The sequence below is a fragment of the Panthera tigris genome, chromosome D2 (assembly GCF_018350195.1).
Source record: "Panthera tigris isolate Pti1 chromosome D2, P.tigris_Pti1_mat1.1, whole genome shotgun sequence".
NCBI classification, from domain to species: domain Eukaryota; kingdom Metazoa; phylum Chordata; class Mammalia; order Carnivora; family Felidae; genus Panthera; species Panthera tigris.
Genome location: NC_056670.1, coordinates 85,398,580 through 85,469,152, shown reverse-complemented (window position 1 = coordinate 85,469,152; position 70,573 = coordinate 85,398,580). Strand labels below are relative to the sequence as shown.

At 54.9% G+C, this 70,573-nt stretch overlaps 2 long non-coding RNA genes across 2 annotated transcripts; one reads left to right on the top strand and one right to left on the bottom strand.

The window, feature by feature from the left end:
- Nucleotides 1-17,465: 17,465 nt before the first annotated feature.
- LOC122231842 lies at nt 17,466-20,718 on the bottom strand. The gene is made up of 4 exons (XR_006209097.1): nt 20,375-20,718; nt 19,935-20,042; nt 19,417-19,639; nt 17,466-19,103 (listed from the first exon to the last, which is right to left on the bottom strand). It is a non-coding gene; the product is annotated as an uncharacterized LOC122231842 (long non-coding RNA).
- A 1,875-nt stretch (nt 20,719-22,593) lies between these two features.
- LOC122232063 lies at nt 22,594-41,257 on the top strand. The gene is made up of 3 exons (XR_006209390.1): nt 22,594-22,680; nt 34,926-35,082; nt 39,132-41,257. It is a non-coding gene; the product is annotated as an uncharacterized LOC122232063 (long non-coding RNA).
- Nucleotides 41,258-70,573: the final 29,316 nt, after the last annotated feature.

Here is a 70,573-nt window from a genome sequence, read left to right as displayed (position 1 = left end):
AATTTTTGGAGCTAAAGTAAATGGAATTATTTTTAAAATTTTCTTTTCTAATCCTTCATTGCTAATATATAGAAAAACATTTGATTTTTGTATGTTAACCATATGTTTTATGAGGACATTTGTAATTCATGTATTGGTTCTAGGGCCTTTTCTTTTTGGTAGATTCCTTGGGATTTCTTAAATCATATCATTTAAGTATAGGGACACTTTTGTTTCCTCCTCTCTCATCTGTATGTCCTTTTATTTCATTTACTTGTCTTATTGCATTGGCTATGACTAGTACAATGTTGAATAGGGATGGCAAAAGAAAGGGAAGATATCCTTGCTCTTTACCAATGTTATGGCAATAGCATTTAGTCTTTCATCATTCAATAACATGCTATTCATAGATTTTTTGGATCAATGTGTTTTATTAAGATAAGTAAGGTCTTTTCTGTCCTTTCTGAGAATGAAAAGGTGTTGAATTTTGTCAAAAAAATTTTTCTGTTTTAATCTATGGGATTATGTGATTTTTATTTTTTAGTCTGTTAATGTTGGTGGATTCCAGGAATTAATTTAGTGTTGCATCAACTTTCCATTCCCACTACAATCTCCAGTTGATTGTGATGTTTATTCTTTTTTTTATTTATTGAGAGAAAGAGAGGCGGGTGGAGGGGCAGAGAGAGGGAGACACAGAATCCAAAGCAGGCTCCAGGCTCTGAGCTGTCAGCACAGAGCCCGACACAGGGCTCAAACCCACAAACCATGAGATCATGACCTGAGATGAAATCAGATGCTCTACAAGCTGAGCCACCCAGGCGCCCCATGATGTATATTCTTTTAATATATTACTGGATCCAGTTTGCCAATATTATGTTGAACATTTTGTATTTGTGTTTGTGAGTAATATTGGTATGTAGTTTTCTTGTACTGTTTTGTTTGGTTCTGATATCAAGGTAATGCTGGCCTCGCAAAATAGGTTGGGAAGGGCTAACTATGTTTCTGTTTTCTAGAAAGATTGTGGATTGTAGTATTACTTCTTCCTTAAGTGTTTGGTAGAATTCATCACTGAAGTCATATGGTCTTGGAGTTTACTTTTTGGACCCCCTTCCCCATTTCTTTCTCTCTTTCTTATAAGCAAATTCCTTTAATAGGATAATTCAGATCATCTATTTCTCCTTGAGTCAGATTTGGTAATTTGTGTTTTTGAAGGAATTGGTCCATGTCTTGTAAGTTGTTGAATTTGTGTGCATGAAGTTGTGTTAAGTGTTACCTTATGATTCTATAATTTAATGCCTGTTTGGTCCACAGCAATATTCCCTCATCATTCTTAATAATGGTAAATTGTATCTGGGTTCTTTTTTCTCTTGGTCAGACTGGCTAGAAGTTGATCGATTTTACTGAACTCTTTCCACACAAGCAGCTTTTGGTTTCACTGATTTTTAGTATTGTTTTTCCGTTTTCAAGATAACTGATTTCTGCTCTTATCTGTATTTTTTCCTTATGTCTGCTTGTTTTGTGTTTATTTTGTTCTTTATTTCTCTGGTTTCTAAAGGTGGAAACTCAGATAATTGACTTGAATGCTTTCTTCTTTTCTAATATATGCATCTAGTGGCACAGGTCTCCTTTAAGCTTTGCTTCAGCTCCATCCCATAAATTTTAATATATTTTAATTTTCTTTTAACTATAATGCTTTCTTTTATCTTTTTAAAAATTTTATTTTATTTTAATTTTTAGAGAGAGAGAGAGAGATTGAGAGAGAGAGAGCATGAGTTGGGGAAAGGGGCAGGGAGCGAGAGGAGTGAGGGAGAGGGGCAGAAGGAGAGAGAATCTTATGCAGAGCACGGAGCCTGATCCCATGAACTGTGAGATCATGACCTGAGCTGAAATCAAGAGTCAGACACTTAACTGACTGAGCCGCCCAGGGGCCTCTAATTATAATGTTTTCTAATGTTTCTCTGAGACTTCCTCTTTGACCCATGGGCTACTTAGAATTATTTTGTGTAACTTCCAATTATATGGAGCTTTTCCAAATACTAATTTCTAGCTTAATTCCATTTCTTTCAAGGAACATTCATTTTATGATTTCTATTATTTTAAAATATATACCAGCTTATTTTATGACCCAGGATATGGATCTGGTTGCCTTGGCAAATGTCCCGTGTGCACTTTAACAGAATGTGTCTCCTGCTGCTTTGGAATGACGTGCTCTGTAAATGTCATTCCAGTCCAGTTGTTTGATGAGCTTAGGCTTTCTATATCTTTGCTGATTTTCTCTATACTTGTTTTTTTATTGGTTGCTGAGAGATAAATGTTGAAATCTCCAGCTGGAATCATCTATTTCTCTTTTCAGTTCAATCAGTTTTCCCTCATATCTTTTATGGCTCTGTTATTAGGCACATATACATTTATGGTGTTATGTGTTCTTGGTGAGTCGAATCTTTTATGATCACGTGACATTTCCTGTTCACCTGGTAATTTTTTTTGTTCTGAATTATTTTTTGCCTGATACGAATGTAGCCACTCCAGCCTTTGTTTGATTAGTTTCAGTCATATACGTATATACATATACATATATAGTCCATCCTTTAATTTTAATTCATATGTATCATTATACTTAAGGTGGCCTTTCAGACAGTATGTACTCAGATCTTTTTTTAAATCCACTCTGACAATCTCTGCCTTTTAATTTGTATTTTTTGACCATTTGTGTTTAATGTAATTATTAGTATGGTTGGATTTAGCTCTACTACTTTATTATTTGTGCTCTGTTTCTTTTCACTGCTTTTATTTTGTCTGTTTCCATTTTTTGCCTTCTTTTGTGTTATTTGAACATTCATTTATAATTATATTTTAATTTACTTATTTATTTATTTTTACATCATATCTCTGCTGGAGGTCTCATTTCCCACGATACTGAGGCAGGTGGAGTATTCTGGAGATGTGGATGCCTCTCATGGTGACTTTGTCCACACTTCCCTAGATCTGCAGTGGTCTTCCTTCTTCCCCCCCCTCCTTTTTGAGGGTCAGATCCCACACAGTCTGACAGTTTACTCTACCTCCCCACCTTCATGGCGTTTTTCCTAAGACATTCCTTGCTTAGGGAGCTCTGTCTTGGGGGTCTGCTTCTCAGAGGATCCGGAAGCAGAGAAGACATGGTGTGATCGGCACAAACACAAGCAAAGAATAAGGCTTCCTGGTCGAAAGCCAGTCCTCTGCCGGGTCCATCTGCTGAGGATGTCCCATCACAGATCTAAGGACCAGGCTTGGTCACCGTATATGACAGCGGGGTAGGGGCTCGGGTGCAGAGAGTAGACCCCAGAGCTCGAGGCAAGGCAGTTCTCATGCATTAATTCTTGTGACTTGCCCACTGTTCTCAGAATTGGTCAAGTGGGACCTGGCCTTGGGTGGGAGATGACAAATTCATTGTTTTCCTCATCCATCTGGAGACTTGTAATGGGACAGCCAGACTTCCGGTTTGCATCTACAGATCTGTTTACTTGAAGGTGATTTTGCATCAAAATTCATAAGGCAGCAGAAGCATCCGTAGATTTCGGGGTGGACATGGGCGATCTGTGTCTACCACCGAGCTTTGTCGGGCATCTGATCTGCATCTAGCAGAGTAATGTGGGCAGCTCTGCTTCCTGGTTCGTAATCTCAGCTGGCTTATGTAATTCCTTAGCTGCAGACTTTTCCCTCTTGCTTATTTCTGTGCTTACAAAGTAGAAATAACTTCCAAGGCGGGGACCTCTGGCTTCCCCTTGTTTACCTTGTTTACCTACCCCTTGTTTAGCTACGGAGAAAACACCTGTTGCTTTGGCCCTGGCTTGTGCCACTGTTGTGGGATGAGAACAAGCCTTTTCAGAACAAGCCCAGCCTGATTTGACCCCCAAGCAGCAGACCCAGGCTCCCTCTGTCTGTAGAAGTGGATTAAGTCCTCTGCTGTGGTGTCAGGACGAACGCGGGAGCAGACTCAGGCTGGAGACTGGCACTCAGCCACCCCGTGGCCAGGCCGGGATCACCTCCATCCCTCTTAGGCACAGATGATCACTTCCGTCCCTCTTAGGGACAGATACATAGTGCTTCCTGCGAGCCCTTCCTAAATGTCCATGATGAGGTAGCCATCGTCTCTTTTTTATGGAAGAGGTGATGGAGGTTCAGGGGGACCCGTAACTAGCAGGTGGCAGAACCGGATCCTACTCCATCCGTGTTGCGGAAGGATGCTCCCTCCGCCACACCAGCTGCCTCATGGGCTCCTCCCTCTTTCGGGAGGACACCCAGTGTGGGAAAGCGGAGGGCTACACGGGTGGCCTGGGGGACCAGTCTTCCCAGACACACCTCTGGTAGCAATGGTGGGCTTGCTGATGGTGACGATACTGACGCTCATCCCTGCTGAGTTGGTCAGAGGAGCGGCCCTGCAGCCACGCTGGTGTTTGCACAAGTCCAGGGACAGCGTTACCTGGCTGAGTTTCCCACCTGCTCTGGTCCTGGGCCCGCCCCACCTGGTCACCCCTGTGGCTGTGGACTCTTCGTGGGCTGGGGCTGTGGGGGAGGACGGGCAGGTGGAAGTGGCTGTCCGGGGCGGTGCTGGCGTCCGGCCCATCGGAGGCCCCCCGCTGTCCCAGCCGCGAGGCTCCTGCTGGGCGCACACACTTGTCAGCTGGCCTCTGTCGCTCACCTTGTGCAAATGGAGAGGAGAGGGGCGTCTCCATGGCTCAATCAGCCTTTCCTGTCACTCAAACGCCATCTGCTCAGGAAAGTGGCTCTGTGACCACTTACTGCAGGAGGCTGAGTCCTTGCAGAGCACCCCTGGGGCGGGTGCTGCTGAGAGGAGGGGGGGGGCAGGGAGAGAAGTCTCCATCGGGGTGACCTCGGAAGCAGTTAGAGATCACGCTCCTACCACTTCCCGCACTTTTTATCTGAGCTCAGCACGGGGCTGCTGTTTCACTGGGGCTTTGGATTCACAAGATTTTGGAAGGGGTTGAGTGTGGGAAAGACAGCAAGCGGCAGGAGACTGGAGGGACAAAGATGGAGGCACTGAGGTCACCCAAGACCCCGTGTTCCCGCTGGGTGGGGTCACACAGTCCCAGCCCCTCACCCTGCGGGGAGAACGGGCTTGTCGTGCTCATACGTTTAAACAGAAGAAATGTTTCCTTAGAGTGACTTACACGACCTTTACCGTTTTCGAATCTCCAATGTCAGCCTGAACGGATTTGGGTGCAGTGCTTTGTAGCCGTTGGATGCCTTTCTCCCCTCAGGCAGTTGCGACTTGCGAGCTATTCTCTTTCTGAATATTTGTGTTTGGTTCCCGGTCCCTGAGTCCCGAGTGCCGACCTGGGGCAAGGGCACACGCGTTTCTGCTTTCTTATCTGTCTGTGGGGTGCTGGGCAAGAGCGCCTCGAGGAGAAGTTGGGAGCCCGGAGAGCTTTCAGATGCTGCGTGGGCGTCGGTGTGACGCTAGACCGTCGGGAAAATTCCGCGGGGGGAGCCCAGCGACGCCTGGGCGGCAGTGGAAGATGGGCTGTGCAGTCGGCCTGAAGGCTGTGTTTTGGAGCAAGATAAAAAAGTCTGTGCCAGGGAGACAGGAGACAGGGAATCCAGCAGGATGGGCTGTGTGGGTTTCCAGCGTTGTCTAGAAGAGAAGCCCGGACCTCCGGGCTGGAGGCAGGCTGGGCGCCCCTGAGGACCCAACATCGATCCCTCCAGACACGGCTGTGGGTGGCAGCCCCTGGCTCGCTGCAGCCACCACGTGTCCCCATGGCGTGTTTGCAGAGCTTGGTGGGGCCGGGCACCCTGACGGCGGTTCTGAAGCTGGGGGTTTGTTTCCCTGGAGCAGCCAGTCTGTCCCGAGTCCCCCACCTCGGACACTCGCCCTCCTCGACCGGCCAGCTCCGGGGCAGCACCTGGAGGAGAAGGGGGTGGCCAGCACGGCTCAAGGGGGTAGTCACAGACGCCGGGGGTCCCCGAGATCCTTCCGGGTGGCTCTGGAAGGTAAAAGCCGTACTCATAATCACCCCAAGACTCCCTGTGCCGTGGTCATGGTGTTGAGGCTGGACAGAAGTGCGGTGTCTCAGCGGGAATCAGGCAGCGGCCCGCGGTGCTGGGGATGTGGTGCTCCTCACGTCACAGGACGGACCCAGAGCCAGCTCCTCTTCGGTGCGGCAAACAGGAACAGCGAGGGGGCGTCTGGGGGGACACGAGGCACCAGGGCCCAAGGACCAGCCCGTGCAGTGGTTTGAGATGCAACTCGAACGCCCTGCTTTTTAAAATTTATTTTATTTTAATGAATCGCCTTTTATACTGACAAACGATAGCTTTCCAGGCTCTAATATCTGATAGGCATTTTCACCAGAGCACAGTGAACTTGCCACTTTGGGGAAAATGGACGGTATTTGTTGCTAACGAAGTTTGGGCAAAACTAGGATTTCGGATAACTGTTGTCTGTTACTGTGACCCTGACGGCTTCCCAATATTTAACAACTTTTCCAGTGGGATTAGCCGTGATTTGAACAAATGTGACCTTTTGGTATCGGGCTATGAAATGTGTCCACATGACTTGTTGAACCAGTGTTTCCAAATGGCCCGGGCAGGTTGCTGTAAATTCACACACACAAGCAAAAGATCCATCGATGTGCCCGACGGTTCGGTGGGCCTTAATGCACAGAGGATGAAGGTCACCAGTTTGGGCTCAGATGCTGCAACTTGACCTTGACAAACCCCGCTTTTCTGTCCACATATTGGTAGTGAGGTTGCATTTTCTTTTCTTTCCTTAAAAAATTTTTAAAGTTTTTATTTATTTATTTGAGAGAGAGAGAGAGAGAGAGAACAATCAGAGGAGGGGCAGAGGGCGAAGGGGACAGAGGATCCAAAGCAGGCTCTGTGCTAACAGTAGAACCCAATGTGGGGCTTGAAACCACCAACTGCGAGATCGTGACCTGAGCTGAAGTCGGACGCTCAACCCACTGAGCCACCCAGCGTCCTCTGGCCCCATTTTCTTAAAAATTATAAACAAGATACGGTGTAAGATTGAATGCACAGCAGATATGAGACTCTGTCTTCTATTAGCCAGATAGTGGACACACACACATATATATTAAAACATTGATCTCACTATTTTTTTCAATTTGGAAAGTCTAGTTTTTTTCATTAAAATGCTATTTATGTTAACATATAATGGGTTTATGACTGCTATTTTTACATGAATCCATCGGTAAATATTTACAATTTCCTCTGCTTTAATCCATACTGCAGTACAAAAGCTCCGTTGCGTCCCCCATAGTTTTTCACCCCTTTGCTGTCAAGTTTGAGCCCCGCGAGGCAGACAGAGGGGAGGTCCCCTGCGGGACGAGTGATCGTGGCCGTGGCTCCCTGATGCCGCAGAGGGAGCGGGCGAGCACTCCTGTGAACCGTAGCGTTGGCTGCAGATTTCGCACCCACTGGAGCAAACTTCCCTCCTGCTCTTTGCTCCCAGAAGCAAAGGTACCAGCCGTGGACCGCCAGTCAGTGGTCAGCCTCGGGGTGTGGCTCTCATGGGCAGCTGTCAGCTACCTGTCCTGCCTGGCCTTACCACAGTTGAAGCTTTCCTTGAAGTGGTCTCCATCTGGGGCCACATGCTTTTGTACTGGGGGGCAATTGATACACACAGCTTCCGCTGAAGCCCGAATTTTGACTGATGCCCAGTTTAGGCAGCAAGGGCTGGTTAGCAACTAAACCACGGAAGCACGAATAAATAAAACATGTCTACATTTTCTCGCTGTGAGTTAGTAGCTCTGAAAGCAGAGGACTGTTATTTCTTGCTACTGTGAACCCACTGAATAATAAGGAAGCTCTCCCTGTAAGTTCGTCATAACATTCACTATTAGATGGATTTCTTTGACTAATGTTGAAATTGATTTCCCGCAGCCATCATCTGCCTGCTTTAGAGCTTTATTTTTTGTTTGATGGACACGTGTAAATAGCGCACCGTAGTCTGCAAACAGCTGAATGATCTATGTGTGCTGCAGAGTGGAATCGATCCACCCACCCGTGAAGCGAAGCCCGGAGGCAGAGGGGGCTCTGTGCTGCCCCGTGGGATGGACGTGCAGCAGCGGGATTGGTGGAATCCCCGGAGTCTCCCGGACCCGACTTTCCCGGTGACGTGGAAGGCTGACCCAATCCCAAGCGACGGCCACAGGTCTCTTCCCCCGAGACGCCGCAGTTTAAGCCACACCAGAGGCCGACAGCCTGTCAGTCTCCTCCCCGCTGTTCACACTGCGGTCCCCCTGGCGCTGGGGCTCGGCGTGTGTGCGGAGTGAGCTTGGATCTTGCCGGGGACCAGCAGCCCCCACCAGCCGGGAGCGACTAGGAGGCATCGCACGGGTGCCCGAAGCTGGGGCTCCCAAGCGCCGGGCCAGTTGGCTTCCCGGGCACACGCATGCGGGGCTCGCCTGGATGGCCACGTTCCCTGCTCTGGGGTCCTGAGGGCTGCAGGGCGTGGCCCCCGACTCCACTCCGGAGCTAAAGGTGCCCACCTTTTCAAGAGGGAGGGCGCTGGCCGGAAGGGGGCGTCCGAGAGGCCCTGACTCTGGCCGGAAGGGGGCGTACTTGAACCGTTCTTCCTAGTGGTGCTCCGCCAGCCCTTGCTGTGGGTTCACACGCGTGACCTGCTACGGATTTGAAAACACCTGCCGCGACATGACTCTTGTTCTCAAGGAGCCTGTAGTCCGGAGGAGAGATGCGCCTGCACCAAGAGTGGCAGGCGCTGTTGAGCCTAAGCTGGTGAGGCAGGCCCAGAGCGCAGGAGGCGAAGGGCTCGGCCGCTAGAGCAGACAGTACGGGGGCAGTGGGTCCTCAAGGGGAGCTCGTGAGGACGCTCCACAGGGCGGGTGTGGCCTAGAAGGCTTTGAGGATGGGAGAGGAGTCTGGTAGATAGACATGGGGGTGGCCCTTGAACACACGCAGGCACTTGGCAGGGAGACACCTTGGCAGGGAGGCCAGGGTGTATACAGGTGGGTGCCCATTGCGGGAGTAGAGGGGACACGGCCAGTGGGGACGAGGACCCTCGGAAGATCGTCAGTGTCAGAACGGCTTGGCGGTGACGCCAACGGGCACGTTGGCTTTGTTTCTCCCGGGGACGTGTTTGGACAAGTGCTGTCTCCTCTGTCGACGCTTAGGGACCTTCTCCAGGTCCCTGCGATGTGTGCAGTTGTGAACTTTGTCGTGCTTATCTTGCTTGGAGTTGGTCTGGCTCTGAGCCGGTGGATCAGTCCCACGTTGCTTCTGGAATTCGCATCCCTTAACCGTCGAGTGTCACCGCTGCCCCGTTCCCCGGCTCCTCTCCTTCCCGAGCTTCATTCCGAGTCTGTCCCGCGGTGGCCGCGTTCCCGCCGGCAGGACGTGAGGCTTCTGGCTGCCGTGCAGCCTCACGGATTGGCTACGGTTAGTCGTCCTTGTTCCGGTTGTTCCGACGCAGACTGGTCGGTACCTTGTTGTGGCTTCAGTTTCTTTCCTCATGATTCACGTCTGCATCTTTCATGTGCTTATTTGCCACCAGTGTATTTCTTTCGTGAATTATCTGTTTGGGTTTTTTGCCCTTTAAAAAACCCCAACTGTTTGTCTTCTTAATATTGAGCTGTAAGCGTTCTTTAAGTATTTTGGATACAAGTCCTTTATTAATGTATGTCTCAAAAATATTTACCTAGGTTTCTTTTAATTGTTTGTTTTCCTTTTTAGAATAGTGTTTATTTGTTTATTTTGAGAGAGAGAGAGAGAGAGAGAGAGAACACCCATGGGGGGGGACAGGGGCAGAGAGGGAGGGAAAGAGAGAATCCCAAGCAGAGCCCAACTCGGGGCTCAAACCCACGACCCTGGGATCACAACCTGAGCTAAAATCAAGAGTCTTTCACTCAACCGACTGAGCCACCCAGGCGCCCCAGTGTTTGTTTTCTTAGGAGCGTCTTTCAAAGAGCAAAAGTTTTTTGTTTGATGAGGTACACCTTATCAGTTTTTAAATGGTTTCTGCTTTTTACATCTTTTCTCGGAAATTGTTGGTTAGTCCAAGATCACGAGAAGTTTTTCCTGTGGTTTTTTTTCGAGAAGCTTTATGTTTTATGGTTTCCGTGCTGAGAGGTGAGTTTGGAGATGGCGTGTGATGGGGGCAAGGACCGTATTTTCTGTGTATGGCTGTCTAATGGCTCCAGTGCCATTTGTTGTAAACGTATTTCCCTCCCTGCGCGACTCTGGTTTTTTGTTGACACTGAATTGCGCATATGTGGGTGGGTCTGTTTCTGGAATCTGTTCTGCTCCGTTGATGTATGTGCCCACCCGTATGCCAGCATCACTCCACCTACATCGTGTGCTGGGGTGCATCCTGACGGGGGAAAGTGGACGCCTCCAATACATCCAATTTTCAGAATTGTTTTGGCCAGTAGGTCCTTTGCCCTGCCGTAGATTTTATTTTTTTAAATTTTATTATCATTTTTTAAATGTTTTTATTTATTTTTGAGCAGAGAGAGAGCATGGACGGGGGAGGGTCAGAGAGAGAGGGAGACACAGAATCTGAAGCAGGCTCTGGGCTCCGAGCTGTCAGCACAGAGCCCGACGTGGGGCTCGAACTCACAGAGTTCGTGAGATCATGACCTGAGCTGAAGTCAGATGCTTAACCGACTGAACCACCCAGGTGCCCCATGCCCTCCCGTAGATTTTAGAGTCAGCCTGCTCTTCGGGCCCTCGGCATCTTTAACCCGGACCACTGCAGTGGCCTGACCTCCCCCAATCGTCAGGTCCGTGTCCCCAGCACCTGCTGCCTTCCAGATCAATCCCCTTACAAGATGGGTTCTTTTCCCGTGGATGCTCTAGGATTATTCAGTTGCTAAAATATTCTGGTTATTAAAATGGGCAAAATGTTTTCATTTTCCCTCATGCTTGGGTCATAATATTATGCATGTAATTGTTTTCTCCTAAATCCAATTTTGGTTCCTTATGAGGGCTGAACGGAGCCATCACACCGTTTTCCCTGAGATTCGTGTTTCTGCTAAAATTGTAGATCATTAAATCTTGACCGCTAGGGTTGATCTGGGCCGCCAGGCAGGTTAATGACGACAAAAATGTCCAGAGGGCGCGAAGCCCCTCTCGCTCCTGCCTGCGGACCGTGTGCGGCTGACCCGCACGACCTCGTTAATCCTGCCTGCCGCCCCCACGGCCCGCGCTCCTCTGTTCGACACACAAGAAAGGTCTTTATCCAGCATGTGACAGGCTCCGTCTGGACCCAGGTGGCCTCTGGTCGGGATGAGCTCGCCGCAAAGCTTGTCAGTGGCCTCGGGGTCCCGGCAGATGCGAATTTTCTGAGCGCGGGCTCCGCTCGCCATTTCCCGGAGGGCCTTCTGTGCGAACCTGTGAGCTGCCCCTGCAGATGACTCGGCGCATAACTGGGAAATGCGCAAATCCCCTCACATGCCCCCCCCCCCCCCCCGCCCCCGCACTTGAACATCCTCGCGGGGGCTGCAGCTGGAGTCCCCGACCATTCTGGGCTTAGTGCGAGGATCCCGCCTCCCTGGAAGCTCCTCAGCCTCAGGCCACCCGGGGCCGTGGGTCCCCCCGACAGCCCACAGCCCCGGTCAGTGCCTTTTTCTGTTTTCCTTCCAACAAGCCGTTATGTGATCAATGGGGTATTTCACAACACACGGAGTCCCCAGAACCCGGGAACTGGATCCAGTTCCCCTCTGGGAGATCACAATGTCCAGTGAAGGCCCTGAGGGATTGCGAATCACTTCGTCACCTCACCTGAGCGTAGAGTGTGGCACCTGCAGAGACACGGGTCCCAGGACGCCACCCCGAGAAAGGCTGCTCGTGACAGGACATCACACGCAGAGCCCCAGGAGGGCAGAAATGCGCCTCCTGCCGGACGGAGCCTTACACAGGTACCGCTGCCCTTTGGGGGAGAGAAGGTCCCTCGCCACAGAAAGCAGGTGGTGAGAGGAAGGGAAATTTGCTTTATAAATTAGAAGCAAACACAGATCTGAGTGAATTGCTCTGGCTCCCTGGGGAGGTGGCCGTCTGCATTCATTCATTTAACGCACATTTGTGAGAGCCTACCGCGTGACGAGCTTGTGCCTGGCACCACCAGGCTCTTGGCCTTATGGAGCCTACAGTCGACAAGCAAGCAGATACATCGAATTATTTCAGAATGTGACAAGTGCCAGAGAGGCAAAGAGGATGTCTTACTCTACAAGAGAAAGAGGTGGGAAGAGTTTTCCAGGAGGGGAGGTTTAAGCCAGGACTTGAAGGGTGAGAGGCCACCGGCGGGGGCCAGGGACATAGTGGTGGCAGGAAGCGTCCTCAGGCAGAGGGGATTGCTTGTGCAAAGGCCCCGAGGCAGCAGAGGCGGGTGCTTGCAAAGGCCTGAGTGAAACAGCAGTTGGAGGTCAGAAAGCGACTGTCTGCATGGGAAGCGGGTTTAAGACTCGGTCTGAATTATGTTTCTGGACAATCGCTTGTGCTGCCCTGTGGAGAGGGGACTGCGAGGTGGGAGAGGCTGGCCTGTGCCCAGCCGCGAGGTGTTGGGGCCCCTGGGGGAGTGGAGGGAGGTGAGGGGGTTCTGTGTGGAGTTTGGGGGGTGCCTGCAGCACAGATGGGACCGGGGAGACCTCCCGCACTTGTGGCAGGGGTTTAGGGAGCACAAGGTGCCAGGCACCCCGGGGCAGTCGGGGAGAGGGCTGGAGCCCCGTTCTCGGAGTTGCTGAGGACGGGGGCGCGCGGACTGGTTTGGATTCTTCCGTCCGGACCTTAGGCGTGCTGGTTGCCGTCTCGGACGCTGGGGCTCCTGACTCCTGCGCCTCCATGTGCTGGCTGGGTGGGCCTGAGAGGGGCATGCAGGGGTCACCCCGGGCCCCCAGGCAGGATAGCGTGGTTCATGGCGAGGAGTCTGGCCCACGGTCCCCTGTATTAATCCTTCCTCCCGCGGGAGGCCAGACAACACCTGGTGGCAGGTTGGCCCTGGCCCGTGGTGACTTTGTGTGGCTGTGGCTGTGGCTGTTAGAAACGCCAAAGGTACAGGCTTGATAAATGTGAATTTAAAGGATAGCATCAAATAAACCATCACTGTTGTCAAATTATATTTGAATATGCTCTGTTTATAAAACCAATTGTACTCTACACAAAGCAAATAATGTCCTGAGTGGGCAAAGTGAAAAGTAATCACCCAATCAATTATTAACAACAATTTTCCGAGTAAAGTTTCTCTAACTGTGGCTGTTCGGTACTAACGATGAGGTCTCAGGTTTATAAAGCACGGTACGTGTCCGTGTGTGGGTGCATTTGGTATGGGGGAGGAGGGGACAAGCCCTGACCATAACTCTCCTCACTCTGCGGGCAGGCTTTCGGAGCTGCCCCATGCCTCTGGGACCGGGCCTCTCATCTGTCCATGCGTGATCCCCTCTGGCAGCCGTCAGGACCAGGTGCAAGAGGTCGTCCTTCCTACCCCATGGAGCACGAGACCCTTCCAGAGCTTTTCTGAGATGGGACGTATTTACCTGTCACGATAACTTCTGGGACATGGAGAGTGTGGAGTTTTCAAAGCTATTGTTTACTGAGCACTTGCTTTGAGTACTCCCGGGTGCTAAGCGTTTGCACACCATGTATCATTCGGGCACAATGGCCCCTCTAAGAGCAAAGGCTGTTTCGTGGAGGGAGGAGAGTTTTGATGAACGATGCTGGACAACTGCATACCCCGGATGCACAGAAGAACAAAAGACTCAACTCAATCTGTATGCACTGGTGAACATTAACTCAAATACACCCCAGACCTAGGGTGAAGCCAAAGCAAGACAGCTTCCAGAGGAATGCGGGAGGGAATTTCCATGAACTTGGGTTAGGCAAGAGTTCTTAGATAAAAGAAGAGCCATAAAGATTAATAAAGGAAGTTTCATCAAAATTAAAATTTTTGCATCGATACTACCCAAAGCAATCTACATACTCAATGCAATCGCTATCAAAATAACACCAGCATTCTTCCCAAAGCTAGAACAAACAATCCTAAGATTTGTATGGAACCAGAAAACACCCCGAATGGCCAAAGCAATCCTGAAAAAGAAGTCCAAAGCTGGAGGCATCACAATCCCGGGCTTCGGGCTGTAATTACAAAGCTGTAATCATCAAGGCAGTATGGTACTGGCACAAGAACAGACACTTAGATCAGTGGAATAGAATAGAGAACCCAGAAATGGACCCATAAACGTATGGCCAACTAATCTGTGACAAAGCAGGAAAGGATATCCGATGGAAAAAAAAAAGTCTCTTCAGCAAATGGTGTTGGGAAAACTGGATAGCGACATGCAGAAGAATGAACCTGGACCACTTTCTTACACCAGACACAAAAATAAACTCAAAATGGAGGAAAGACCTAAATGTAAGATGGGAAGCCATCAAAATCCTCGAGAAGAAAGCAGGCAAAAACCTCTTTGATCTTGGCCGCAACAACTTCTTACTCAAAACGTCTCCAGAGGAAAGGGAAACAAAAGCAAAAATGGACTCCTGGGACCTTATCAAAATTAAAAGCTTCTGCAGAGCGAAGGAAACAATCAGCAAAACTAAAAGGCAACCGACGGAATGGGAGAAGATATGTGCAAACGACATAGCAGATAAAGGGTTAGTATCCAAAATCTATAAAGAACTTCTCAAACTCAACACCCAAAAACCAAATAATCCAGTGAAGAAATGGGCAAAAGACATGAATAGACACTTCTCCAAAGAAGACATCCAGATGGCCAACCAACACATGAAAAGATGCTCAACATCACTCATCATCAGGAAAATACAAATCAAAACCACAATGAGATACCACCTTACACCTGTCAGAATGGCTAACGTTAACAACTCAGGCAACAACAGATGTTGGCGAGGACGCGGAGAAAGAGGATCTCTTTTACACTGTTGGTGGCAATGCAAGCTGGTGCAGCTGCTCTGGAAAACAGTATGGAGGTTCCTCAAAAAATTGAAAATAGGACTACCCTTTGACCTAGCAATTGCACTACTAGGCATTTATCCAAGGGATACAGGTGTGCTATTTCGAAGAGACACGTGTGCCCCAATGTTTATAGCAGCACTATCCACAATAGCCAAAGTATGGAAAGAGCCCAGATGTCCATTGAGGGATGAATGGATAAAGAAGACGTATATACATACAATGGAGTATTACTCGGCAATCAAAAAGAATGAAATCATTTGCAATAATGTGGATGGAACTAGAAAATATTACACTAAGTGAAATAGGTCAGTCAGAGAAAGACAAATATCCTATGACTTCTTTTATATGTGGACTTTAAGATACAAAACAGATGAACATAGGGGAAGGGAAGCAAAAATAATATAAAAGCAGAGAGGGAGACAAACCATAAGAGACTCTTAAATATAAAAAACAAACTGGGGGTTGCTGGAGGGGAGGTCGATGGGGGATGGGCTAAATGGGTGATGGTGTGAAGGAGGACATTTGTGGGATGAGCACTGGGTGTCATATGTAAGTGATGAATCACTAAATTCTATCTCTGAAATCATTGTTATACTATAGGTTAATGAACTTGGATTTAAATTAAAAAAAAATAAATAAAAAATAAATTATTTTCCAAGTTACTCAGGTAGTTTTTTTACTTCCAACAAAATTGAAGGAAGAATCGAATCCAGTTTTCCACTGATTTTTTTAAATGTTTTTAAGAAGAAATCGTTGAGTACTTTATTTTTTGCATACAATTCAGAAGGAGTTAAAAAAATTAAGTGACATTGTCATAACATTATTCTTTCTTTAAAAAGTTTATTTATTTTGAGAGAGAGCATGAGTGGGGAGGGGCAGAGAGAGAGGGGAGAGAGAGAATCCCAAGCAGGCTCCACAAAGTCAGCAGGGCTTGAACTCACGAATCTTGAGATCATGACCTGAGCCAACATCAGGACTCGGATACTTAACCAACTGGGCCGTCCAGGCCCACTAGCAATATTCTTAAATTTTATTTTTTTAATGTTTATTTTTGAGACAGAGGGAGACAGAGTGTGAGTGGGGGAGGGGCAGAGAGAGAGGGAGACACAGAATCTGAAACGGGCTCCAGGCTCTGTGCTGACAGAGCTCGAACCCACAGACCATGAGATGGTGACCTGAGCTGAAGTAGGACGCTTAACCGACTGAGCCACCCAGGTGCCCCACAATATTCTTTATAATAGCAATCTCGTTATTTACACGAACACGATCAGCATTTACATCTATAAAACTGACAATGGGGCATTACTGGTGTTGGACCCCATTCCATTTTATCGTCAAGTATCGCACGTTAAAGGATACTAAGCTAACTGGCCTTTTTAAAGCTCCGTACATCTCATTAGAAAATTCATTTCCAGTAAAATAATATTTTAAGATTCACGAATTATCAAAATTTGTAATATATTTATGTCATCTTCACACTAATAGGACTTTTAACGGTAATTCAATGGGGGGGGGAGGAGGATTTTAATTTGGAGCCTTTGGAAACATTTTAAAATGTTACATTTCCACTCACAGCTATTTTCTTGTTGCAGAGAAATATGATGACATAATCAATAAACCTAAATTTCTGTGAGAGAAACAGAATGGAAGTCAGAGTTCAAGGAAGCCAAGGAAAAATTGGAAATTTCCAACTGTTAAAAGAGGGCTCATTCACCTGTTTCTTAAATGGATAATGGTAGATAGGAATCAAAGCCCACAGTCTTTGTTTCATTGGAATCATGTCATAATTTATTTGCTTTATGTAAGAAAATCAATATTTGTAATACGTAGAAAATTAGAGTATTTGAAGCTATTATTTAAACTTACGTGAAGACACTTTAGATATCAACTTTAAAGCGTGCCACGTGAAAGTTTTCAAAATTATGTTCAAGCGTATAAGGGAGAAAGTTTGGAGACCACTCGGCTCTCCATCTGCCTGCATCAAAGCCGTAAATACCCGGACTCCGCCCCGGGAAAATGAAGTCAGAGTCTCTGGTCGCGTCCTCCCCACCATGCCTTACCCTCATGACAGTCGCTTGAGCCAGTGTTGAGAACCACCGTCATGGGGTGAATTAGAGGAACTCCTCCGGGACAGAAAGGGTCTGGAAAAGCACGCCGAGCAGGTACAGAACAAGGAAAGGAGAGAATCGAAAGAGGAGAGAGAAACAGAGGGAAAAAAAGCAGGAAACAAACCGTTGATGAGCCACCTCACCCCACCCCATCCCGATTATGGCCGCTAATCAATAATGATTGCGTTATTACTGGTGACTCTTGGAAAGTACATCTGTCTTTTTTATTTTTTGTGTTACTGTAATATTTGACAACGTGCATTAAAAGTCATTTGGATGAAAAACAATTAAAAATTTTGCTCTTCCAGACAGATTGCTAAGAGAAAGAAAAATGTTTTAAAATGTTTATTTAAGAGAGAGAGAGAGAGCGTGTGTGAGTGGGGGGGGGGGGAGAGAGAGAGAGAGAGAGAGAGAGAGAGAGAGAGAGATCCCCTGACCCTGCCTGGGATCACGACCTGAGCAGAGATGAAGAGTTGGACGCTCAACCTACTGAGCCACCTGGGCACCCCTTTCTTCAGTGTTTTGTGGTGACTCTGTGGCCCCGATTCACAGGGTTCTGCCCCCTGAACGTCGGATGGTTCGTGGGTTATGATGTGAGCGACAGGCTTGTAGGGCGAAGACGCAGCATTCGGGGTCGGTGCCCAAGGTCACGGCTGCCCCTGTTTCGACACCATCTCAGGGGTCTAAGGCTGATGAGGTTGGCGCTGCAGGTGCGAGACGCGAGGACCCCGGCAGTGAGTCCACTCGGTCCTGGGTCCTGGCTCTGATGAGCCGCCCCGGCCCCTAGGCCCCTGACCCAGTCCTCACGTCAGAAGAGCCCGGGGAGGTCGAGGAGGCCCAGGAGGGCTGGGGGCCGCAGGGCTGGGGCTCGGCCGTGGGAACGATGGGGTGGCGTCTGGGAGTGAGGCCAGATCCCCCTCCGTGCCCGGGCCCCTCGCGGGAGGTGATGTGGCACGTCGGTCCCCTCCTCCGTGGCACTGGTGGGGTTATTTGAATATCTTCTGGTCGTTGCTGCCTGGGAATGACTTCCTCTGAGCAGGGAGACATCAGCGTGTTGGCGAGAGGCCCGCCTCTGGGAAATCGTAGCTGTTGCTCTCGTGTCCCTGTGCAGAGGTGCCTCGGCGGTTCCTGGGGAAATAGAAGCATGTCTGGAGGAGGTGGTCACTGTCCCAGAGGTCCTGGAGGTCCCCGGAAATGCTTCATGACCACGTTTAATTGAAAGGCCCGGTTCATTCCTGATGGCCTGGTCCGGGTGCCGGGGGAGCCAGGAACGGAGTCACGCAGACAAAGTCCCTCCTTCCCTACGAGGCCGATGGGCTCCATTTCCACACTCACGGTCTTACTGTGCGGGAACTTTGCCGTCAGACGTGTGCATTCCGATTAGGGAAAGGTGGGGCGTACGTTACACAAGACAGCATTTCCCGGGAGGCCCACGTGGGCAGGAGGGGAGCCCGCCGCCTTCGCCAGGGCACCCGGCCGGCCTTGGCGGGACCCTCCCGCGGCTGCTGTGCAACCTGTCCTTGCCGGCAACCCCCTGCTGCAGCCCGCAGGGCCCCTGAGACCCGATGGTTCACCTGTCCTCGCTGGCATCCACCCTGCTGTGTTGCAGCCCTCAGGGCCCCTGAGACCTGATGGTTCGAGCTCCTTCCTCACAGGTGCTTTCTCCCGCCATGGCGGGCCTTGAAGAATGAGCCGTGGAAACGAGGTGCTCAGGCGGACGAGACATGGCCTGTGTCGGCCAGGCTTGCGTGAAGGAACTGTCTGCCGTTTCAGCCCCGTCCTCCTCTCGGCCGGGGCTGAGCGGTCAGTGTGGGAGGGGAGGGAAACGGGGTGCTTCTGGAGGGGGCGGCTGTGGGCACGGGGCTCCACACACCCCAGGTGTCAGATCCCTGCCCCTAGTCCTCTCTCTCAAGGTCCGGCCCTGCCCACTGTCTGCCCGCCAGTCCCCTGGGCCTCCCCCTCCTGTTTCCCCACAGTCGTGTCCTCTGATACATGTCGTGTCCTGTGATAATCCCGGTTGCTGTCATCTGGAGGGTGATGGGCAGCGGACATGTCTATAGACATCTGAGCAGGGCCTGTGACAAATGCAGAGGACGGGAGGGAGACACAGTGACGGGGGTGTGTGTAGGAAGCATCCAAGGATAGTGAGGGAGGAGCCCTATAATCTTAGGGGAGGGGGTCTAGGCAGAAGGACCAGCAGGTGCGAGATTGAGAACGTGCCTGGTTGGAGCAGAGGAACAGTGAGGGGCACTGGGGGTGCAGGGGGGCGGATGGGGGTCCTGCTCTCATGGGGGGCCCATTCCCAGTCATGGGGGTGTAGGGGGCCAGCACGAGGTCCCGTTCTCACCGAGGGTCCATCCCCCAGGCAAGGACTCACGTCATGCTCACCGCAATTTTGATGGCTGGTTTTCGGGCCACAGGAACAATCTCAGAAAGGAGGGGACGGGTGGTTTCTTTCGTGTTCGATGGCACAGAGCCGAGGTGAGTAAATAAAGTAGTTTCTGTCCATGCAATCCCCGCTGTTTTAACTTCTGGCTGTGCAGCAGCGACAGAGCCGTGTCCCGGACGCTCCTGTCTGCACCATGGCTGACCTTTCCCGGCTATCACTTGCCTACGTTTTATTTGTTTTAGAAGAATCAAATTAATATTTTATTTAGGAAAGATGGCCATTCTTAAATCATACATAATTCAAACTTTCCCAAAGGCAAGCTCTTAAATCTTCCAGATGGCTGTTAGTTACTTCTTCCTGGTGAAATTCGTGGGGTGGGGGGGTCAGGGGCGGGGGCCAGCAGAGCCGAGAATCACTCTCTCCTGGAGCACGTATGGCCGCAGAGGGCAGGTCTGAGGGGACTGCTGGGCCGAGGAAGGGAGTGTCCTTTCACGTGAACCCCCCGTCTGGGAGTCACCTGCAGGGCTCCGCTCTGGACAGCCTGCTGCCTGGGGGGCAGGAGCGGCTCAGGGGAAGGGGCCCTGTGCGCCCACCTTCCTTCTCCGACTCGGGCTTTACTGAGAGCCTGCGTGAACACAAATGACTGCAGGTCACGAGTGACGGCCGATCGGCCTGGTTCCCATAGCTGGGCTCCCTGATCCCGGGGCCAGGACACAGACGTCACATTTCCGTCTGCCAGTGCAGTGGCTGGGGGTGGGAGGGGTTCACTCCTTCCCCTCACCCTCACCCACACAGCCCAGCCCTGGAGGGCCCCTTCCCCCAAGCAGTCCTGCCGGGACCCTGCCAGGCTGCCGGGTCCCAGCCCCTCGGGACCCCTCCTCTGAGTTTCTGGGTCCTGAGGGCCCCCCTCCTCCCCTCCCGCCTTGGGTAAGAAAAGATAAGGCTGTGAATGGAAACCTTTGTGGCTTTATGGCTGAATTGTATCATCAAATTCATGGATGGCGTCTGAAGCCCGGTACCGAAGCTGTGGCTGCGCGTGGGCACCTGGAAACACTGTGGTTACCTGAGCTCAGATCCGACATGACTGTGTTCTTACAAGAAAAGAAGGAGACACCAGGGACATGTGGGGGAGGCCACGAGGACACGGGGGAAGGTGGCCCTCGTCACGCCACGGGAGGGAGGCCTCGGGGAAGCCAGCCCCGTGACACCCCAATGGCTGGAGTCCAGCCTCCGGCAGATTCCTTCGTGCAGCCACCCCGACGGGGCGGTTTGTTACGGCAGGTGGCGGGCGCACGGGCAGAGTCCTGGCGAAAACCCGGAAGAGGCTCCCCAAGGAGACCGGGAGCCGCTGACGTGTGCGAGCCGGCCGTGGGGTCCCGGGGGGGCGGGGGAGGCGCGGCAGGCCAGCGGCTGTAGGTTCAGGAGGGGAGGGGCCCCGGGAGGCGAGGGTGGGACGGGCCGCGGTGGCGCAGGTGAGGCTGAGGGCAGAGCGTGGCCCGCAGAACGCGGCTGGACAGGTTGGCTTGTGAAGCTACGTGAGCAGGAGCGAGGGCATCCCTCCTTCAACACCGAAGTCATTTTTTATGAATCGGAGGTACGGTACGTGCACATGGTACCCGAACTCAACAAAATCAAGGTCGCAGCGGAGGACGAAACCGTTCCCCAACCCGCAGGCCCCGACCTGTCCTTCCTGGAGCCCCCCCGAAACACACGCAGGTATGCAGACACCTCCTCTGTTATTTATTGCTATTTATTAGTATGTTACTTATTGTTCTGTTGTTTGCTCTTCTTGCTCGTAAAATATTTAAAGCACGTAGAAAACACAGAAAACATCCCAAATACCCACCTCCCGTGACTCATCTCCAGAACTCACACATGAGCAACACAATTGAGGTTCCCCGTGAAGCCCCCCACCCCCACCTCGCTCCCGCCGCGGGGACCCGCTGTTCTGAACTTGGCGATCCTCCCTGGGCACAGCTCTTAATGACACGTATGCGTTCGTAAGCCCCACTTACATCTGTGTGTTCCTGCCGTCCGTGCGCCGGCGACATCGCCTTCCACCTTCCTTCCGCTCGCGCTCGTCTCCCGTTGCCGAGACTCGCGCCCGGGGCTGCGGCTCCGCCCCATCTGTCCCGCGCGGTGCGCGGCGTGCCTGCCTGTCCCCGCTCTCCTGCCGTTGTCACTGGGGTCGGCGCCACGAATTCCACCGCTGGGGGTTCGGGAGGCTCAGGATTCGGTTTCCGGGAGCCACTCCAGGGTCGCCAGAGGCCACCGCGTCTCCCACGGACGGGTCTCTGCAGACACCCGTCCCACCTTTGCGGACTGGCCGTCGCTGTTGGTAAGGACGACACAGACCCGGGACCCGATCCGCGGCGAGAAGAGGCAGCGGCTGAGGGCTGGCGTGGAAGATGCCGGGCGCGTGCCCTGCGGCGTCCCGACGCCAGGGGGCGTGCCCTACGGCCCCACGACGCCGGACGTGCGCTGCGGCCCCACGACGCAGGGGGGCGTGCCCTGCAGCGCCCCAACGCCAGGGGGCGTGCCCTGAGGCCCCAGGAGTCCTGACGTGCGCTGCGGCCCCACGACGCCAGGGGGCGGGCCCTGCGGCCCCACGACGCCGGACGTGCGCTGCGGCCCCACGACGCCGGGGGGCGTGCCCTGCGGCTCCGCGACGCCAGGGGGCGTGCCCTGCGGGTCCACGAAGCCGGGACGTACGCTGAGGCACCATGATGGTGAGAGGAGCAGGACCCCCTGGTAGGTGCCCGGAAATTGGATCAGTGGGGACGCCGACCTCGTGCAGGTGGGGACACAGAGGGCCTTGGTGGCCCTGGGCGGAGGGACTCTGCTGAAAGAGGGGTGAGGCGGGAGGGCTGGTCCCTCCAGGGGCCAGAGGTGTGGCCGTGGATGCGGGGAGCCATGGAAGCGTCTCCGGGTCAGAGGGAATGGGGCGGGGATCAGAACCGCACCCCTGGGGGCCGTCCCCTGCCTGGGAGGGCACTGCCGTCTTGGGCGATTAATCTTCTCCTCACTCACCCTTTATTCTGGGTTGTTCTTTCTAAATATGGCTTTAGAGTTAAAAGTAATGTATGGGGGCACCGGGTGGGGGGGGGTGCTCAGTGGGTTGAAAGCCGGACTTCGATTTTGGCTCAGGTCATGGTCTCTTGGTTCCTGGGCTCGAGCCCCGCATCAGGCTCCAGCGTGACAGCACAGAACCCGCTTCGGATCCTCTGCCCCTCCCCTGGTCGTGGCCTCGCTCCCCTTCAACGGTAAACAAAACGTTAAAAAAAAGTAACGTATAGTAAAATCATGTGTCTTCTTTAGGTGACAGGTCTGTGATTTGTGACATGGGCGAGGATTCAGCCTGTGTCCTCAGGCCTGACCCTGGGGCCACCACGGACACCTTCCCAATGCTGCGGTTTTGTCTTTCTGAGGATGTTTGCTCCAGGGGGGAGGGTTTGAGGCTGGCTCAGCTCCTTCTCTTGGCGAGTCGTCCCCCCGGACGCGAGTTGGCGGTTTGTTCCTGCTGTTCTGAGTAGTTACTTCTCCTCGGTGTGGACAGCCGAACCACTCTGCCCCCCCTGCGGTGTGGACGCATGGTCTGCTCTGCCCACCCACTTGCTTGCTGAGGAACTGTGGTTGTTTCTGGTTTGGCCGGTAGGAATACAGCTGCAGTGAGCAGTCTCGGGCAGGGTTGTGTGAACGTGGGTCTTCACAGTTTCAGGGCAAACACCCGGGAGTGGGTTGTGGGGTCGTGTGGTGTCTATTTAACTTTGCGGGAAACCCCAAACCCTTCTCCAGGGGCTGCACCACGATCAGCTGTCACCCGGGTCCAGTCGCCCACGGGCGGAAGCCACTCACCTGCTCCCAGACACCTGCACTTCAGCACCCGGAGAACGCAGACGTGTGTGCGGCCGAGCTAGGGGTGTGGCCCCGGAGGCTGGGTCCCCGTTCTCCTGACATGCCCAGGACCCTGGCTGTGCGGCGGTTCTCGCTCCGCAGCGGGTGCCTTCGGCGTCCCGCTTCAGGGGAAAGCTGGATGGGGTCTCCTGTGCTTCTGTCTGTAGGATGACCCATGGGGGACCCCGATAAGGAGTCACATTGGCCTCCCCCAGCCTGCCGGGGGGATGGGTTGGGAGTCACGTCTGATTTAAAGTAGTGGAAATCAAGTAGTTGATGTTCAGGCCCCCCCCCCCCGGTTCGTGGCTCAGAGCCCCAGCTGCATTCACTGTGCAGGGGATCCGATGTCGTCACCGTCCCGCCATGTCCCCACCAGGACTCGATGGGAGGCCGTGAGGCTGTAGTGACCTCAGGCTGACTCGGCCTTGGCTTTTCCACGTGTGCTCCCCGCTCTGGCCCTGACTGAGGCCCAGACACAAGCAGGTGCTCCCGTGGTCGGCAGAGCTCGGGTGCAGGTGTGGGGGAGGGTTTTGTAAGTCGTGCAGACGTGACACCAAAGGAAATTTTACCCGTTGGAGGGGTGATGTGCGTCTGCAGAGGCGAGGACTTAGGGGGACGCCCCTGTCTGGGGGGACCTTCCTCTGCCTGCTGCAGCCGAGGGATGGCTGTGGCCCGAGGGCTCATTCGTCTCACTTGTGGACCGAGTGAGAGGATGCCCTTCCCTTGTAGTGACAGAGCTGAAGGGGCGGGACGGGGCCAGCTCAGCAGACACAGCCGATGGTGGACATGGCCACGGCCCTGTGCCCGTTCACGTTTGGTCAGCGTGGCTGGGAAGACCAGACGGGAGTCAGCACCGAGGTGCGCTCAGGGCCGCTGGCTGGAGATGCGTTTGCTGGGCCTCTGGGGAGGGGGCCGCAGCTCATGTCTCCCGGTCCCCCTGGGGGGGGGGTGCAGCCTCCAGCCCAAGGTCACTCCCAGTCAGTGGACGTGTTCACTTGGGGGCAGCCTGGCGCATGCACTGGCCGTTGGCGGACGTGCAAAGAAACGTCTCTAGGAAGACCATTGTGCCAGCTCAAGTGGTTTCTGTCAGCTTCAGGACCGGGCCTGTTTTCATTCACTTCGGGGGCTGGTCACTGGATCGAGGATCGGCACGTTGAGCCGATGTGGCTTCCGAAATTGCCCAGAGAGCTCGGCGGCTCGGTGGTGTGGTTCACGTGCTCCTGACAATTGAAGAAAATTCCCTTCCTTGCTGCTTTTACAGACGGAGCCAGAACGTCATTAAACTTGATCACTTCATTATGGGATGCATCGTTTGGTAATTTATCTTAAACAATTTCTGTGACTATTTTCTACTATTTGGACAAGAGAACTTCTTTCAGGAAATACACGTAAACTTTCAACCATTTGGGAAAAAACCATGAGCTTCAAATGATGGACAAGCCGAGGGGATTTGTGGGTCAACGAGACCGTGAAAATTGCCTCCAGCTCTGAGGACGCCAGGACTCTGTCTCGGGAGAGGTGTGCGCACTCAACACTGGCGAATGTGAGACAACGTCCCCTCACCCCTCCAGCCAACGCAGCGGTATGTGGCCGTGCGCTCCGTGGGCCTTGGGGCCATCTTGTCGCCAGACCAGAGGCGACTGTTTGCCCAGAAATGGCTGTCAGAATTTTCCACCAGAGTGTTCTGCCCCAATGGGCCGCACAGCACCCGCCTGACCAAGATAGTACATCTAGTGCGAGGTGGAGATGTAAGTGTTTTCTAATATTTGACAAAAATCCGAACGCCAGATTTTTCTCATTCTCGTCAACCACTCCTTGTTCCCTTCCCCCAAGAAGGTGTTCGGGAACAGTTTAAGACGTCAAGGGAAGTGTTACGTGTTAGGTTTGCTCTCCATCAGCCAAATACATTGTCTCGTAAGCTGGTCAAGACAGGAAAGGACCACCTGGAATTTGATCTTGGGGGCGTCTGATGGTGGAGGCATCTAGGAAGAGAGGGAGAGAACAAGGAGGGACATGTGGTAAAGGCCCACGGTAAAGGCTCCGAGTTCCGGCACAGTCGGGAGCCTCCGATGGCCGATCGTGCCCGCTGATGAGGCCGCTACCCAAACAGCCCAGTATCGTGTGCCTGTGCTTGCTTATTCCTGTCCTGCGGGTTTCAGGTCCTTACGTGACTGTGGGATTATTCGAATAAGCCCACCACAGCCTCCTGTGGGGGTGGAGAGCCATAATTCTGGAAGCTGGAAGTCCAAGACCTGGTGCCAGCAGACTGGTGTCCTCACACCTGGGTGTCAGCAGACAGGTGCCTGGAGAGAGCACGTCCCGGTTCAAGGATGCCACCAGCCCTCTCTGCCCTCATGAGGCAGAAGGGGCGAGGGGGCCCTGTGGGGTCTCTGTTATCAGGGTACTTACTAATCCCCGTCGTAGAGGCTCCACCCTCGGGACCTTGTCACCTCCCAAGGCCATCCTTGGGGGTTAGGCACCGTTCATCCTTGGTGAATCTGGGGGGCACCAACCTTCAGTCTGTAGCAGTCCCCCACCCACTGCACCTCTCCCAGCCCGGAGAGGCTGAGCTGTCCGCTGCTGGCCACCGGCAGGCGTCAGAAGGAGGACGGGGAGGGTCACGGGGTCCCCTCCCTCGCTGCGCGGCGGCTTGCTGATCTGGAGTCGCAGCCCCGTCGGGGGCCCTCTCCCCGAGCACCTTCCTCCGGCTGGCTGACCGCGCTCTTCGGCCGGCCTGCTGGGCCCCACACCTGCACGCTGGGCCCCTGCACGCTGCTTCGTCACCATCTGTTGACTGTGTTCGCTTTGAGTCAGTCTGACCTGGTTTTCGCTTCCCTACTGGTTTCAAGGAGGTCTGAGCCGCCTTCTCCCCTCCGGGAGGTGAAGGTCACGTTTCGAGCAAACCTGGAAGCAGAGGTGGAGAAGGTCTGATCTGCCGTGACTCGTGACTCGGGACTCACTGCTCCGCGTGGGGCGGACTCCACTTCCGGAACACCTGGCGGTGTGCCTGGCGGGAGGCTCAAGCCGTCTGCTTCCCGCGGCCCTGACGCACCTTTGCAGTTTCCTGTCCTCTGGGCAGCTGCACCAGCAGGGCCCCCCGACCCTCCCCTTCCTCCTCTTCCCCGGGGGGAGGCCTGCTGGCCTTTCAAGACGGGCCAGGCCTCCCTTGCTTTGGGGAGTGGGGCCTGTCCCTGGCCGGCATCGGAGCGGGTCTGCGGGTCTTCACCCTCGAGGGGGCTGACGGAAGCCTCGCTGAGGCCTGATCGTGGCAGGATGTGCGCGCTCCTGTGCGTGTCACTGTCGTCCCGTCCGTCCCCATCCCAACACGGGAAGTGTCTGACGTGGCACGCGGGCCCACCCGGCCCTTAAAGCCCGGTAGACGTTTTGGGGGGCTGTGGCCGGAGCGTCACGACTTCCAGAGGGAAGAGCGTGACCGGCTAAGTAATTACCGCCAGCCCGCCGCGCACCAAACGGCCAGAGGGCGGAAGTGTTGATTCTTGTTTGAATTTGGAAGCACCTGAGACCCTTGCACGCCCCACCGGCGGGAGACCCGTCAGCCTGGCCGCTGAGGGCGCTGAGGGTCTGGGGCTTCGCGCGGCCGTCCCCTGACCTGCTGCCCGGCGAGCCCGCATCTTTAGCTGCTGGTATTGCTGCTGTGAAATTCCTCTTGGCTTCACGTCTCTGCATAAATAATTTAATTTAAATGACTTTCATCATCAAGACCTGCCTGTTACTGTGCAGTTTACAAAGATTCATCTACCTCCTTAGAATTTAGATCAGCATGGAGCACGGTAGAATGTTCTTTTAGACTAAGCAGGGACCTGATTTTAGCCAGAAAAAAAAAAAAAAGTGAACTGCGTGTAAGATGGTTTCTGAGAATTCCCGGCTTCTGGCGGCCACTTAAAAAGTGCCAGAAAAAAGGGAACTTTTAAATAAAGGATTACAGGCAGCCTGTGAGCGGTTTCTGCTGCTACAGAATTACCACAGACTCAGCGGCTTAAAGATACAGACGCATCAGCGGACCATCCCGCGGGCGGGAAGTCTGAGCCCTGGGAGCAGGGCTAAGGTCAAGGTGCCGACCGTGCCGCGTCCTCTGTCCTTCCTCCCGGAGCTCTCGGGGAGATCTACCTCCTTGGCTCTACCCCCTCAGCCCCCTGCCTCTCCTCCGCCTTCCAAGCCAGTTGTGGACAGCTTCCAGCCTCCTCCCACGGGGCTGTGACCTCCTCCCACGGGGCTCTGGCCTCCGGCCGCCCTGGGAGGCCCCCTGACCTGCCATGAGGTTACTCTTGTGTCCACCTGTGTGAACACAGACAAGCCCAGACAGCTGGGCAGCGTGACGTCGGGGTGCGTCTGTGAGCGTCTTCCCGAAAGAGATTCGTGTTGGATTCCGTCACTGAGCAAAGACCAGCCCCCTCCCTGGTGTACGTGGGCCCCATCCACCCTGCGGAGGGGCCGCTGTTGGCTCTTTCCTGCAGGATGCCCGGTTTGTCCTGCCCACGGGCATCGGTCCCCTGGGCCTCAGGCCTTTGGGTTTGGACCGGGACCAGCCCCCAGCTCTCCGGGGTCTCCAGCTTACAGACGGCACACGGTGGGACTTCTCAGCCTCAAAGTCCACGAGGCAATCCTCACGAGAACCGTCTCTCTGTATATCCACGTATGTCCCACTGGCTCTGTGTCTGCGGGGACCCCCGGCTACTACACTTGTCCTGCGTCACACCTACCCAGACGGCCCGAGGTCACCTCCCACCTCCAGATCCCCAGTTTAATCACATCCGAAAGGTCCCTTTTGACGTGTAAGGACATGTTCACAGGTTCCGGGCTCAGGACTGGATGCCTTTGGGAGGCCGACATCCTACAGACCACAGACACAGGCTCCAGACCCCCCGGGACCAGCGGGGAACTGAGGCGGACCACGGAGAAGCCTTTCCTGTAGTGGGAACCGAGGTCGGCAGGAGGGAGCGCAGTGAGCAAGCCGGCTCAGGCGCCCCTGGGCTGATGCCCACACAGCCGGGTTCCTTCGCGAGGGTCATTTCTGCAGAAGCGCCAGCAGGCCTCTGTGACGGTTGCTCTGTCCCTTTGTCTCCATGTCCACGAGGGGAACTTGAAGCCACGGCCGCTTCACGCCGTGGGCTGCGTGGCAGCACCCGGCCTTCAAGGAGGGAGCTGGTCCTGGGAAACACCACGCACAGAGAGTGGGCACTTTACAAGCCACACACACGTGTGATCCTGGTGCAGGGGAACCCCCGGGCCCCCTGCTCTGGTGGCTGGTGGTGTATTCTCCAGGAAGAAGCTTCCAGAAGGCTGCCTGACAGAGGCATTGGCCGGCCTTGCTCTGGTGCTGCCGTGGCTCCTGGAGACGCGGTCCTGAAGGACGGGGCCATGTCCCCTGTGCTGGGTGCCCGATGCGCTCCGTCCACACGTGGCAAGTTGGCGCGAGGCTCCCGGTCTTGCGCCGAGGGTGTCGCGTCTTGACAAAGCAGAGCGGGTTTGGGTTCGAGATGTCCGGGCAGCGTTCGGGAGCTGCTGTTTGGGAGCCAGGGCCCCAGCAGTCCTGCGCCTGTGAACGCAGAGTGATGCTGTCCAGCCACGGGTGTCCGGCCGCTGTCTGTCTTACGTCCCTGACCATCAGTCGAGCTACGGGGATCGGCACTTGTCTTGCCAGTCTGTAGCCCAGAGAACTTCGCTGATGCGCCCGTTCGCTTGGTTCTATGTTTCCAGACTGTTTCCCGTCAAGCAAAGTTCCTTTCAGGCCCTGGGGCCTCTTACCTGGGAGCCCAGGTGACTCCTCCTCTTCTCTGCCATCGTCAGGGACGGAAGACACCAGGGAGACTGGTCCTTCTGTTTACGTCTAGAGCTCTTCTCTGGCTCCACGGGGCTGGGGGACCGTGACAGACGGCGGCGTGAAGACCCGGGGCCTTTCGAGGAAGGTCCTGTTCCCAGATATGGGAGTGTGGACGTCGACGGGCCCTCCGCTCTGGGACCTGCCTAGGCCACGTCCTTTCCGGGTGGGGTGGCCAGTGTGGCCCGGATCCGGATGTCTGCCCGCCACATCGGCTCCTGGGGGCCTGGCCGTGGCCACTGTTTGGGTCACTGTGTCGGCTCTAGTGCCCGAAGTTGTTCCCTCCCTCCCCAAAAGCCCCCAACACCGTCCTGCCCCCAGACGCCGTCCCAGCCTGCTTCCTGGGGAGCCTGGCCTACAGCAGGTAACAAGTATCCCTGGGTGGCCGTGGTGCCAGGAACTTGAACCTCCCTCCACCCTGCCACTCGCCACTTTGCATGTCATCCCATCGATTGCACCAACCTGAGGAAATATTACTGTCCTTGTTTTATGATGAGAAGCTGGAGTTCAGGAGCTGGCACAGGCCACACGGAGAGCCATAGGGCACAGGGGGGACCTTGCCCTCAGGCACCGGTCAGCGGGCCCTCCCCCTGCCTCTCTGTGATGACTTCACTCCCCGTCTGCCCCTGATTGCACGCCTCCCGCCTTGACCCTTGCCCCTTCTCCCTGGGGACCCACCCACACCCGTGACCTCCGTGGACACCCTGCACTGAGCATTCCCGACCTGTCTGCCGTCCCGACCCCCTTGTGCGCCTCCCTGGCCCGCTCTGTGAGATGATTCCAGATGCAGAAAACCCGGACACCAGCTGCATGCCCCTGTCCTGGCCTTGTGGCCGACCACCGTCCACGTCCCGGCTTCCTCAGTGTGGCTGCTGTGCGCTGCAGTCCCGCGTGGAGGCGCGAGGCTTCTGAAGCCGGGAACCGGCAATTTTTGAGCAATCTGTGTCCTTTTCATCATTCTCTGCCTCAGGGTCACTTTTTTAAAAGTCATAATCGTGCTGCTACAATGAAGGGTTTTCTGTTTCCAAACACGGGCCGAGGGCTTAGCTCAGCAGGACATAGCTTATGTCACGTTATCACGGTACGTTATGTTGTTATGTTGCGTTATGTCACGTCATCGTGTTACGTTATTACCTTAGTTATGTTGTTATGTTACGTTATGTCACGTCATTGTGTTACTTTATTACGTTAGTTATGTTACGCTATGTCATGTCATCGTGTTACGTTATCACGTTACATTATGTTGTTACGTCATGTCATCATGTTATGTTATGTTGTTATGTTACGTTATGTTAATTTTTAAGGACACAGTTTATTGAAACAGCAGCAGGTGTGCCACACAGATTGGAGAGCTAGGGCCTTTTTGGGGGCTGATCCAGGGAAGGAGCCGGGTGTGGGAAGAGCAGGAGGAGAGCAGCCGCTGGGGGTGGGCAGTGGTCCTGGCGGGATTGGGAGGCCATCGGGCACGTGGTCTGGAGCCGGCCTCTCCCGCAAGTGAGGGGCTGGGCTGTTCACCTGACTGCCGCCACCAGCGTTGGTTGAGGGCGGCTCTGGGGTTTTCAGCTCTGGCGCGTCTGGTCCCCGGGGCAGAGACGCGGGGACCGCCGGGAGAGCCCGGCCCCTGCCGTGCGTGGCCGGTGCTCACGGTCGCCGCCGCCAGGCCACGGTCTCGCGGAGATCCAAGACATCAAGCTCGCCTTTCCACGTTGGAGATTTAACTCAGGGCAATCATTTCCTTCAAAATTTTAATAGCTTAAGTACGTTGCACCTATGGGTCTTGATGAAGTTGGGAATAATTCTCCATAATTAAGACTCTAATAACCGCTACTTCATGGAAATGATACTTCAAAACAACAAACAAACAGACGTAAAGGTGTGACAGTTACAGTGTAACCAGGAGGCTCACCGGGTTGGCTGTGCTGCATAGACGCCCAGGAGATTTGCGGTGCTGCGCTGTCCCCACCGTCCCAGGCTCGCGGCCTCCCTCTTGCTCTCCGAGGGCAAAGTGCAGACTGTCGCCTGGACACTCGTGATAATGGCTGAGTGGCCACCTCTGTAAGTGACAGCAGTCCATTGCTTGGGTCTGTCTGTCCTGCCTCTCTCACCGCCTGCCTGTGTCCCCCTTGAAACCATCTGCACCCCAGGCCCTGCCCCCGACCGTGGTTTGGCAGGAGCCCCGCTGAGACAGACCCGTCCAGATATGAGTGTGAGGGAGCCTCGCGGGGATGTGGTTCAGCCCTTTCCTCCAGGCGTCTGAGGGGTCTGTCCCCTGGAGCGCCAACCTTATAACCGCCCGGGGGGCCGCTCTTCCCTCCCAAGCAGGACAGACTGGGGGGTGGGGACGCTGGGCAGGGGTGGGGGGGGCGGGTTGCATAGCACCTCACCGTCGGGAGAAAACCAGCCGAGGCCGGCGTTACGGGCCACCGTGGCTTTCTTCCTGCCAGAGACCCGTCTTTCTTCAGTGGTTTAGTGCAGATTCCTTACAGAACAGCGAAGATCCAGCCGGTTTGTGCCTCCTGGGCCTGAGAGTGAAACACGGAGCCGAGCCTGCCCCCGACCGTGCGCCCCAACGGCAGAGACGGCCGCGGGCTCTCGGTGAGGGCTGGAGACTTCGCTCGGCTCCCCGGGCTCGGAGACGGTTCGCGATTACAGAACGTGTTCCCAGAGGTCACGAGGCCGGACCTGGTTAGATTGTGACCCGCGACAGCTTGTGGCGGGGAAGATCTTTGTAGAGGAGGGCGAGCAGGTGTGGTGGGCCGGGCTCGCAGAGAACGGTCTGGCAGAGCGGCAGGCGAAGTGACAGGAGACACGCGTGTTGGGCTCTGCCCCAGGCGCTGGCACGGGGCCCCGCGTCCCTCGGAGCCTCCAGGCGCTGTGACGATCCTTCCTCGTGAGGAGGCGGTGGGAGCTGCCAGCTCGCGGCCCCGCCTGCACCCCATCCTCCGGGCGGGGTCGGGGGGGGCTTGGTGAGGACCCAACACGCCCACGAGTCTGGAGCTGTGGGGCTCAGGGCTCTTCCAGGTTCCGGAACCGGGCCCGGGAGCTCCTTCCACGTCTCGCCCCACACGCCCCTTCGTCAGCTGCTCGTCCACGTCCTCCCGCGAAGCCCTGAACGGGTGCACCACGGGGCGTTTCTCTGAGCTCCGCGAGCCACTCTCGGGCCGTCCGCAGCAGGTGGATCGAAAGCACAGGTGCAGTTGGGGTCAGCAGTGGGGGAGGGGCAGCCCCGTGGGACCAAGGCCTTAGCCGTGGGGTCTGATGCCCCCTCCAGGGAGACGGTGCCAGAACTGAGCGGTGGGATGCCCAGCTGGTGTTGCAGGATCGCTCGGTGTGGGTGACGGAGGGAGGGAGAGACAGCCTTTCCCAGGCGGGGTGTGGTCCCCAGGACGCCAACAGGGCTTGCTGGGGACGCAGGGCCCTCCGGGCAGCCTTGAGCTTTCCCAGGCAGGCGCCGCGGGCACCGGGGTCATCCGAGGGTTGGGCCTTGAGCTGTGAGAAACGGTTCACGCCGCTGCAGCGATGCAGGGAGGGCTGGGCCTGTCCGGCTAGCGTCTGGCCGGGGTCTGGTCGGGGAGAATCTTGTCCGTGTGCACGTGGAAATGACCGCCACGAACCAGTCAGCGCGGGCTGGGGACTGGGGTAGCACGTTCACTGCCTAGCCTCGTTCCTGCGGGTGGAGCCGCGCCTCCCGCGTGGCGGGGAGCCAAGGAGGCAGGACGCTGGGCTGGCGTGGCATCCGGAGCGGGTTCCAGAACCGACCGCTTGGGAGAGGGTGCGCTTTCCTGGAGGTCCCGGCTCAGCCCAGGGCTGCGGGCGCGAGGTACGGCACGCTGCCCGACGCGTCCGGCCCTCAGAAAGAGGCTGTGGCTCCAGGTGGGTGAAGCTGGTCAGCAGGACCCATGTGCCCTGGTGACTCACCGGCCCGGTGACAGACCCGGTTCCTGGGTCCCCGATGCATGGCAGAGTAATGCCCTTCCCGCGGACGTCCGCGCTGCCCCTCTGTGGGGACACCTTCCTCCCTAGGGAGCTGAGTGCCGCGGGGAGGACGCCTGCTGTTAATGAGTGGGTGTGTGGGGCATGGGCAGGGGGCCCCTCCCTTCAAGGAGGACGTTCCAGTGGGGACGGGGAGGCCATAAATTCACGGTCAAGGTGCTGAAGACCGTGCACAGAACCGGGAAACGCAGCCCGGCACCAGCAGCCCGTGTGCTGATGGGTCGTCTGAACTTCTGAAGAGAAGCCTTTCGTGGGAATGGTGCTTCTTGCCTGGCCACGTGGTTGGGGACTCGGGAGTGGGTGATGCTGCTGTCTCCCTGTGTGGGGACACGTGTCCAAGTCCTCAGCCCTGGTGCCTGTGAATGTGACTTATTTATCTCTGATGGATCCAGCTTCCCTGTGTCCCGAGTGCGATTCTCTGGGCCTAAGGAGCCGGGTTTCCAAAGTGTTTTGCGTGTGCACCCAGCTTTTTTTTTTTTTTTTTTTTAGTTTTTTAATGTTTGCTTATTTTTGAGAGAGAGACAGAGCGTGAGCAGGGGAGGAGCAGGGAAAGAGGGAGACCCGGAATCCGAAGCAGGCTCCGGGCTCCGAGCCGCCAGCACAGAGCCCGACGCGGAGCTCGAACTCACAAACCACGAGATCATGACCTGAGCCAAGTCAGACGCTTAACCGACTGAGCCCCGCAGGTGCCCCCTGTGCACCCAGTTTTGAAGTTTGGCTGTTATTTTAGGTAGACGAAGGGGCTTAACGGGGGTTTATGTCAAGATTAAGAACTGTGCTTGGGGACAGGACAGACCCCTGTCAAGCGCAGGGCCCTCCGCATCCTGGGGAAGCCGCCAGAAGTGCCGTTGGTGGTCACCTCATTCACGTCCGAAATCTCCGAGGCCTTGTAGGGGGCCAGACCCTGGGAAGGAAGTGGGGAGAGGGCCAATTTCCCCGGGAAAACGTGGCCAAGGAGAATCCCGATCTTGACAGACGGAGGCCCATGGGGGGCAGGTGCGGCCTGGTGGGTGACCGGGGTGGGGGACCCTGGTTCTGCAGGTGTCAGGACACGCCGGCCTCAGGAGCTCCCATGGCAGCCGCGTGAGTCTGCTGCCGGGGGCATGGCGCGTGTCGGGGGCCTCCCAGCGAGTGGGTGGGCGCATGACAGAGTGAATCGGTACCGCGATAGGATCTGCTGTGGGGCAGGGGGCGGGGTCCTTGCCGGGGCTGGGGTCACTAGCATCGGCCCTTGCCTGTGGGTGCACGGTCTCGCCTCCCCCCGCCGCTCCCCGCCTCCCCGACCCAGTGCAGGTTTCTGAGGCCGCAGGACAGTCCATGAAAGGCCCTGGGCAGGTAGAGGGTTGCACCAGCCCCGGGGGGACAGTAACCAGGACGCAGGACCCTGCCGGACCTGGAAACGCCTCCTCCTCGGTGGCGGGGTGGTGGCTCCCTGACCAGGCGCCTTCCAGTACCTCCGCCCCAGGGCCCCCATCCCCGGAGTTCGGGCCACATCCTTGGCCGTCTGGGCTCCGTGATTGCGGGACATGAACACGCCTGGCCCCTCCGTGGCCTTGAGGTGGGGGAACGCTCCGGGAGCTTCTTTTCCTACAGTTTCCTTTTCTCCCCTGGATGTGCCCCGTCTTCCCGAGCCGGTGGGAGGGTGGCCCGTGGCTCCCGTGTCTTCACTCCCGTGACCCAGTGTTGTCCTGCCGTACTTCCCCCGAGCATGTGGAGTAGGAATAGAAACAGTAGAAATTGCACACTGATTGCACGATCACATTTTGATTTTTGATTTTTCAGACAATTCTGTATGTTGCTATCGCTGACGGGACGCCAGGGCTCCGACAGCACAGCTGTGAGCCAGGATCCGCGGCCCAGCCACGCGCCCTCACGTGTAGGGGCCTCGAGGGAGCAGCTCTACAAGTCCTGATGAGGCCTAAACTCAGCCCAGGACACGGTGAGCATCCGCTGCCAACGGGGCGCAGCCGCGTAGCCCTGAGCCTGCAGACTGCCCTCCTCCTGCCCCATGGCTCCCCGAGGTGGGTGACAGGGTATCCTTGTCTGCCCTGGGCTCTCGGGAGATCACTGCGTCGTTGTCCTCTGGCCTCGTGGCTGGCCAAGCACCTGACTCGTGCTCTGTCACTCGGGGTTAGTGAAGAGGCTGCATCGTGTGACCCAGTGCGGACTCAGAGTCGGTCTGATGCGGCCGAGGCGCGGGGCGAACGCTGGCTCTTTGGTCGGAACAGTTACTACTGAGGTGAAGGCATCGCCGTCACCAAGATGAGTCACTTGACCCGGGCCTGACACTGCACCAGGTCCCTGCCGGGGGACATGGAAATCCTGGTCCCTGCCTCAGGGCTCCTGGTCAGCCCTCTGCCTGCAGGAGGCCTTGCCCTGTGAGGTCAGGGCACCAGCTTGGAGGGAACGGGCCTGGGAGCAAGTGGGGAGGGGAGGCAGAGGGGGCGCACGCCTGTACCTCCCCATGCAGCGACCCAGTTTTCTCTGTAGAACTAAATATACAGTGGAGTGTGAATTTGGGATATTTTTCTGGAAGGAGCAGCTGGGGGAGAGGGATGGGGGAGATCAGGGGGTGGGGAAGGCTGGGGTTCTGGGGTGCAGCTGGCGGGAAGGCTGGGGCCCTGAGACCACAGAGGTGTGACCGCCGATGTCCCACCGAGGGAAGGTTTGCTCCCGTGCAGCCCTGGGTCGGGGGTCCTTGGGGACACAGATGTCTGCACGCTGAGTCAGTCCAACAGAGGAGGCCCTGGGATTGGCCGGGGACCCCAGGGGCTGAGAGGGCTCAGCTGTCTCCACAGCGTGGCTGCTGGTCCCTTGGCTCATCGGGCCAGACGGACCGAGCGGGCCTCCCCTGTGGGTGTGCGAGGGTTCACGGCACCGGCAGACCAGTAGCCTCTCGCCCGTGGGGGTGGGGGGCTGGGGTGCACAGGGGTGGGTGCGGGAGGGCCTAGGGGGTCGACCTTTGAAGGTCCTCCTGACCTCCAGTCATCCTCCTCCTCCTCCTGTCCCTGGCCTGGAGCAAAGCTGAGGGCAGGTTTGGGGAGCACGGAGGAGGAGGCCGGTGCTGTGAGCCAGTGGAGGAAAGCGAGGGCAGGGCAAACCCTAATGGTACGTGTCCCCTGAGCCACACCCCATGTGAGTGCTGCACCCCCAGAGGTGTGGGCTGAACGGACATTCGCACGGACATGGACATGGCCTCAAAACCCAGGTGCATTCAAAGCCTTTTATGTATTATCTATTTATTTGTTTGAGGTGTTTCAGGAGCTTTTCCTCTTTAGATGTTTGGTCAAATGTGGACATCGGTTTAACATTTATCCTAGGAAACTCCTGCACTGTAGTTTAGTATGATAATCCTTTAAAATAGAACATTCTCTCAGTACTCATTAAATACACGTCCTCTCATATGAAATAATTGCTCCTTCTCATCTCGATTGCACGAAGAGACTGTATTAGGTTAGACTTTGAAGGTGCAGCTTACCTTAAATCGGAAGATCAAATTAGACCCTGAAACCCAATGCCATTGTGCACTAAAGCCTTCCGCCCACCCTTGACGCCCTCTTTGGAGAAGGAAGGAAGCTTTGTTATTCAGAGATGGCTGGAGAGAAAGAAACGAATTTCCATGAAAGTCCAGGTGATTTGATGAATATTCATATGGACAATTTAATCAGCGACTGTTGATTATCTGCATTTCCATGTGAAGCAGGTTCCTAGAATATAAATAAAGATCACAGAGCAATTGTTTTGACTTTCATTCCTGTCTGTGATGCTCAGGTCTCTGCCCCAGGACCGGCTTCCTGTGTGGCTGGAGAGAGGCCGGCGTCAGGACCAGGACCGCAGGGGTGGACCCGCTGGCATCCAGCTGCCCCTGCCCGGTACCTGGCACCCAGCTGCGAAAGGGCAGGAGGCTTCCCAGAAGGAAGGCTCACTAAGGATTCTTAGTGCTGACCATAGTACAGATCTAAGGTGTCAGCTCGACCCCCAGGGTGTGGGTGCCAGGGGCTGGAGGTGACCGCGTCAGGGGAGAGGGCAGTTTGGGGGAACCCCCGCTGCAGCCGGTGGCTGTGGTAACCGTTGTTCTTGGTTGTCTGAGAGGGTGGGGGCTGAGGTCCCGGGAGGGCGTGGCTGACAGACGGCAGATGCGCTGCAGGTAAATTGAGGCTGAGGATGGCTGTGGGTTCGCCTTCCTCCGGCGGTTCTTGGACCTTCTCCAGTCCTGCATTCGTGATAGAGCGTTGACCTCAGCCGTGATGCATAAGTAAATGGGAATAAAGTGACAGCACTTTCACCTGCAGCAGTGACAACATGACAGAGCATGAATTCGGGGGCCGGTAACATGCGGGGAACATGCCGTGGGGTGCAAGCCTCTGGGGGCCTCGCGCTCTACAAAGGTGCAAACCCTGTGATCCTGAAGGTTTACTTCCAGAAGTCAGTCCTGGAGAAATTATTAGATGTGATTTTGCAGGGGATGCTAATTAAGAGACAATAATAATGATAAATTAGAAGTAATTTAAATGTTTAAAAAAATTTTTTTAATGTTTGTTTATTTTTGAGAGAGAGAGAGAGAGACAGAGTGTGAGCAGGGGAGGGGCAGAGAGAGGGAGACACAGCATGGGAAGCAGGCTCCAGGCTCCGAGCTGTCCGCACAGAGCCCGACGCAGAGCTCGAACTCACGAGCTGTGAGATTGTGACCTGAGCCGAAGTCGGATGCATAACCGGCTGAGCCACCCAGATGCCCCCTAAATTTCCCCCTCAACGTTGAATAATCAGAAATCAGTGAGCAATATTATGGGATATCAGTAGATCAGCGGACTATTTGGGCAGGAAGAATCATGCTGAGACTTTCTTCAGGCAGCAGAGGTCAAGCATCAGCAGAGGGCCAGGTTGGACCCGGGAGTTCTGATTTCAGGATGCGTCCGACAGCTGCCGGGAGAGCTGGCACGGCCCTATCACACTGTCTCTTCCAACTTTGGGAGCGGGAATATGCCATCTCCCATTGTCTGAACCGGCCTCTCCTGGAATGCTTTAAGAAAGATGAACTCCTCTCCGAGCCCCGCGTTGGGATTATAAAAGAGAAATGATTCGAGGACTTAAAGATTTAGCAGCAGTTGTTACAGTCCTAGAGCAGAAAGATTAATGAGCTACCAGCTTAACATATGTCTCAGAAAAAGAACAGCCATTTAATTTCTAACTTTGTAGGATGTGGACCAGCTCCTGCGTTGCAAGAATAACTATTTTGCAACATGATATTTTGCTCTCAAATTAGCTGATTAAAATAAACCAAGGAAGTCACCCAGGGATAAAGAAGGTGGCTCAGGGACGGCGTTCGGGTTCACGCATGGCCGGGAAAGGCCATAAATAGGACGCACCGTTTTGGCCTCTGGAGCTGGGATGGTGGTGGCTGGGACACCGGGCTCCTCCCCAGGCCTCCGGTTGACATCTTCCTCCCTGTGGGGTCAAGTGCAGGGAAAGTCTGGCAATTTAGGAATATGCCCACGCGAGGTGCCTGGCTGGCCCTGTCGGAGCACGTGACTCTTGATCTCAGGGTTGTGAGTTCGAGTCCCACATTGGATGTAGAGATTACTTAAAAATAAAATATGCCCACAAGTTCACGGACACTCCTCCCTTAGCGCCCTCCCTGCAAACCGCCCGAGAAGTGACTTCTGAGACCCTCACCGTGGGCTTCTGAAGGCAGGTCCTGGGTGGTGGGCTCCAGGTGAAGCCAGCTCAGCGTCAGGGCCAGGGCCCCGGCATGGCTGCCGCACATTCCGGCCTCACGGAGACGGGGTGACGTGGGCGTGCTGCTTGAAGCCACCAGGTCCTGGGGCAGCTGGCTCTGCGGGAGCAGAGAAGGCCTGTTTCATCCGTCTCGCTGCCGCGACTCCCACCCCACTCTTGTTTTCTGAGAATTTGAAAACAATCTACATCTCACACCGTTTTGTCTGGAAATAACTCAGTATCCTTTTTTTTTTTTTTTTTTCATTTTTATAGTACGAAGTTGTGGGAAATCACATACCAGTGCGTCTCTCACTCCGCATGTTGACTCGTGCTGTTCACCTCTGGGCTTTCTCCCTGCGAACTCAGGCACTTTATAGACAAGTCCGAAGTCCCTCTGTGAACGCCTCCCCTGTCTGCCCCGTGACGCCCTCCGCCGGGAAACTGAGGCACATTCAGGCCGTGGCTGAAACGGATCCACGCAGCTGTCCAGAAACCAGGGGACGTGTGTGTTTAAAATATGCACGGAGGGCAGTGTTTTCAGGCTTTCCCTATTGTTGCCGCCTTCAGGAGGAAAACAAAACAAAATTAATTTAAAATTTTAATTAATTAAATTTAAATTAATGAAATTCATCAATTTCTCCCTAATGAGAGAAATGAAATCGTACAGAATCTGGATTTTCACCTCCCTCTCCCCTCCCCAGACCAAACCCTTCTTCTCTGGGGGCGATACCACCCCTGCTGAGCACGAATGATCCCCGGGGCCACGGGTCATGTTCCCCAGCCTGTGACCTGTCACTGGTGACCCGGCCATGGCTGTGAGGCGGGGTTGCAGTCTCTGGCAGAGCAGCGCTGACCTTGGGGCCGCCCTGCGCGCCCCAGGATGTCCAACAGCAGCCGGGTCTGCACCTCTGGGCCAGCAGCGCCCCATTCCCCCCGGGAGCCGCCCCACATTTCCGAGGATGTGGCCCACAAGCCTTGGGGTCACTGGCCCCACCCGAGGGGCCACGTGGGTCATGCACTGTAATCCGTGTTGTATTTTCTCCCTTTCTGTCCTGTCGGTGGGTGCCGGATGGGGTGTTGGCTGGGAGTACGATCAGATACAAGGCACCGAAAGCCGGGTCCCTCCAGGGACGGAGGCGAGGACCTCATGGAGGGAGAGACCCTGCGGGAAGGCCGCCGAGGTCAGCTCAGCGGGTCAGCAGTGTTGCCCTGACCGGAATCTTCCGGATTTCCATCTGCTGCCCCCACGTTCACCTTGTGGTTGTGCCTCTCACCGCACATCCGCCTCTGGTGCAGGAAGAAGGTGACAGAGGAGGGAGGCGCCAGGCCTGTGGGGCGGGAAGGAGGGAAGCCCTGTGCCCCCGCTTTACAGGGTGCCACCAAAATGCCCCCAGAGCGAGGGTGCCATGCACACCCCGGAGCAGCACGCGGATCCGCCGGGCCCTGCGTGCCGGTCGTCACGGGGTCACGCTTGCTGTAGTGTTTGCCACGCTGATGGGTGTGCAGGGGCATCCCTTGTTTTAGAGTGAGCTTCCCCAGCACGGTCAGGTGCCTTCCCTACGAAGGGCCTTGTCAGAGCCTTTGCGCCTTTTGTCCACTGGGCGCTTTCTTTTTATTAGTGATTTGTGGGAAAATCATTATACTTCCTAGATATGAATTATTTATAGGTTGCATACACTGAGAGCAATTTTCCTCCTAGCCTGTGCCCGGTTTTTAATTTGATGATGTCTCCTGTTATACCCAAAATTTTACATTTTGATGTCATATTTATGAGTCGTTTCCTTCATGATTTATGCTTTTCTCTTTTCTTTCTCTGTGTTTTCTTAGAGTATTCTTGTATATTTCGTCCTAATTTGTTTTTCACCATTAGGCCTCTGATACATTGGGAATTTATAACCTTCCTTGTTGAGAAGCAGGGATCTATGATGTTTCCCAGTGTGGAGAGTCAAGGGTCTTGGAGGTGGTGTTTATCGAACGCTGAGTAATCATTTTCCCCTTTGATTTGCACACCTCCTCTACCACGTGGTGGTGCCGTCCGTGCGTGCACGGGGGTCTGTTGGTCGCACTCAGGGGCCTTTCCAACACACTTCGTAGCGACTGCAGCTTTATAACTGGCCTGGATAATCTCACAGTGAAAGTCCTTCCCTTTTTAGAATTGTCTTGGCTATTCTTGGACTTTTTTGCTTTCATGTAAATTTTAGAACACATTTTACAAGTTCCACAAAAAAATCCTTTGGAGCGTTGATTGGAATTGCTTTGAGTTTATAGACTAATTTGGAGAGAACTGGCATCTTTACGAAATTAGGTCTTCCCATTCATCAACATTGTACGTCTCTCTACTTATTCATGTCTTTTTTTAATGTCCTTGAGTAATGTTTTATTCTAACTTTCTCCATAAATATCTGGAACATCTTATGTTAGACTTTGTTTCAGAGAACTTACAGTTTCTTCGTTTTTTTTTTTTTTTTTTTTTTTGCTATTGTGAATGGGATCTTGTATAAATCACATTTCCTAATTAGACACTGCTGAGGTGTAACAATGCTTTCATCTTTGTGTGTCGGGCTTTAAGCAGTGGCCTTGCTGGACCTCCTTATTACCCGCAATTGTAAATTTCCTTTTATCTTTCTTCTGTACGCAGTTCTAAAGATCTGCTAATAATTACCTAATCTTTTACAATCTGTGTACCTTATTTTAAAAAATGAACATATTGCCTTGGCGGGAAGTCTGGTACAATGTTAACTGGTATGGGGGGTATCGGGCATCTGTGTCTCATTCTCTGGCAGACCCTACTTAGTGGCCTTTGCAAATGCTTCTGGCTGGTCTTGGAGGACAGGAGACTCTACTAGTGTACGGAGGGAGAATGAAGAGACGGGCCCAGCAGGCAAAGGAACCGGTGCAGAGGACCCAGACGTGGGGAATGAGGATTTGTCCGTGTTTCGTGCAGCCGCAGTAAAGGGTGTGGGATTCACGGGGAGGAGAGAGGAGATAGCATCCAGGGGTGAGGCCAGAGAGACAGCGTTATGGGGTTTTCAGTTGGGAATGGCAAGATAAATGTCTTTAAATCAGCCTTATCACAGTAAAATTTATGTGAATAAAATCGGCCACGTTGGAATATGCAGTTCGCTGGGTTTCAACAACCGTGTACCATCTTCCCGCCATGACGACGGCCAAGCCGTAGACCAGTTCTGTCACTTCACCAAGTTGTTGTGCTCTTGGCAGTCAGTCCTTGGTCCCCCTGAAAGTCCCGGGAATTCTGCCTTTGGAGTCCTTTGTGTCTGGGTTCTTTCACTCAGTGTCGTGGTTTTGAGATTTATCCGTGTTATTGCCTGCATCGTAGTTTATTCTTTTTTTATTGTTGACTACTATTCCATTTCACAGCTAGACCACGATTTCTTAAGCTCTTTACCAGTTGATGTGAATCTGTAACGGTTCCAGGTTTTGGCTATTATAAATAAAGCCGTTATGAACATTTGCAAGCATGTCTTCCTAGGCTTATATGTGTCATTTCTTTTGGGTAAATACTAGGAATGGGATCGCCAAGTTACGTGGTGAGGATATATTTAACATCGTGAAGAACTGGAAAATTATATTCCAAAGTAGCTGTATCATTTTGCGGTGCTACCCGTAGTGAACCATTTTAGTGGATGTGCAGCGGTATCTCACTGTGGTTTTGATCCGCATTTCCCTCGAGACAAATATGTGGCTCGTCTTTTCTTATGCTTGCTGGCCATTTGTGTATGTTTGTGAAGATCTGTTTTACTCTTTGGTTTTGCCCATTTAAAAAAAAATTTTATGTTTCTTTATTTTTGAGAGAGAAAGAGAACACACATGTCCAAGTAGGGCAGAGTGCAGAGAGAGAGGGGGAGACACCGAATCCGAAGCAGGCTCCAGGCTCCGTGCTGTCAGCACAGAGCCCAACGCGGGGCTCAAACCCACGAACCGCGAGATTATGACCTGAGCAGAAGTCAGACGCTTAACTAACTGAGCCATCCAGGCGCCCATGGTTTTGCCTGTTTTAGAATAAACTCGTTTTTTGGTGTCTTCTTATAACTGAGTTGCCAACGAGTTTCTATTTTCTGGTTACAAGTTCTTTATCGACATATATTACGTAATGGTCTCTCCTAGTCGCTTGTCTTTTATTTTTCTTAACAGCTTTCAAAAAGTAAAAGCTTTAAATTTGAAGGAGTCCAATTATTCAGTTGTTTTTTATGGTTCTGCTCTCTGCATCCCATCTAAGACCTCTTCCCAGCCCGAGCTGCAAGACTTCTCACAGTACTGTGATGGTTCTCTCTCTTTGTTGGGTCCAGGACCTATCCTAGGTTAGTTTTTTGTGGGATGGTGAGATATAGTTGGACATCCGACTGTTCCGGAACCACTTGCCGGATGGCCACTTTGTGTTCTGTTTTTCCTTTAGGTGCTTCATTTGGGAAGTTCATATTTCTGTTGTTCAAGTTCACTAAAATTTCCTTTCAGAGTTGAATCTGCTGTTGTTCCCATCCAGTGTATTTTTTAAATAAATGCTTTTGTTTTAGCCTTGGAGAACTATTGCAGAGATGGTTCAGGGAGAGACTGTGTACTCCACACCCAGTTTCCTCTACTGTTGACATCTTATGTTAGGAACAAACATCTGTCACAATTCACGAACTGATAGCAATACGTGATTATTAATACAAGTCCACACTTTATGCAGATTCTCCTGGGCAAGGCCTGGTGTGTAGCCTACGGGAGGCTCCAAATTCTTCGAAGCAAAATATTCCCATCTCTTCAAAACAAAAGCATCTTTGACCATTTTGTGATGTATAAGCAGAGCCATTTCTGAAATTGGGCTATCACTCAAAAGAACTAATTACAACAAGTTAATTAAAAAAAAACTCGTGCTCAGCAACAAGGCAGGGACGTCCCCTTTCACCACTCCTTTTCAACATTGTACTGGAAGTCCAAGCTAATTCAGTATGAAGAAAAAAGGACATAAAAGTATACAGATTGATAAGGAAGAAATAAAACTGTCTTTCTTCATAGACGACATGATCATTTACATGAAAAATCTGAAAGCACTGAAAACAAAACAAAACGCAACTCCTGGAACTAATAGGAAATTATAGCAAAGTTTCAGGATACGAGATTAGTATACAAAAGTCAATCACTTTCCTGCCTGCTGTCAATGAACAAATGGAATCTGAAATCAAAAACACATTATCATTTACATTAACATCTTACAAAATGAAATTCTTAGGTAGAGACTTAAAATATGTCAAGATCTATATGAGAAAAACATCAAAATTCTGATGAGTGAAATCAAAGAAGAACTAAATGGATGGAGAGGAATCCCATGTTCATGGATGGGAAGACTCAATATTGTCAAGATGGTGGTTCTTCCCAAATGGTCTAGAGAATCAGCACAATCCCAATCAAAATCCAAGCAAGTTATTTTGTGGATATCAGTAACATGATGGTATCATTTATATGGAGAGGAGACAAAGGCCCCGAATTGCCCACACAACCTTGAAGGGGAAGAACAAGATTGTAGGACTGACACTGCCCAACCTGAAGACTCAGTAAAGCTTTGGTAATCAAAATTGTGTACGGTTGGTGGAAAAGTAGACAAATGGGTCGATGTGGGTCAGAAAAATAGACCCACATAAATATGGTCAACTGATGCTTGAAAAAGGAGTAAAGGCACTACACTGGAGCAAAGATGGTGTCTTCAACAGATGGCACTGGAACAGCTGGTTGTCCATGTGCAGAATAAGGAATCTAGACCCAGACCTTACGCCTTCACAAAGGTTAACGGAAAGTGGGCCACAGAACTAATGTAAAATGTGAAACTATGAAACTTGTTGAAAATGACATAGAAAATGTGGGTGACCTTGGGTATGCAGATGACTTTTTAGATATAACATCAAAGGTACAATCTATGAAAGAAGTAATTAATAAGCTGGACTTCATTGAAGTTGACACTTCCGCTCTATGAAATACAGTGTCAGGACAATGAGATGATAAGCCACGGACTGGGTGAAAACATTTGCAAAATACACATCTAGTAAAGGGCTGTTACCCAAAATATATGAAGAACACTTAAAATTCACCAATAAAAAAACCAACAACCTGATTTAACAATGGCCAAAAGACGTGCTCAGACACCTCACCAAAGGAGACATGTGGATGGCAAGTAAGGATATGAAAAGATGTTCAACATCCTGTGTGATTAAGGAATTATAAATTAAAACAAGGAGATAATACTACACCAATTAGAATGGCAAAATCCAGAACACTGATAACAACAAATGCTGATGAGGGTGTGAGGCAACAGGAACTCTTAACTCATCACTGATGGGAATTCAAAATGGTAGAGCCACTTTGGAAGACCTTGGCAGTTTCTTATAAAACTATGACCCAGCAATCACACTCCTTGGTTTTTGCCCCAATGAATTAAAAACGTACATCATTTAAAAACCTGGTGTTCATAGCAACTTTATTCATAATTGTCACAACTTGGAAGTGATCAAGATGTCCTTCAGTAGGTGAATAAAGAGACTGGTCTGTCCAGACAGTGAAATATCATTCGTTAGTAAAAAGAATGAGGATTGGAGTGCCTGGGTGGCTCCGTCAGTTAAGTGTCCGACTTCAGCTCAGGTCATGATCTTACCATTCATGGATGGGTTTGAGCCCCACGTTGGGCTCTGTGCTGACAGCTTGGAGCCGGCAGCTGCTTCAGATTCTGTGAATCCCTCCTTCTCTGCCCCTCCCCTGCTCATGCTCTCTCTCTGTCTCTCTCAAGAATAAATTATAATAAATTATAAAAAATTTTTAAGTTTTATTTAGTTTTGAGAGAGCGAGAGAGAAAGAGAGCACGAGTGGGGGAGGAGCAGAGAGAGGGAGACACAGAGTCCAAAGCAGGCTCTAGGCTCCGAGCTGTCAGCACAGAGCCCGATGCGGGGCTCGAACCCGCAAGCCGTGAGAACATGACCTGAGCTGAAGTCAGACGCTTAACCGACTGAGCCCCCCAGGCACCCCCCTGAAAATTTTTTTTTTGAAAGCATGAGGGTCAAGCCATGAAAAGACAGAAGAACCTTAAATTCGTATTGCTAAGTGACAGAAGCCAGTCTGAAAAGGTTGCATAGATATGATTCCAACCTTACGATGTCATGGAAAAGGCAAAACTATGGAGATGGTAGAAAGATCACTGATTTCCAGGGACTGAAGGAGGGAGGGATGAATGAGAGCCCAGAGGATTTTTAGGGCAGTGAAACTACTCTGTAGGATACTATAATGATAGATACACGTCATTATACGTTTGTCCCAACCCATAGAGCGTACAACACCGAGAACGAGCGCTGCTATAACTATAGCCTTTGGGTGGTAATGATGAGCCCGGGTGGTTCATCAGTTACAACAAAGGCACCATGTGGTGGGGATGTGGACAGTCCGGGGGTTGTGCGTTGGGGGGCGGGGTGACTGGCAACTCTGTGTACCGTCTGCTCCGCGTTGCTGTGAAAATCGCTTTAAGAAATAAAGTTTACAGTAAGTCAAAAATGCCAGAAAAAAAGGCGCTGAAATTTCAGTGTGGATAATGTTGTATAATAACTTTACAAAGTCGCACATTTTAAAGCGATTGTTCTCAGAGATCTTTTTTTGGGGAGTATTTTGTCTAGCCCACTTTTCTTCCCAGTGGGAAGGTTTTCCTCCCTAAATCTTCTTGGATGGATAGTGAATTAATTGAATTGCTTTATTTATACTGTCGTTTTCACTTGATGACTGCCCTGTTTTTTTAGAACTCCTGAAATAACTTAGACAAATTAATTAAGATGACAAGTTGAGCATGAATATTGCATTTCCTTTTTAGAATCATGATTTGGATAGACTGTAATTTGAATTTACTGCATTTTAATTCCTAAAATACTTTTTCAGTCTTTGGGGAGGGGAAACACATCTTTTCAGGGATACATTCTTGTTGGGAGCCAGTAGACTTTCTGTCGTGGACGTGTCTGTCTTGAAGAGGCTCCAGGGATGGGTGTGAACGGGGGATGCAGAGCTGGTCCCGCGTGCCCGTGGCTCCTATGACGGCCGGCTGTTGCGCCTTCTCTCTGCGGGTCACTGACTCAGCCACGTCCTCCCACGATGTGGAAACGATGTGGCAGGGTGGTCAGCTTCAGCCTGGACACAGACCTGAGTTTCAAGCCAGGCTTCCAGGCGTCCGAGGATGTGCAAATGCTCTGTGACGTTTCAACGAGCACCACGGAACGTGGCTGGAGGCCACGGCATGTCAGTGAGCTTGTCTGGAAGAGGAAGTGGGAGCAGGAGGGAAGAAAAGGTCCTCAGGAGACCAGGTTTGGAGACCAGCCCTCATCGTCCTGTGTGGGAAACACCTGCAGAGTCTGGTGTCCCCGTCCCTCTCTGGTGCTCGGGGCAGGGGCAGTGGGGGCCCGAGTCAGGACTGCCTGCCCACAGGTTCCCGCTTCCGCGTCGGGGACGAGATGACTGTCCTCCCCTGCGTTCCTCCCCCGTTTGCACCCACAGAAGCGAGACCAGGGTCCTGCTGGACTGGCCTCGAGATGGCAGCCTTGCCCGGTGATGGCCACCGAGGGTGGGGGTGGTTCTCAGGACACCTCCCTGCTGTCACCTCCGGAAGCCCCTCCCATCCAGTGGACCAAGTTGTGTCCTCGTCCACGCCGCCCTGCTTGCTCACATCCCCACGTGTGTCTCACTCTCCAAGCAAGTGAGCTGTGGGATGGGGCCCTCAGCCCCGCCAGCCAGGAGCCTCTGGGACGGGGGCCCCGTCCTTGCTCAGTGTCCAACCCCAGCACCGCCTCTGCTGCTCCAGGAGGGGTGCAGGGCCGCAGCTCCTGGCCCCTGGCTCCTCGCTCCTTGGAAACTTCTGTTTGGTTCTCAAAGTAGGTGCTGTTCTTGCTGACGATTGTTGTTTAAAGTCACGGCCGTGGTGAAGAAAGCACCAGAGTGGGGAACGGGCACGTGCTGCCGCAGATGAGCTCACTGGATGTGGACGTCTGTGCCCAGCCGCCCCTCCTCCCAGGCCTGGATGCCCACCGGCCCTTTTGCCCTCTGGCTTCTGCTGGGCCCAGGCAGGAGGGTGGGGAGGAGGGCAGTGGGCAGAGCCTATTCTCCGACCCCTCCCTGGGGCCTTCCGGAGTTGGCCCCCCTCCTGGCCCTGCTCTTGGCCCTGCTCCTGACCCCCCTTCTGGCTCCGCCCTTCCTGACCCTGCTCCTGACCCCCTTCTGGCTCTGAAGCTCTCTCTCGCGGGGTCTCACCACCGGCTGTGCCCAGCAAGGGTGACGACAGTCCTGCCGGGATGGTGTTGGCCTCCCCACACCTCTGGAGCGGACCCCTTCCTGGAACCTTCGGACTGTCCCAGTTTGCTATGCAGGGACCGCCAGGTGTGCTGGGACAGGGCCTGGGAAGTCTTGGGACTTGTGACTGGGATCCTGGCCAGGCTCTGTGCTCCTTGACCTTGGCGGTGGGACCCCAGTGCCCGAAGTTCCCTCGCCCCCTTGCCAGGCTCTCTGCCGGAGGCCTTCCCGGAGCTGGTCACACGGGTCTGGGCGACAAACAGCGCGGCAGCTGGACGTCAGGGTGGGCTTCCTTCTGTTTGTCCCCGAGCAGTTTGGGCGGGTGGATTATTTGGAGCCGTTCTCCCCAGCAGGTCTTTGGCTTGTAGGTGGAACTGGAAAATCTCATCAAGGAGCAAGAGAAGCATTTTCACTTTCTCAATTAGGGACTTTATGGTAATAAATCAGGAGTGCCTACTCTAATAATCATAGAAAAGCATGATAATATGATGTATTCTTAAAAGTATTTCTAATATAATACTAGAAAAATTGTATTTCAGCTAATACCTGGTTAGCCTGTTGTGAGTGTATGCAAATATCTCTGGAAATATTAACATATACTGCCAGCTTTAGCTAACTAAAGAAATCGTTTTGGGAGGAAAGGCCTCCTGATAATTTAATCATGGTTTGGTCTTTGCAGAAACCTATGGTATTTGTTATGAAGTTCTCTCTGATTTTCCAAGGAATGAGAAATCTGATACAATCTTTTACCATGTGAGCCCAAGATTAAATTTTATTTAATTGTGAAAATTCTTCTGATCTGAATGCTTTTGAGCCCAGTTGCAGGGTCTTTTCTGTCTTGCGGAGCAGCTGGGGGTTTCTTCGTTGGGGCTTTAACCCGGACTGTGCACGTCGCGGCCAGTCAGTGTGCCGTGCCCGTCGGATAAATGGTTCAGAACAAGGGATCTCTTAAGGAGGGTTTGTATGCTCAGACCTCGGGAATAATCTTCTCACAGAGACTTTTTGGGAATATTTTAAAAATCGATATTAATCACGGCATTAATTCCACAGTGAAAACGTGGAAAGGTCCTAAGTGTCTGGTGATTGTGGTCAGATAGCTGGCTGTGCCCACATGACATATTGGACGTGGTCTCAGGCTCTACGGTGGCATTTTCTGAGTTCTTAAAACAGGTGTAGCTACAACTTGGAGTGAAAAATGCAGAAGTCAAAATTGTTTATATTAACATGACCTTGGTTTCGGAAAAACGATCTCTAGCAGAGGAACTGGGAGGGGGAACATGTCAAACGGACACCTGTGTGGTCGAAAGGCGGCCCGGTCGCAGGGCATCTGATGCTTAGGCTGAGCCGGCCTGTTCCGGCTGAGGTGGGGACTCAGCTCCGGTTTGCAGGGCACGTCTGCCAGGCTGGGTGAGACCCAGGCCCCCGAATGCCAGTGCAGGTGGCAGGAGGGGTCTGACTTCCGATTCATTGCCCCAGGTCCTCTTTGCAGGCATGTAAATCGGGAAGGAAGGGGTCCAGCTTCAGGCCAGAGGAGGGGCCTGGTCCAGCCCCACCCGGCGCCTGACCCCAAACCCAGACGTGGGCAGCAGGAGAGCCTGAGAGGGGGTCCTGTGGAAGGGGACTGGCGAGGAGCTTTGCTCGGGGGAAAACCTGCCTGCATGGTGGCCCTTCCCGTGTCTCCTGCAGTCACGTGTCCACATCCGGAACGCACTCACCCTGGACTCGGAGGACACGCACCAGGCTGCGGCCACTCCTGCCAGAACTGGAGCGTCTTCGGAGGCTGTCAGGTGCTGGCCGGCCCTGCCGTGCTGTGCGAGCCCCAGAGGGTGCTTTCTTCCCAGAAGATCTCACTGTCCCCTTGCACGGGCCGCTGCCACATGCCCGTGTCAGGGAGCTGGCCAGCTGGGACAAGGGGGTCATGTTCGCGGCCCACTCGGGGGGAGGGGCAGGGCCTGGAGGTCAGGCCGCGGACAGCGGAGGCCGAGACAGGCATGGTCCCCCCTGGGACCCCTCGCCGTGGCCCCGGCGCCCCTCCTGCTGGCTGTGACCCTACCTGACTTTGTTCTCCACCAGCCTTCCGTGGGCGGTCTACGTCAGAGACGCTCTCCTGAGGCGTCCGTGTGTCCGGCCTGCTCGGGGGCCCTGTTGTCCACTTGTGTGTCTCCGGACTCTGGAAGGGCCTTGGCGGTGCAGACGTTGGATCTGTTTTGTGCTCCCACTGAGACCTGCTCCCTCGCTGGGTCACTTGAGTCCTGGGCCGTATTCTGAGCTCAGCACCCTTGCCGGCCACCCCCAGGCGAGCGGAACTCCTGACCACGGCCCGAGGCGCTGACTGTACAGAAAGACAATGGCCCAGGTTGTACATAAAAGTACCTAACAGTAGAATGATGAACACACAGTCCACAGTAACCAGCCCCAGAGGCCTGCCCGTCACCTGCAGCGATCCCCTCATCCAGCCCCCCCACCTGCAGAGACCCTCACCTGGAGACCTTGCCTGGGGCGCCGTGGTCAACATGCCCGTAAAAACTAAGTGAGGCTTTCAGCGAGCTCTAGGCTGCAGTCAGTTTTCGATTCTGATGCTCACCCAGCACACAGCGGGTGTTACAGCAACAGGTGTATTCATATTAAAACACCTTTTGCGGCATGACAGCGAGCCAGTTTGCACAAGTTCTGGAACATGTCCGGGGTCTCTGGTCTGCCTAAAGGAGGATGCGGCATCGCCCAGAGCTTCGTGGGAGCCGGGGGAGAGCCTCGCACGCCCGCAGGGCGTGAGATGAAGCTGCCCAAACCCACTCAGCTTAGAGAAAGGAAATGCGTCTCATAAGCCCCCGTATTAGGAGGCAACAAACAACTTGAAGCACATTATAAACCAGTCTTCAAAACGCTTCACAATTTCAACATGGAGCCCACCTCTAGAATCCAATAGTATCACCAGAATAAGTTTTTATACAAATAGGCTGTCAGGTGAGGCTGTGATAGTGGCTTCTAGTGTGGACGTGCCGATGAGGGGACTGAGCTCATTTACATATGCAGCATAGGGCTGTTTATATATGCACCACTCATTACATATTCACATCCCATTACATATGCAATCCCATTACATATGCAGTCTCATTACATACGCACAGCTCATCAGGCTCTCACAGCCCCCATGGGGAGCTCAGCAGCAGGGGCACATTCTTGTGCAAGCCGTTCTGGATCATGGGCTCCCGTGTGTCCCCCTCTCAAACGAGGATGGTGGACCAGACCCTGCCTTTTGGAACAGGATTCATGCGGGAGGGTACTCAGTAAGCACTCAATAAGTGTATGTTAAATGGAATAAGATGAAATCAGCTTTATCCAGGACTGGACTAGGATGTGTGTTCCGTGACAGGGGACTGGGGTCCCGGCCAGGTAGCAGGGAGGGACCCGCTGGTGCCCACAGAGGGAGGAGCCAGCCTGGCCTCGGGCACCCCGCGGCGGTGTGCACGGTCAGCGGCGGGCTGGTGACCGAGGAGAGCGGTGCTGGGACGGAAGGGGCTTCTCCCCAGCAGGGATGCAGCACTGGCTCATTGCGGAGCGTTTCTTAAAGAAGAACAGGGTGGCGTTTAGAGCCAAGAAAAGGATGGTTTCAGTGTCACACATCGCCTTCTTCCGCCAGTGAACCCTTCTGTCTGCTCCTTGTATTTTCCAGAAAGAAAGGGCACTAGTGTTAGGATGGACATAGCTCAAGTGCAGCGCCTCCCCACCCTTGCGGGGCCACCCTTCTGTGGCCGCGGAAGACCGTCTAGCGCCGGGCAGGTCAAGGGGCTCCAACACACATTGCGCTGCGTTTTCCGTCGGCCGCAGCCCCGGGCCGAGTAGGGGAAGCGGTCGGCAGGGCAGATGGACACCTGCTCGGGAAGGTCTGACGTTTATGGAGCGACCCTGCTTTTTGCGTCAGGAGCGCTGGGAGTTCGCGGCCAGCCTGCGGACTAAGATGTGAGCGCGACTTGGCGACTTGAATCGGACGACGCAAGTGAGTAGTTGTCAGATGGCCCTTCACCGTGTTGGGCCGCGCACTTGTAGAAAGACGACAGGTTATCGGGGAGCGGGTCCGATGGGGCCCGGTGGAGCCAAGCCGGGCGGGCACCCCGGCGACATGGGGAGCGGCTGGCAGCCAGTGTGGCTCCACGCAGCGGCCAAGCGCCGGGCGAAGGCCGGGTGGTGCCCGGGCCGAGGGTGCGCACACGGACGCAGGAAGGGAAGCGGTCTCCATTCTCCCACGTACTTGGGACTCCAGGAACCGTCAGCTGGAGAGCACTGGGAGCCTGGTCAGGTGGGACAGGGTGTGCGCACGAGCGGGGGAGCTCCGCGTCTAGGCCTACGGGTTGTGGGAAAGTGCTCCGCGGTCCTGCAGAAAAGAGAAACCACACAAATGGAAAACACGCTTCTCGTGTGATCCAGGCACCAGGCAAGGACTTTATGTAGGTTAGTTGCCCTCATCCTCCCGCAGGCCTTTGGTCACCGGCAGCTAGATTCTTGTTTAATAGATAAGGACACTGCGATGCAGAGAGATTAGTACCTTGTCCAAGGTCACACAGCAGGTGAGAGGCCGAGCGTGATAGGAAATGAGGTTCTTCATGATTTCCCTCCCTCCCTCCCTCCCTCCCTTCATCTGTCTTCCTCCCTCCCTCCCTACCTCCCTTCCTTCTTTGCTTCCTTCCTTCCTTCCTTCCTTCCTTCCTTCCTTCCATCCTTCCTTCGAAACAGAGAAAAGGAAGCAATCTAAATTATTTTACTCGAGATTCTGACAATCACAGCCGTGGTGTCTCTGTTCTCCGGTGACCACAGAGGGATGTTCTGACACATTCTTCCCTAGCTCCAGGGGCCCAGTGACCTCTGGGGTTGACACACTGCCCGTCTTTGTGCTGGTCCCTGATATCCTGTGGGGTCTAGGAGATCTGTCCTCACCACCTTGAGCGTTGAAAGCACCGGATGGACCACGGCCTTGATGCCCTGGGGAATCAGGGGCTTTGGCGGGGACCAGCTGAACACCTTTTCCTGAAGAAGGGATAAGAGGTGGGGTTGGGGGGGACAGGCAGTCCTCACAGGCCACAGAACTTTGAACTTTCCAGTGTTAAAAGGAAAACCATGGGCCCAACATGGTGTCACTCAGGCTAAGGCCCCAAGTCAGCAAACCGAAAGACTCAACACGTAACCTGCCTGCAGTTCCACTCCCCCGCAGGGGAGTGAGCTTTCACCAGCAGACGTGGGATTTCCAGATCAATCCCAGGAAACTTTCTGATAGAGCCCTTCCGGTCCCCTGGGAGAGTAACCCTGCTGATAAACCCCTTTCTTCTTGTGTTTACATCCTCTCTCTGCCTTTGCCAACCTTCCTCTCGGGCAGATCAGCGGAGCACCCCTCTGCCTCCCGGATGGCCTGCTGCCCCACTCGTGAATTGCTTACCAAAGCCAATTAGATCTTACATTTACTTGGCCGCATTTTGTTTTTTGACACTAATATACTGTCGGGAAAAATTGCAAGACTGTGTGGGGCACCTGTCTGGCCTGACTGCACAGGGGCCGACATCCTTCCTTGTCTGTGGGCTATTTTACAACCCTGAGTTGTGCAAACTTAGAGTAATGCCCATAGAATTGCAAATAAATTGTGTCTGGGGGAATACAACTGGCCGGATACGGACCAGTGTTTACTTACTTAAAAACTCATTTCAGAATTCCTGATTGCAGCGTGTATGTGTGTTAATCCTTTTACCAACTATAGTATCTTACTGGTTTCTTCAGTAGCTAATTAGTTTAACAAAATCTCTGATGTGTTTTTTTTTATAATTTTATGACAGTAATAATTTTCCCTTTATACAAAAATTTTATCTTCTAAAAATATTTGGATGAGAATGTTGTGTGTGTGTGTGCGGGTGTAATTTATCACACGCCGCAAATAAATGTCATCCAAATAGTTCAGCAAGTGCTTGTAATTAGAGCCTGTACTGCCTCACTTAGCATTGCCATTCTGATGGTGAGTTTTATGTGTCAGCTTGACTGGGCTCAGGGACGCCCAGAGAGCCGATCAAATGTTACTCCCGGGTGTGTCTGTGAGGGTGTTTCTTGAGGAGATTCGCACGTGATTCAGTAACTATAAAGGAGGTCGGTGGTCTGCCTCATCTAATGGGCGGGCCTCATCTAATCTGGTGAAGGCCCAAATAGAACAAAAAGGCCGAGGAAGGGCTGCTTTACTCTCTCTTCTTCGCCTGGGACGTCCGGCTTCTCCTGCCTTCGGACGTTGGGGTCCCTGCTTCTCAGGACTTTGGACTCGGATGGAATCCCACCACCAGCTTTCCTGGGGGTCCTGCTGGTGGACGGCAGACCCTGGGGCTGCTTGGCCTCTATAACCGCGTGAGCCAGTTCCTACAAGGAACCTTCTCTTTTGTATCTCTGTACATCCTGTCCTCCTGCTTCTCTGGAGGCACCGGCTGGCGGGAGGTGTTGATCACACGACAGGCAGGAGAGAGGAAGGACGGGCTGATCACTCCTCCAGCTCAAGCGTAGGTGCTGGTGGTGCCGGTGGTGATGTCATGCGAAGGCTCAGCCCCTGTTCACGGGACACCCGCCTCGCGCGTCTTGCCTTTCTTTCTTGCATCAGATACATTAAATGCTTGTCTTGTCCTTGCTGTCACAGTGTCTTCGGAGGAGGAAGTCCCTTCCAGCCTCTAGGGAGAGGGACCCAGACGTAGCCGCTGCCGCTGGTGCTCTGGGCTCGTGGCAGGATCTCGGGGTCCCGGTGCACGTCTGTGCGTGGAGCCCTTCCCAGCGCCGAGAATGAGGAGGCATCGCTCTCCGCGTGCCGACCTGCTTTAACAGTGTGAGGCATGAAAATTGTGACACGTGTAGGCGGACTCTACCCCTAGGGACTGTGGGCGTTTGCAATATTCTGCGGGTGGTTACTTAGTACTTCAGATATTATTATCAAAATCGACACCAGAGGGTCTAATTGGATGTTAGAAATTATTTTTCATTGGTGAACTGAATGGAGTTCAAGATCACCGGATGGTTCTAAGGATTGTTCAGACCCTGCCAGCCCTGATGCGGCTTGAGGTCAGCGAGTCCAGCAGGGCGAGCCCTTCAGCGCCTCCGTCGGGGTCTAGGTCCGTTGGTCCTGCCCACTCACTCCAGTCAGGGCGCGGAGTCTTGGCCCGAGGGCACATGTGACGCCTGTGCAAGGGGTCAATGCATCTATGTCCTGGTGAGATTCTGGGGCAACGTGCTTGCAGACAGTGAGGCCGCCCGCCCGTGAGCCACGACAGGAGACGTGATTGCGTGCGTGGAAATAAAGGTTTGCACGCTCAGCCGGGTTTGGTCCCACTTGCTTCCCTGTGCCGTCCTGCCCTTACACAAATCATTCCCCTCAAGAGGTGGCAGATGGACAGTCTTTGTCCGTGGACCCGTGGGCCATATCACTGTTTTATTCTGGGCCTTTCTTAGGTGACAAATCTTTTTTTTTTTTTTTTTTTTCAATTTGTCTTTTTTAACATTTATTTATTTTTGAGAGACAGAGAGAGACAGAGCATGAGCAGGGGGAGGGGCAGAGAGGGAGGGAGACACAGAATCTGAAGCAGGCTCCAGGCTGTGAGCTGTCAGCACAGAGCCCGACGCGGGGCTCGAACTCACGGGCTGTGAGATCATGACCTGAGCCGAAGTCGGACGCCCAACCCACTGACCAATCCCAGGTGCCCCTAGGTGAGAAATCTTTAATGGCTTCTGATCACTTTCAGCAGAGGTCCATAAACCTTTTCTTTAAAGTTCCAGAGGATAACTAGTTTAGCTGCAAGGCCCTGTAATCTCTGCTGCCGACTGCTTGATTCTGACGTGGACACAGCCCGGTCAGTGCGGAACCAGAGAAGTGCGGCCTGAACCGATGAGGCTTTATCTATCACGCTGAAATTTGGGTTCTGTATAATTTTCATGTATCAGGAAATATTATTCCTCATTGTGTCTCAACTACTTAAAGTATAAAAACTATTCTTAGCTTGGTAGCCATACAGAAAGAGGTCGTGATCTGCTAGCCTTTGGATCTGACCCGAAGGCTGTGATCTGTTGACCTCTGGATCTGACCCCAAGGCCATGGTCTGCTGACCTCTGTCCTTAAGATAAACTTCAAACTCCTCACCAGGTTCTCATGTCCTTGTCAGTCAGCCATGATCAGAGAGAATCTGCCCAGGAGAGCATCTAAGGACACCCACGCGTGGCCCTTCTGCTGCCAGCCCTGCCCCCTGAGTCCTGCCCCCCATCCCTGTGCTGAAGGTCCCCTGGCCCTGAGTGCTGGGGACCCATCGGCCAGCATGTCCCCAGCACCTGTGTTCTGAGCCCCCCACCACCCAGACCTTGGCCATGAGGCCTAGGAGCAGGTGACACGGCTCCACCCCCAGCACGGATTCTGTCACCTGCTTCTCGTGCTTCCCAGTGACAGGGTGGAGCCTCTGGCCCCACCCAAGTCCATACGTCCCTTGGGGGGCGCGTCCCTGGTCCCTCCTACAGGAGGCTTTGCTCCCAGGAACCACAGCCCCACGAGCAGGGTGGGAGTGACCACGGCTCAGACATCTGCTGTTGACAGACACCCTTGTATGGCCTTGATCCCTGTTTAGGCTTCTTTGGGGCCATCCTCCCGAGTCTAAGCAGCTCAGGGCCCCCGGTGGAGTTGAATGTGGCAGGAAAAGACACGGCATGGGGAGGGGACCTTGCCACCTTCAGTGTCACCCTGTCCCGGGCCCCACACCCCCAGGCCTTTGAGTGTGAGGTCAGAGGTCAGGGCCAGAGGATGGAGGCGGCTGATCTGCCTCTTGTCCTACCTCCCAGCCCCGGCGGCCCAGGCGGCCAGAAACCCTGGTATTTCCACAGAACTGGGTAATTATTTCAGAAAACTGTTAAATACTGGAGGACGCTGTTTTCCCCACTTTGTATAACTTAAGGAGTAAGTATCTGGAAAGACATTCAGGCTGCCCACACCTCTTCTCTGGATTGTTTTCGCGGTGCGGACAGACACACAGCGTGTCCGGGGAGGAGGCCGGGCGCCCGTCTGGGGAGGCGCTGTGCTCCCTGGGCACCGGGCACCATGGCCTCCTGGCCTCCTGGCGGCGCGGGCTGGTCGGCCTCTTCGGTTACACCGGTGAGGACTGTGAAGGAGCTACGGCAAGGGTGGGGACTTGTAGAAAGGACACACCATTTACTCGAAGGGCGGCTCGCGGGGCTTGGGGTAGGAATGAGGGAGGCCTCCAAACTAGTAGGCGGGGACCTGAACATTCCCGCTGCGCCTTGTCACCCATCCGCCTCGTGCTGGCGCCTCAACGGGGGCCTGCCGGGTGTTGTTCCTGCAGTCACCGGGGTCAGAGCCAGTGTGGCCCAGGCTTCCTGGCGACAGGCTCAGAGACAGACAGACACACAGACAGAGAGGGCTCTGGAGATAAAGGACCAAGCTTGTGCCATCATGGAGCGTGGTTATAATACTAAGGCCACCCCCCTCCCCCCCCCCCCCCCCCCCCCCGGAACCCAGCCGTCCTGGCGTCCTCAGTGAACGTGGGTGACCTGGGCTGCGGACAGGCCAGCGTTCTGGAACCGACGGTCTTGCTGGCAAGGCTGGGGCGCACGGGCTGGTTCTGGCGGCCTGGGTCCCACCGGGCGAGGGGCCGGCCCTCAGCGGCGGACGCTCAGCCGTCAGGGTGGCGGCAGGGGCCGCCGCGCCGGCTCCTCCGCCCTCCGCAGGGACAGATGCCTCCCCCACCCGTGGGCTCGTGAGCTGCTGTCACTGTCCAGGAGGAAGAGCAGCGAGATGGCCTGACCGAGCAGAGGCCCGAGTCCTGCTCCCTTGCGGCTGAGCCGGGCTTCCCCGCCGAACCGCCCCCCCCCCCAACCCTCCCCCCGAACCCTGGGGCCTGACGGTCACGGCGCACAGCGGTTCGCCTCTGCTGCCCCTGGGGGGCGCCAACGGCCGCGTCCTTCCTCCCGGGCCCCTGGCCCCGCGTGCTGGGTGGAAGGGAATCTGATCTGAGGGACAGGGGTTCAGGGGCTGTGGGGCTCGGCCCCCCGACAGCGCAGGGAGAGCGGCTGGCACGTCGCTTCCGGGACGGCGGCTTCCGGGACGCTGGCTTCCGGCCGGGGCAGGCCTGCTGGTCATGCGCGGTGAGTTCCGAGGAGGCGGTGCCAACTTTTGGGGCGTCCTCCTCCCGTCCTCCCAGAGCCGGGGGCCCCGCCCCGTCCCCCAAACCGGCCTCCGGGGGTCTCCACCTGCTCCCCTCCCTCTCCCGGGGCCGAGGCCCAGCGACGGCTTGGGGTCGCCGTCGGGGCCCGCCGAGACCATCACGGGGCTGTCCTGCCTGTCCTGGAGTGCCGGGCGGGCCGGTGAGAGGTCCCGGCCACCCCGAGGCCGGTGGGCAGGAACTGCTGATGGGGACACAGAAGCGTTGCTGGCCTCCCGGCCGAGTCCTTGGCCCTTAGACCCGGCGCAGTGCTGGCGAGCGGCTCACAGCCCCCCGGCCTGCTTGGACCCCATCCCCGGGACGCACACACCCCGAGGCCTGGGCCGGCTCGGCTCGTCAGCACCCCTGAGTCCCAGCGGGGCACACTGCTGCGGCTGGTTCCGGCTGTCAAGCGGCCTGGCCCTGCGGAGGCCCCTTCCCGGGGGCCTTGCTCCAAGTCTGCCACCCCAGGGAGCCGTGTGGGTGCCCGTACCCTGGTTTCTGGGGAGGGGGCCCAGCGTCTGATGGAAGCCGTGCCTGCTGCGGGGGCTCTGCCCACCGGGTGGCTGCCCTGGGCCAGGAGCCAGCGGGGGGGACAGTGTCTGAGTCGTGTGTGTGACTATGTGTGTGTCTGTGTGAGCGTGTACCTGCTCTGGGGCCCAGCTGTCTGGGTGTGACCTCCACTGACCACCTGCTTATCACCTGCACGGCCTGGAGAGGGTCAGTGGACACTCCCAAGTGCCCCGGGCCTGCCCACGGCCATCCCCAGGCCCTGGCCAGGACGGTCAGGCACAGGGCAGTCATAGCACGTGGATGGCGCCGACGCACTGTGAGTGACGTTCGGGTTAGACTCGTCCCCCGCGTGTGCGTGGGGCTGAGTTACTCCTCACTAAGTGCTCTGACTGCTGCGTCATATGCACTGTTTGTGCGTCATGCACGCTGGGGGTGGGTCGGGCCCCAGGAAGTGCTGGGGGAGGGCGGTGGCTGCACCTGCGGGGGCCAGGCTTCGGGGGCAGGTGCGCTCAGCCCCGCCCCACACGTCCTCTGGAGTCTGTCCGTGTGACCGTCTCCTGAGAGGTTTCATTAATATCTAGGTCCCTGAAAGAGGAAATCTGCCCCCACACCTGCCCTCAGGACACTCCCTACTCTGGGGCACTTTCTGTCCCATGGCGCTGTGAGTGCGCTAATCACAGCTCTGCCCCGACGGACAGGGTGGGCGGCCGGGTGAACCCAGAGCTTACTGTGCAGCGCTGGAAATTGGGGAGGCGCGGGGAAGGCTCTAGCGGCCAGCTCGTGCTATATCGCGGCTGGCTCAGTCCCTACCTTCTCCCAGACTCAGCCTGGACGAGCCCCAAGCTGCTGCCCCGTTGGCTTCCCCGGTTTTACGCACCCCAGGGGGGCCGGGCCTCCGGATGGACCACAGCTCCAGGGCCCCTGGTCCCGGCCCCTGGGTCCCCCAGCGCTCCCGGGGCTCCTGCTCCGCTGGCCTCCTCTCTGACATCAGTGCTTTGCTTCCAAGGGGCCGCCCTGTGGGCCACCTGCATAGTCAGAAGGAAGACGCGTGCCGAGCCGTGCTTCTCGGAAATGATAGGCACCAACGAGTCTGCAGTTTGGATCCCTGAGGGACTCAACCTCGTTAGCAGCCTGGCCGTGAGAACGTTTCAACTGTGTTTGGTGAGAAGCGATTTTCTTTAGCCCTGTTCTCCAGCTCTAAAACACACCCCCTCTTCTGATGAGCTCCTTCGGCCAGGGCAGCCTTCTGGGGGGGTCTGTTCACCTGTTTGGGTGGTGCCAGGGGCTGGTGAGCAAGGCCCACGCTCAGAAGCAGCGGCTCGCCCGCAAAAGGGAGGTGGACGTAGGACGGGGCTGCGTCCCACTCAGAGTGCAGGGCACGCTGAGGACACCGTCTGTTTCCTTAGCTGTAAGACGTCCACCCAGACCACCTCAGGGGGCCGGGGGGACACAGGGACCTACTTTTCGTGGAACGCCGGCCCACGGTCCCTCCCTCCTCACCCCATGGTGGACCCCCCCGCCCCCACACACAGATGTTTGCTGCCCTCCTTCCCGCTGAGCTGGGGGAGCCCCGGAGCGAGGGGTAGGAGGCGCCTGCCTCTTCCCGGGGGACAGCTCCAGGCCGGGCCGTGTGGGGCAGGGCCAGCTCTTGGCAGAGTTTCCAAATCAGTGACGGTTGTTTGGTATCTTCCTTTGCTTCGCTCTCCCCGTGTCACCGGGCCCAAGTTCAGAGGTTAAGAGCGTGAGCTCTGGGGTCAGTCAGGTGGGGCTGCAGGGACACCCCCACACACGGTGCCCTCTCCGGGCTGCTCCCCCTTCTGTCCTTCCCTCCTCACCTCTGTGCAGTAAAGGGGCCTTAACTTCCAAGCTGTCCCCTGTGGCTCTGGGCGGGGGTGCACGATGGCTGAGGGGGGTACCCGGGGTTCGAGACCCGGTGCAGGGGGAGAAAAGTGCCTTGAGGCCCAGCCACACGACCACACGTCCTCCGGGACCCTTTGCACCGCAGCCACAGTGACCTGAGAGCACATATCCCGCAGTGTCCCCACCCCGGCCGAAGGCTCTCCCTCTGTCCTCGTGACACTGAGGGGCACCTGCCTGCCGCGTCCGCACTCGCTGTGCCCTCGCCGCTGTGTCCGCCTCCAGGCCCCTGCCCAGGCGGTGGTCCGGGGCCAACACCATGGCCGTCTGGGATGAGTGTTTTTGTGGGTCGGGTCTCGCCGTGGCTGTAACTTCTCCCAGGGCGCCGCCTCTGACATGGGCCTGTGGAGGCGTCCGTCCCTCAAGCCTCCTCGGAACCCCAAGCTTCGTCGACCGCTGGCCGCAGAGTGACCACCGAGCGCTCGCCGGACGCGGTCACACCCGCCCCTCAATCTGCGATCGTGGGCGCGGGCACCCCGCCTCTGCCATCAGCCTGGCACCCTGGGTGAACACCCTGCGCCCGGCACCTGCTCCAGCCGTGTGGGCAGCAGGCGAGGTGTGGGTGATAAGTCCACGGGACACGAGCGGTCAGAGCCGGGGGCGCCGCCACGCAGGCCGGCTGACGTCTGTGTGTCTTTTGGGCTCCTCCTAGGCTCACGTTGATGCCTCGCGTCTGGGAGCCGTGGTCTCCTTTCTGACTCTGGGGAGCTGGAATGGTGCGGGGAGGCGTCGTGGCCCCGGCTGTGGCCCCTCGAACTCGGCTCTCACTGGCCTTTGTGCGGGCCCAACGCGTGTCTGGCGGGTTCCGGCCGTCTCCTTACGCGAAACTCTCGGGGCAGGGGCCGTGGAGGCCAGTGTGTGTCCCACGTGGTGGCCGGGCGGGGGGCCTGGCCTCGGTCCACCCCCCTCTGCGTCTCCTCACACGGGGTCTGTGGGTTGTCTGAGACCCGGCGAGGCGCACCCGCGTGAGCCGCTGAGGTGTGTCCACGGCCTCTTGAATGCAGCCCGTCCCCCTCGAGGGACCGTCGTCGGGCGGGGGCGGGGGCACTGAGAGCAGCAAAGGGCCCCAGGGCTTTGAAGGGAAGGAGCTTCCAGGATGGGGACCTCGGTAAAGGGGGAGACGAGTCAGCGGGCACCCTGAGTCCTGTTTAACGGAAGAGGAAGGAGGGCTCAGCAGGCTGCTGGGGGACAGAGCTCAGAGCCCTTCCCCTCAGGCCAGGGCCGGGCCGCCGGGCCCTTCTGCCTCCTCGGGTCTCGCCCCAGGGCCGGCACGCTGGCCACCGACCAGAGGAACCGAGGCTGCGGAGGCCACGGTGTCCCCGGGAGCTGCAGTCGTGGGCCGTGTTCTGCGGCTGCCCAGATACCGAGTCCGCGGCCCCCAGGGGATGGTTCTGGACAAGGGCTCGGGGGCAGTGAGAGTCCCTGTCAGGGTGAGACGCACAGGTCGGGCGCTGCTGCCACGGTGTCCTCCGCAGCCTGGCGGGCTTGCCCCTGCCCCGGCCCTCAGCCTCCAGCCTGCGGCCCCTCGGTGACTGCAAAGGGGAGGGGTGCGGGCACAGACGACCGTTAGGAGGTCGACGCCAAGCCCAGCAGTGAGCAAGTGTGCAAGCACATGGATGCTGAGGTGTGTGTGCACACGTGTGTGCACGTATGCGCTGTGTGTGAGAGGGTGTGTACGTGCTGCATGTGAGAGGCAGATCAGGGGAGGGGGGGCTCCCAGGCCCGCTGCCCCCCCGCCTTGCTTGCCCTTCAGGGGTGTGTGTAGATCGGGGCGCGGGCCATGGTCCTGGGTGGAGGAGAATGGTGTCTCGGGTCCTGTTTCAGGATGGCAGGCGGCCGCCCCCTTTCCCTTGCTCCCTCGTGGTGTCCCCACCCCCTGGAGGAACGTGGCCTGTCGGGATCTGGGAGCGTGCTCCCGCACCCTTGGGAGGGGCGGACGGTTGCCCCCGGGAGCCGCCAGTCACCGTGGTGGAAGACACCCAGCGCCTTCTCCATCCGGCTCCGTCTTTGGTTTGAGTTTCCATGGAAACCCCCAGTAGCAGGAAACACAGGCCCATGAAAGTTTTTCAACTATCATCATTTTAAAGCTTCTCGCTCCCCCTTCCTGGCCCACATTCAGATGGTGGTTTCCATGGAAACTGGAATGGAAACCGAGGTGAGAGAGGAAGTCAAATCTGGCCATTTCCATGGCTGGCTGTCATGTCTGCCAGCGGCAGCACGGGGAGGGCAGGCGGCCGCGTGGCGGGAGGCTCTGGTGGTTCCGGCCCGGTATTGCCGGCGTGAGCTGGGCGGCCGCACCCCCCTCGTGCTCTCAGGGAGATACAGCTGCACCGTGATGGCGGCAGGGGCTCTGGGGCAAGCCCCCGATCTCTGGGACTCCTCCACCCTTAGTGCTGATGGCTAAGCCTTTGGAGGGTGAGACCAGGGAAGGGGAAACTTCCAAAGAAGCTTTCTTCCCCAAAGTTCCCTGGAAGTGATCCCCCAGTGCTCACAGAAGTGCCTGCCAGGGCCCAGCGGGTTCCCTGGCCCACTGGAAAAGCTGGTCCTCACCTGGTGGGCAAGGGCGGGGGTCAGTGTTGCCCAATAGGGGGGACTGTCATCGCTCCGGTGTTGAAGGTGGCGGCCCTGAGGCCGCAGATATGTCCCCCGGCCCGGCCTTGTACCTGTGCAACAGCTCAGGTGAGAGCGTGTACCAGCACACAAACACAGAAGGAAGCGTCCCTTGTGGGCCTCCTGTTGCCGGGGCTCTGGTGGGTGGAGCCGAGACATGCGGTCAGGAGAGCCTCGAGGGGCTCCTGTCGTCTCCCAGAGCTGCACGACAGGCGAGATCCTGGCTTTTTGCGCGGTTAGCTCGTTGTCCCTGCGGAATGGGTGGCATACTGCCCGCCCCAGAGGTATGCCCACCGGGTACCCGGGAATCTGTGAATGTGACCTTATTTGGAATAAGGCCTTATTTGTGGACGTAGTTAAGGATCTTGAGACGAGCTCATCCTGAACTTAGAAACGAAGGGAGAGAGACAATCAACAAACAACAGGTGGGGGCTCGAGTGCCACACTTTCAGTAGTGGACAGAAAACTAGACAGAAGGTACAGAAGGAAAGAGAAGGGGCAAACAATGCCATCTGTGAGCTGGACCCAAGAGGCCACCTCAGGATGCTCCAGCTGGCAGCAGGACGCATGGGACGTTGTCCTGGGTGGCCCATATGTTTGGGCCAGGGTAAGTCAGCATGTGCTGAAGAATCTGCAATGATACAGAGTCTCTTCTCTGATGATATTGGGACAGAACTAGAAATCAGCAGGGGAAGGAAATTTGGGAAACCACAAGTACACGCACATTCCACAACATAGTCTTAAGTAGCCACTGGGCCAAAGAAGACACTGCAAGGAGATTAGGAAATACTTTGAGATGAGTGGAAGTGAAAACATTAATGTACATAAACCTACTGGGTGCAACTTATGTAGTGCTCAGAGGGAAGTCTGTGGCCATGAACACAAACGTTAGAAAAGATTTCCGGTTAATAACCTCAGCTTCCACCTTCAGAGAGTAGAATAAAGAGAGCAAACTAAATGTAGAGCAAGCAGAAGGGAAGAGAGAATTCTGAGAAGAGTGGAAGTAAATATGACGTAGAATAGAAAAAATCGTAGAGGAAAATAGACAAAACCCCAAACCGGTTCTTTGTGAACACCAACAAAGCTGACAAAACAGAGACTGAAGACTGAGATTACTAACATCAGGAACGAAAGAGGGGGCGATGCTACCGACCTTACAGAAATAAAAAGGATTAAAAGGGAATATTTTGAGCGGTTGTGTGGCAATTAGTTACACAACTTAGAGGAAATGGACAAATTCCTGGGAAGAGCTAGACCAAAACTGACTCAAAAAGACAATGAAAGTGAAAATAGACCTATGACAAGTGAAGACAGCAAGAGGGCAGTGAACATACGTCCCCAAATGGGAGCTGGATTCGCTGGTGAATTCTACAAAAATGCTTAGAGAAGCATTAACACAAATCCTTCACAAACTCTTCCAAAGCTATCGAAGAGGGAGCTTAGCCCGACTCTGATGTCAGTCTTACCTCTGCGGCCAAGCCAGAGTCTTACGGGAAAACTACAGACTGATGCCTACCACGAACGTAAACACGAAACTCATCTGCAAAACAGCAGCAAATGGAGTAGAGAGAGAAGAAAGGACTGTTCACCATGACCGAGTGAGATTTGTCTCAGAGGCACAAGGCTTGGCTAACATCGGAGAATCAGTCCCTGCAGTGCATCTAGTAGTAATGGAGTAAAGGAGAAAACCACACGATCCTCTCAGTTGAAGAGAAAAATCTTTTGACAAAATCCGACACCCTTTAATGATGAAACCATCCCACGACGTATGAGTGGTAGAGAAGTGCCTCGCCCGGTAAGGGCCATTTATGACAACGTTTATGACAGGCCCACAGCTAACCTCGTACTTGGTTGGGGTGTGCTAAGCGTTCACAGCACGAAGGCAGGACACACGCGCTGTGTGCTGGACAAGGAAGCCCAGGCCCCCTCGTCCCAGCCTCGACCTGGGGTTTTGCCAACCGGGCCTGGGGTGGGGAGACTGGCCCTGCCCCCGCCCATTTTGGTTGGAGCCTGTCCTGCTTTTAGAGTGAACGAGACAGCTTTTGTTGCCTCTGTTTGTTTGCCCCAAGGGTGTTTGCTCCTCGGCTCCTGTGGCCACACCCCACTTCCCCCGTCCCCCAGGGCCACTCGGCTCCTGTGTCTTCCCTCTGCCTCGGCACCTGCACCTCACATGTGAGTCAAGATGTCTTCTGGTGTCGTCCCTGCCTGTACGGTTGCCCAGGTGTCTGCTCCTTACTCGACAAAGACAAAGGCTTCCGCGCACCCGGCCCGACTGCGGAGATGGGAGGCCACCTGCCAGCAGAGCGCCACCCCCAGCCCGTAGCGCCACAGGCCACCACGCGTCCCGCCAGATGTCCCACACCCCTGACAGCTGAGAGGCTGCACGGGGTACTTGTGGAATGGCTGTCCCCTCACCTGTCAGGTGCAGCAAGGTGGGGGTGTGTGTGTGCCATGGGCTGTCCAGCAGGAGGCTCACGTGGGCAGGGCCCTGTTGGGTCCTTTGTGTGTGGAATAGTGGCCAAGATCCCAGGCTCTGGCCTGGCCGCCACTCGGGTGCGGGCGGTGGTCGACCTGCGGCCGAGACTCGGGTGTTCATGACTCGGTGGCCTGGGGGTGACGGGACACCGGCCGCTGAGCCCTCAGAGTGGGGCCTGCACAGCCGACGGGCTCCGGGGACCGCGGTGTCGTGCAAGCCGTGAACCCCCGCGGGGACGGTGCCACCGAACCAGCCCCGGGGCCTCCACTGCTCTCAAGTGTCCACTGGAAACTGCGGAGGCGGGTGAGCAGGGAGGAGGGTGTCGGTGCCCAGGACGGCGCCCTCCCTTCCGGGGCACAGCCTCATTTGCATAGCAGTGATCCAGCTCACTCTCTCTGGGTAACATTTGAATACAAAAGCATCAACGGAATTTTTAAAAAGTAATTAGGCTGCTTTTACTTCTGCTTAAACCCTTGAGGCTGAAGAGCAGGGTCACCATCTTCTCCCAGAAAAGGCTCAAACGTCCTGTGGGTGCTGGCGGCGGGCAGGCCTGTGCCCCCCCGAGGGTGAGGGTGACGCTGTGACAGGCCGGTCCGGCCTCGTCTGGCCCCACGCTCCCTGCACCCCCCCCCCCCCCGCCCCGCAGCCCCTCTGGGCAGGTGCACAGAGTTCCCAGACCCACCTGCCACACAGCCCACCTCCCACACGTGTCCCCTGGGGGCCGCTGCTTGCCCTGGGCTGCCCCTGCACTGGGTTCTGTCTCCCCAGACCTGCAGACAAGGCTGCCAGTGTCACCGTGACCTTCTTGCTCCCTCTCGCTGCCCCACTCACGTCAGACCCCAGTTCGGCCGCCCCAAGGTTGTGGGGCCTTCCGGGGCCTTCCGGGGCTGCTGACCCTGTCCTGGAGCCCAGCCTCCTGACCCCTGCTCACCGGCCAGAGGCCCCCCGAGGAAGCCGGCAGTGCCCCCGTCCCAGGCGCCGCAGACCCCACTTCCTCAGGACTCGGTGCACCAGCAAATGCACAGTTTTGTTTTTTCACATTTTCACTGATTTCACGGGAAAAATGGCATCTGTCTTATGCCAAATTGCGTGTGACGCATGCGACCGTGACACTCAGATAAGCTTGTCTTGGCGGGGCGGCCACCAGGTCCTGCGGTGGCCACGCTGTGCACACAGCTGGTAACACGGGTGCCAGCACCTTCTGGCCCTTCTCACGGGTCAGTCTTTGTAACCGTCCAGTTTATTTAGGACGATGTATAGTTACGCTGTCATATTCCATGAAAACTAGCTTGGATTTTGACTGAAATAGGCTAAACTTATACGTAACTTTGGAACAAACTCAGTTATACGTGTTTTTCTTTTTCCTTCTTTTCCTTTAAAATGTATATTTTTCCCTGTCGCTGCTATAACAAATTACTACAGATGTAGGGGTTTGAAGTAACTTAGGGTTCAGGAGGCCGACCTGAGCGGTGGGCAGGGCTGGTTCCTCCTGGGGCCCCAGGGAGCGGGTCCCTTGCCTTCCACACCCCCCACCCCGGGTCGTGGCCCCTCGCTCCCCGCCAAGCCGGCGGGGCCCAGCTCCCTCCTGCTCTCTGGCCCTCCTGCGTCCCTGTCCTGAGGACCCTGGTCATGACGTCAGCCACAGACAGTCCAGGCCCGTGCCCCCAGGTCACCATCATTCGCTTTTGCCGTGTAAGGTGACACATTCACAGGGTCTGGGGACCAGGCTGGGCACCGCTGTAGGACATGGTTCCTGTACACACACGCATATCTCTCCTTTTCCTCCTGTGCCTCAGTAAAGTTTTACAGCTTTCTTACAAATAAGCCTCTCAGTCGTGTAAAAACGTATACCTTCTGCTGCTGGAATGGAAGGTATCGGGATTTTCCCCTCACGGATTATTGCTACTATACAGAAAAGCTATAGAGTTATTTACACAGTCGTATTTCCAGCGCCTTCCCGGAAGTGTTTTATGAATGCCCGTAGGCTCTCGTCATGTGTCCTTGAGACTTCCCAGCGCCAAGGCACTGCCCTGACAGGTCAGGATGCTTTTAACTCCTGAGCGAGAATTAGAGCCCGCACTTGCAGGGTATTGGATGGGATTGTTAGGGCTCCTCAGGGGTGGCACAGGCCACGTGGGGCTTTCTCTTGGGTTTTAATTACTCACTTTTAAATTTCCTTGTCAGGTTCACCTCTGAGGCTGGTGCCTAAGGCATCAAGTCCGTGATATCCCTCAGGGCACAGGCTCAGAGACGGGGACCCCCTGCTCAGTGCCCACCTCCCTGGGGCGGCTCTGAGTTGTTGAGTAAGGGTCCCCGTGTTGTGTCACCTTCTCACAGCTGCCCCCTGACGGCTCTGTCCCTCACCCAGACCCTCGTCCTGCAGAGGTGGCCAGCGGTCTGGCATGCTAGGTGGGGGCGGATTCCCCCGCTCAGGTGTTTCTGTGGGTGCGCAGGGAGCAGGAGCGATTGTCATAACCAAATCTCTAGGCGACGGGACATAAAATATTTATATCTGTATCAGGGAAGACAAATTAAGCCAATAATAAAAACAGTCTGGAGACTAGCGCCAGCTCTTTAATTTATGAGAGGGCCCCCTTCCCAGGGGGCAGGAGCGGGGAAAGTGATTGGTGACAGTTGTTCTTTGTGGGGAAGGCGCTGTCCCCGCATCCCACGAGCTCGGTAAGACTCGTAGCCCTAATGAGCCAAGCAGGGGGACGCTCAGCTCCAGAGTGCGCTGGCCCTCCTGTGACGGCAGCACTGGCCTGTGGCACCCTGGGGGTCGGGCTGCATCACGGCTGGCGGCCACGCAGGCAGACCGTGGCCTCTGTTGTAGGGACACGAGAAGTACTGACGTGCAGCACGACTTCATTGGAGGGTGTTGGGAAAAGGGCACGTGTGTGTATATGTGTGCCTGCACGTGCATGTGTGTGGGTGCATGCGTGTGTTGGTGTGTTCACGTGTGTATGTTAATGCATGCACGTGTGCATCTGTGTGCAGGTGTGTATAAGTACATGCACGTGTACACGTGTCTGCTTGTGTATGGGTGAGTTCGTTTGTGTATATGTGTGTATGAGTTCATGCGTGTGTCTGTGTGTATATGCGTCTGTGTGCAACCATGCATCTCTCTGCATTTGTGAGTGTATGTGTGTGCCTGCATGAGCATGTGTGTGAGTGCTTGCGTGTGTTGGTGTGTACACGTGTCCGTGTATAAGTGCATGCATGTACGTCTGTGCATACATGTGCCTGTGCATGTGTGTGTCTGCATGTGCATGTGTGTGAGTATATGCATGTCTTGGTGTGTACACGTGTGCCTATATGTTAGTGCATGTGTGTCTGTGTGTGCAGGTGTGTACAAGTGCATGCGTGTGTCGGTATGTACATGTTTCTGTGTGCATGCATGTATCTGTGTTTGCATGTGCGTGTGCATGTGCCTACATGTGCCTACATGTGTGCCCGCGTGTGCCTGTGTGTGTACAGGTGTGTGTTGGTATGTACATGTGTGTCTGTATGTTGGTGCATGTGTGTCTGTGTGTGCATGTGTGTATAAGTGCACGTGTGTGTCTGCACGTACATGTTTCTGTGTGCATGTGTGTATGCCTGTGTGTCTGTGTGTGTGAATGCATGTGTGTGTGCATGTGTTTGCATGTGCATCTGTGTGAGTGCATGCGTGTGTCCGTGCATACGTGTGTCTGTGTCTGCTTGGGTGTGTGTGTCTACTCCACGAGGCACGGGGACAACTCCGTGAGTTAGCGTGTCCTGAGCTTGAGCAGAGCAGCAGACACAGCTCAGCCCCTGGTGCCGTCAGGAGGTATTTGCGTTGCGTTCCCTCCCTCTGGGAGTGCTATGTCCCCATGATGCCCCGGTGGCTGTCAGGGTTTCTGTCTGGTTGGAGACCCCTCCCCGTGGGCCCCTGTTTCCAGCACAGCTCTACCCCCTCCCCCCCAGGTGTACCAGAGGAAAGGGGAAGGGGAAGCGGGAGGGGAAGGGCGATTCTCGGGGTGCACCTCCTCCTCTCTCCAGGGTTTGCCACATGTCTGCCCTGTGCTGGCTCCGGTGACACGCGGGCAGGGGCATCCCTGAGTGTGGGCAGATTAAGGCATTATCGCTTCCCAGCTGATGCCAATGTGAGCACACCTGCACACGCACGCCACATGTGTCCACCCACACTGCACATGCACACACAACACGTGTGCGCATACGACCCACACCATGATATTCACACCACACACGTGCACACACTGCACACTCACACCACACATCTACACACACACGGTGCACGTATTATAACACACACACACCATATATGCACACACAACACACGTGTACACACATGCACACTCACACCGCACACATAATACACACACATGTGCACACACAACACGTGCACAATACAATGTGCATGCAACTCACATGCACACAAAACACATACATGTACCATGACATGCACACAATACAGGTGCACACACAACACATGTACACACACAACACGTGCACACACTGCATACTCACACCACACATGCACCCACACCACGCATGCACATGCACACCACGTGTCCACCTACGTTGCACATGTACACACATGTGCATATACTGCAACCCACACCACAATATACCACACAATGCACACATCACACACAACACACGCATTATAACATGCACACATGACACATGTGCACACACTGCACACT